Source organism: Stomoxys calcitrans, chromosome 3 (genome assembly GCF_963082655.1).
Source record: "Stomoxys calcitrans chromosome 3, idStoCalc2.1, whole genome shotgun sequence".
Classification (NCBI taxonomy): Eukaryota; Metazoa; Arthropoda; class Insecta; order Diptera; family Muscidae; genus Stomoxys; species Stomoxys calcitrans.
Genome location: NC_081554.1, coordinates 81,226,705 through 81,287,652, shown reverse-complemented (window position 1 = coordinate 81,287,652; position 60,948 = coordinate 81,226,705). Strand labels below are relative to the sequence as shown.

General features: G+C 39.0%; 1 protein-coding gene across 7 annotated transcripts; it reads right to left on the bottom strand.

Annotated features, from left to right (window-relative positions):
• Positions 1 to 3,280: 3,280 nt before the first annotated feature.
• Positions 3,281 to 58,228, bottom strand: LOC106084948 (sodium-dependent noradrenaline transporter). 7 transcript variants are annotated; one of them, XM_013248931.2, is made up of 11 exons: positions 58,089 to 58,228; positions 29,196 to 30,171; positions 24,936 to 25,067; positions 24,694 to 24,872; positions 19,074 to 19,114; positions 13,175 to 13,295; positions 12,763 to 13,108; positions 12,525 to 12,682; positions 12,331 to 12,459; positions 4,458 to 4,664; positions 3,281 to 4,346 (listed from the first exon to the last, which is right to left on the bottom strand). In XM_013248931.2, exons 2-11 carry the CDS (start codon positions 29,620 to 29,622, stop codon positions 4,074 to 4,076), a joined length of 2,013 nt encoding a protein of 670 aa, XP_013104385.1. In that variant the 5' UTR covers positions 29,623 to 30,171; positions 58,089 to 58,228; the 3' UTR covers positions 3,281 to 4,073. The 7 variants fall into 7 exon arrangements, with proteins under 7 accessions (XP_013104385.1, XP_059220189.1, XP_059220190.1 ...); XM_059364206.1 differs by having other exon boundaries at positions 29,196 to 30,070; XM_059364207.1 differs by having other exon boundaries at positions 29,196 to 30,022.
• Positions 58,229 to 60,948: the final 2,720 nt, after the last annotated feature.

Genomic DNA, 60,948 nt, shown 5'->3' with positions numbered 1-60,948 from the left:
TTTACCGATTGGGATTTGGGTATCAAATGAAAGGTATTTAAGAGTAGAGTGCAAAATTGGCATAAGAATAGCACCTTAAGTGTCGTTGGGGTCACCCACTCTCAAAAACACCACCCAACAGGACACTTTTACCGCTTTAGGCAATATGGGTATCAAATGAAAGGTCTTTAAAAGTAGAGTACAAATCTGCCATAAAACTGTGTTCCTTGGTGTCTGAGGAACTCCCCAGCCCCCAAAAGTCCCTTGTAGGACATATTAACCGTTGGAGACGACATGGGACTCAAATGAAAGGAATTTGGGCGCCAGGCTACCCAAAATTAAACGTGGCTCGATCGAAACAATATGGGACTCAACTTAAAAGTATTTGAGAGTAGAGTATGAATATGATATTTAAAATTTGGCCCAAGAACCTAGGGAGCCGTCCCAAGCCCAAAACCAAAGTAGTGCCCAGAATCAAAAGTGGACCGATCGGGACAATATGGGACTCAAATGAAAGGTTTTCGGAAGTAGAATACGAATATGGTGTCAAAAAGATTGGATCAAAGTACCTCTTTATATTGTCGCCTCAAGAGTACCGAGCAAAATAAAAAGGGGACTGATTGGGACAATAAAGGCCACCAATGAAAGATAATCGAGAGTAGAGTATGAATATGATATTTTAATTTGGATCCAAGTATCTAGAGAGCCGCCCAAGCCCAAACCACAGTTGTGCCCAAAATCAAAAGTGGACTGATCGGTACAATATGGGACTCAAATGAAAAGTATTTGGGAGTAGAGTATGAATATGATATCTTAAATTGGGTTCAAGTACATAGGGAGCCGTCGCAATCCCAAAACCAGGGGGGAGTAGAGCACGAAAATGGTGGTGGTGGAAACAGGCTACTACATTTTTTGATATCTGAAGGGGGGCGGTCCCTCCCTCTACCATAAATTTTAGAAACGCCGGATCTCGGAGACTGTAGTTGCGATTTAAGCAAAATTTTTGTGCTCTCTTTTAGTTACCCAAAAACAAAAATTTGGTATCCAACTTTTGGATAGGGTACCTAAGGGGTCCGCCCCACCCGGAAAACCCACCAATTATACATATGGACCAATCACGATAAAATGGGACTCAAATGAAAGATATTTAAGATTAGAAAACGAATCTGATATCCCATTGTCGGACCAAGTGTTTGGGAGCCCACTATAACCGCCAAAACACCCCTAAATCGGACATATTTACCGACCATGGCAATATGGGGCTCAAATGAAAGCTATTTGAGTGTAGAATACAAATCTGATATACAAATGTGGGACCAAGTTCCTCCCTTCACCAATGAGGACAAATTTACGACCATAGCAGTATGCGGCTCAAATGAAAGGTCTTTGGGAGTAAAGCATGAATCTGATATCAATATTCGGGCTCAAATAAGAGGTATTTCAGAGTATAATACGAATCTGTTATATATACTTTCAAGGGCAAGTACAGTTACTTGCTATACTGGCCTCCCCATCCCCCAAAAAATCCCCAAACTGGACATGTTTGCTGACTATGGAAATGTGGGGCTCACCCCACATTTGCTGACGTTTGCAATAAGGGATTTAAATGAAAGGTATTTGAGATTAGAAAACAAATTTGATATTAAATTTTAAGGCCAATGGCAACAAGTGGTTCAAATAGTGTCTGGAGAAACACTTCTAAATCGGACATGCATATCTAAATCGGATATGCATATTTACCGATCATGGCAATTTGGGGCTCAAATGAAGGTATTTTGGGGTAGAGCACAAAATTCGTATCCGCTTTCGGTACCCCGTTTCTGGGGATCCACACTACCACCCTGGGGACTTTCCCACTCCCAACATCCCAATGTGAATATAGGGCTCAAATAAGAATGGAGTTCGTTTAACATCCAAACCTAAATGACCCCAAACCCTCCGAGCGAATTCATAGACCAATGAAGATCATATGGGATTCCGACATTTATATTGTTACTAGTTTACCCGGGCCCGTTCCGCTGCGCCTTCTTTTACTTTATATGGAACAAAAGTTTCCTTGGAATGTGAGGTGGTGCCCAGGGCACTTGGCCCTGAAAAAATATCAGCATCGTGCTCTTCTTTCAAATACCATTTATTAAAACCCTATATTGCAATTGGTTTAGGGGAGTTTACACGATGAGGCGTCCCCTAAACACATGGCCCCAAAATTGGTTCTCAAATTCGTTTTCTAATCTCAAATACCTTTCATTTGAGCCACATATGGTCATGGTCGAACTTTTTTTATATTTTTTATATATTGTTCCCGAAAGTGGGTATCAATATTTGCTCTACCCCCCAATATCTTTTATTTAAGCTCCACATTGACATGGTCGGTAAATATGCCAGATTTTGGGGTGTTTTGGGGATTGGAAAATCCCCAAGACCGGAAATATATCAGCAACGTGCCCCATAGACACTTTTCCCGAATATTGATATCAGATTCGTGCTATACTCTCAAAGGCCTTTCATTTGAGCCCCGTATTGCTATAGTGGAAAATTTGTCCCCTTGGGGGGATATTTTTAGGGAGGGGCGGCCCCCCAAACACTTGGTCCCATATTTTAATATCAGATTCGAATTCTACACTCAAATACCTTTTATTTAAGCCCCATATTCCCATGGTCAGTAAATAAGTCCTGTTTGGGGGGTGTTTTGGGGAAGGGGTGGACCCCCAGAAACATGGTCCCACATTTTGGATATAAGATTCGTATTCTACTCGTAAATACCTTTCATTTGAGTCCCATATTGCCATGGTCGGTAAATATGTCCGATTTAGGGGTGTTTTGGGGATTGGGGTGGTCTGCCTAACACTTGGTCCGACAATTGGATATCCGATACGTTTTCTTATCCTAAATACCTCTCATTTGAGTCTCATATTGTCGTGATTGGTCTAATTATATGTTTTGTAGGTTTTAAGATGGGGCGGATACCAAATTTTTATTTTTAGGGTACTATGTAAGAGCACACAAAATTTCGCTTTAATCGCGCCACCCATCTCCGTGATCTGACGTTTCTGAAAACTAGGGTAAGGGGGAGGGTTTCCCTGGTTTCTTTCTCCCTTGCAAGAGAATCTTTGACCATTAACTCAAAAAAAAAATCAAATTTTCATGAAAAAAAAATTAATTTATATAAGTTTTTTAATTCAATTTTGTTTTATTTTTAGCTTTCCCTCTACATTTAACACACTAAGCTTAATTTAATAAATATATACAGATTTTAGATATTTTTTTTTTATAAAATATATAGTTAACAGTTTATATATAACATTTAGAGTGTTTACCAAAGTGAGTTAAAAGACTTAAAATAGTTTTTTTCAGATAATTTTGTGTATGAGTATAAAATGTTGCAGGAGTGGAAAATCTTTAATGATAGCCTAATCTTTGACTTCAATAAAATATATGAATTGATTTACCAGCAGCTAAACAAATTATTCAGCTTGTAATAAAAAAAAAAAAATTATGAAATGTAACAATTAGAGGTTTTAAATTTAAAGGTAATATGAATTCGTTGGTGTTGAGATATCTTGTTCCATACGCCACCTTATTAATTTTGAGATAAACTCATTTGAAGTTTTGAAAAAAGCATTGGAATATGCCATATTTACCATATTAAAATCTTAATATCTCGAAAACCAAATGAGATACACCAAATTTTCTTGATGATACTGAATGCAGTTGTTTCATAGTATGTTCCTAACTCGTAAAATGGCCTATGTACCAAGACAGCATAACGCCAACGAATTGTCTATGTCTATAACAGCCCATCACTGAAAGTTGGCCGTTCATATACATAAAAGTGCTTTGGGTATATAGCATATATGGACAGATAAAATTGTCGTAACTTATCTTATTATTTAGATATATATTCATTTATATAATTAAAAAAGCTACCACTTAAGTTTGGTTGTCTGTTTTTGTTCGGAGTATTTTATCATATGATTTTTTATTTTTTTTTTTTGTATTGACAAAAATTATAGAACAACGAAAAGTCTTTTATTACAGAATTGTTATTGGATGATTTATTGTTTCGATTTTGTTCACTCGTTCAAACCGGAACATTAACAGGTTTCATGCTCATTGCTTAGAATGACCAACATTTCTGAGGTGCCCATTATTTCTTCATAAAAACGGCGATTATCCGCATCTACGGGATGCCAGTCATGTGGAGAAAAACACTGTTTGACACGCTGACGCAGCGAACCTCTGGATCGGCTAATTTTGTACACTATGTACAGTGGAACGGCAACAAAGACCAAACATTGGATTATCACAATTATAAGACAGGGCGGATTCTCCTCATCATCCGTGTATGTGGAATAGATGACGTCACCCTGGCGATGGCATGAGATGATAAGGAAAACAGAAATTAGAATTTGTATTAGGAGGCGTTGGAGATACCATTGGGGAATTCGTGGCAAAATTAGTTGAATTTGTTCACTTACAATGCAGAAACCCAAAAAGAAGGGTGTCAAAAAGCGCAGTAAAAATATTTTAAAATTTGATATCGTCTTTCCCAGCATAAATTGCAAATCACATTGGAAGCGTTCCCGCCCATAGATCCAAGTGCTAACGAACAGTAAAAATATTGAGATAGACAAGTGAGTTACCAAGGCGGCATCAGGCAGCACATGCAGATGTTGGAAACCTTGCTGTTATATGAAAAAAAAAAAAAAATAAATAAATAAATAAAAATAAAAAGTTTTTATCAAATTAGGTCAGTGTCAAATGTGTTCGCTAAATGTGTTATCCATATTTGTATAATAATATGTACACATTGTAGTATGAAATAGCAACTTCAAACATTTACTATTAGTTACCAATTAACCAAATTGAAAATTATCGCCATATCATATTTTACTAGCTGGACAGGGTCCGCTCCGCTGCTCCTTTTCTATTTCTCTAATATCTATTTTGGGGTGGGGACACTTCGCCCTGAATGTGGAAATGTTGCTACTGTAGCTAATGTCCGCCTATGACGTAAATTCGGACAAAATTTAAAGCGGTGGTTATCCCCTCTTAATGCTAGAGACATTTGCGATGTGCCATACCATGCATGGTCATGGTAAAAAAATTCTCCCCAAAGAGATGCGCACTGCGACACACCGTACGGATTCGGCTATAAAAAAGGTCCCTTATCGTTAATACTCCGACTCAACTTGAATCGGAAAGCACTCATTGATGTATGAAAAGTTTGCCCCCGCTCGGTTCCTGGGCAAATTTTTACTCTACTCCCAAATGAATTTCTTTTGAGCCCCATATTACTGTAGTGGTAAATATTTCGGGTTTAGGGGGTATTTCGGGGATGATCACTTGGCCATCAAAGTAAATATACGATTCGTGCTCTCCTTTCAGAACATTTCGTATGAGTCCCATAATGTCATGCTCGGTAAAAAAGTTGTACTTAAAGGTGGGGTGGACCCCAGGGTCTTTGTCCCATAAATGAATATAAATTTCCCGAAAATCAATAAATAGCCACCCCAAATAGCTTTTATATAAAAGGGTAAGGCGGCTCCCCAAACACATGGCTCTATATTATCGTGATTGGTCCATATATCCATTTGGCGGGGTTTGGACTATCCCCGCGGCACCCGTCCCCAACAATAGAAACCATGTTTTTTTTTGGTGATTGTTAGAGTGCAAAAAATTTCGAACTTATCGCATAACCAATCTCCGAGATCTGGTATTTTTGAAATAAGGGTAATGAGAAGTGATTTTTAGGGGAGACTTTTCGACTCAAATATGAATATCAAATTCGTGTCCACTCCCCCCAAATCCCTTTACTTTGAACACCATTTTGTCATGTCCTCCAAACGGTGAACCGTTTGGAGGATGTTTTGGGGCTGGGGAGGCCACCGGCACTTTGCCCTGAAAAAAGATATCAAATTTCGATCTTTACTCCCAAATACTGTTGATTTGAGCTCCATATTGCTATAGTCGGAAATAAAGTTCAGTTTAAGGAGTGATTTAGGGCGTACCCCCAAAATTGGATATCAGATTCGTTTTCTACTCTCAAATACCTTTCCCATATTGCCATAATTGTTTAATTAATCTATTCGACGTATTTTTAGAAGGAAAAGAGCCACCTTTACTTGAACGCAAAATTTAATGTCATATATTTTATCTACTCTCAAATAGCTTTCATTTGAATAGTATATAGCCATGGTCGGCTGATATGCCCATTTGGAGTTATTGGGGGGTGAGACGACTTCCCATTACTTGGACCTAATTTTGTATGCCATATTTGTAATCTACGGCCGGATACTTTTCATTTGAGCCCCATATTGATAAAAAGTCGAATATTTCTGTTTAGAGGAGTTTATGTGTTGGGGCGGCCCGCTGGGTAATTGTACCCAAATTTAATATGATTTTCTAGTCTCCAATACCTTTCATTAGATACCCATATTGTGCCCATCAGTCCTCTTTCGGTTTTGGGTGGCGTTTTTGGAGTAAGGGGGAGGGTCAGCCATCATTCGATACCTAAAAATTATATAACCTATGTTTCCTTTTTTTGATTCTACGAAAGAAACAAACAAACCGAGTCCCATATAGTCATGATGAGTTAAATCCCCATTTGGGGAGTTTTTAGGGAGTGGGGTGACCCCTTTCACTTCGATCTGATTTTGTATGCCAGATTCGTAATCTACTCCCGAATACCTTTCATTTAAGCCCCATACTGATTTGTCTGTTTTTAGATATTTTGGGGTTAGGGCGACTTCCTGGGTACTTGGACCCAATTCTTAATAGCATATTCCTATTCTACTTTTCAATACCTTTCATTTGATATCCATATTGTTTTTATCGGTTAACTTGTGATTTTGGGCGGTATTTTTGGGGTAACGGGGAGGGTCCGCCCCCTTCCAATATCAACAAATTTTAAAGCATATTTCTACTTCCTGACCATATTCGTAATCTACTCCCGAATACCTTTTATTTGAATCCCATATTGTAATGATCGTCAAATAAACCTATTTTAAGGGTTTTTGGGGCTGTGGCGGCCCGCCAGGTACTTAGACCCACATTTTATTATGAAATTCGTACTCTACTCTTGCATACCTTTCATTTAAATCCCATATTGTCCCGATCGCTCCACTTTTATTTTTGGGCAGTACTTTTGGGGTAAGGGGGAGGGTCCGCCTCCCTCTCGATATCAAAAAATTATAAAGCCTATGTTTCCTTCCGGTCAACCTACATACTGCGAATTTGGCCATTTGACGAAGGCTCGAACAACTTGCCCCTACGCGTAATTCCAACAGGCCAAACTTTGGAGACCCACCATCACGGATATAGGTCTGGTTGGAGGATACGCGACAAGCAACCTTGGTTACTAGCTGTTCACTCGGAATTATAAGGTCCATTGTGTGCGCATATGAAAAAGGCTGAAGAGAACAAGTAAAAGCGTGATAAAATAAGCCGGGCTGAATCTTGGGTATCCACCACAATTGATTATGCCTTAAATGTATCCTTATTTACATGGTTTATGTTTGAATTATTTTGTTACAATCAAATCGGGTATTAATTGAAGCTCCTATGGCCTCAAGAATTCATTTCGGGGCATTGGCTGTTAAAGAGCCTATATCTATTTAAGAAATTATCGTTAGGAGTCTTTGATCACACAAGTGTATTTTGCGTACCAACTTTCAGCCAAATCGGGCATTAACTTGGCATTAACTTCTTGAAGCTCAAGAAGTCAAATCTGGAGATCGGTCTATAAGGTGGCTATTTATATTTGTTTTTGTGTTCTGAAATACTTTCTCCAGGGATTTAATGGCTGCCTTGCTGTCTGAAAAGATATATTTGTGCCAATCGTCGTAATAAAATTATAGCTTAGCCATTGCAAATGGGTCATATCGATTCAGATTTGGATAAAGCTCCCATATAAACCGATCGCCAGATTTGACTTCTTGCGCCCTTGAAAGCTGCAATTTTTATTCGATTTGCCTGACATTTTACATGTAGTGTTCTGTTCTTACTTCCAACATCTGAGCCAAGTATGGTTCGAATTGGTCTATAACCTGATATAGCTTGCATATAAATCGATCCCCCTATTTGATTGCTTGAGCCCATGGAAGCCTCAATTTTCATCAGATTTGGCTGAAATTTTGCACATGGTGTTCTGTTATGACTTCCAACAACTGAGCCAAGTACAGTCCGAATAGGTATATAACCTGACAAAGCTCCCATATTAACCGATCGCCCGATTTGACTTCTTGAGCCCTTGGAAGCCGCAATTTTTATCCAATTTAGCTGAAATTTTGTACGCAGTGTTCTGTTATGATCCGAGTACGGTTTAAATCGGTCAAGAACCTGATATAGCCCCCATATTAACCGATCGCCAAATTTGATTTCTTGAGCCCTTACAAGCCGCGATTTTTATCCAATTTGGCTTAAATTTTATGTTATGACTCTCAATAACTGTGCCAATTACGGTTCAAATCGGTCTATAACCAGATATAGCTCCCATATTTTAGCAGAATCCATGGTGGTGGGTTCCCAGGATTCGGCCCGGCTGAACTTCCACAAATTAAAATTATTTCGTCCAACAAAATTTCTAAGAAAATTCTAAAAAATGCCTAAAGTTATCAAAACAAGTAACAGGCAACCATAAAAAGAAGCATACACATTTTTTTAGCAGACTTGTGTATTCAGACTGCAGATTTTGTTAGTTTAAATAGCAGTAAGAAATGTTTGCTAATACAGCAGCTCTATGTTTGCTTAAACAGCGGTAAAGTCTGCTTTCCCATTTTCAGCAGACAAAAACTTGTGTTTTAGCAATAATTTTTGTTATTTTGAATAACAAATTTGTCCCTCCATCCCACAGGTATGACATGATGATACAAGTACATATATAGAGTATATCTCCCAAGTCAAGAAACTAGTCTATCAGACACAGTTTGTAATTCAACCGTTGATACATCATCAGGGCCTGACGACTAATAATAATTTTCGACGAATGTATACCAGTGACAATATCTTATGGCGCCACGTTATCAATGTAGTGTTTCCTCACAAGACATTGTCCATAAATTCTCTGACTTCTGACAGTAGTAGGTCTAGAAGACAGAATCTTCCTTAGCTTTGAGGCCTCAGATGTATCCTCTACTGAGCTACAGAATTCCACCCAGGATTTGTTCTGAGCCTTTCTCAGCTTGCCCCTACATTTTCATTGCTCAGCCTCATAGATGTCCAATCGTGTGGTGCTATTGAGGCTTTCGCTCTGTTGAAGAGTTTTCTGCAGTCCTTTCGTAGACCAACCAGTTCTGTGGTCCACCATAGCGGCCCCTGTTTGCCCCTTGGCATTCATTCAGGACCTTCGTGATCCGCTTGACCATTATGTCTATATCCTCCACAGTTGTCACTTCCTTTCCTGGTCTATAAGGGATAGACGTGCAGAATTTGTACCGCAATTTATCCCAATCCTCCTTTCTTCTGTTTAGCCGAGGGACCACTTCTGCAGTATTTTTTCCTAGACTGAAATTAATACAACAATGATCAGAGAAGGTCATCCAGCACTTCCCAGTCGCATATTCTTGCGCCTGCCTGTTCCTGGTAATAAAGGTCGGTTTATCCTCTGTTTTACAAATCGCCAGATTGCAACTTATAGTATATTCGATAAGAAGCTCGTTGACAACCGAACTTCCCCATATCTGGTGATGTGCATTATCACCACTCCCAGGAAGCGTGAATACCTCTGACAAGCTGTTTGACGATATCAATACATTCCGCCGACGCAAAACGCAGCGTAAAGTCCCCTCTAAACTCGCAGCTCATCGTTTGTATGGGTAGACCCTCTACAGAGTTCCACACATGTTCAAAAATCCGATCGTTAACCAGATCCTCCACTAGGGACCGATGATCTGGTGGAATCCTACCGGATGCACAGCCGATATTGATGACTGCATAAGTCAGCTCATCTCTGTTGTGCTTCCTTGCCACTCTGGCGTAAGAGGGCGGCTCCTTACCATTCTCAGCGAGCATCTTCCCCTTCCGCGATGTCTGTGGCCTTTTGGAAGTCACAGTCCTCCATGATGACTCAGGGGTCGTGCGGTCGTCATTGACACAGTCGCTGTCTGAATCCGAGTCAGAAACTCCACCTTTACTTAAAGGCAGGGGACGAACTGTGCATCCCCCTGGTTTATCCGTCTCTTCATCATTTATTAGTCTGACAACTATTTGTGCGCTTGAAGCATTACTCTCGACTACAGGTGCCAAAGCACCCACACCTATAGGAGGGGAGGACAACATGCTGCGGTCTGACGCCACCACCGCAGATGTTGAGTCATTGGAATCCATTTCTAGCCTACTCCAAAGGGCTTTACTTTACATTGTTTTCGTAATAGGTAGTACCTATTCCGAGATACGAATATATATTAATTTTTTTCTTTGAGGAGCGAAATAAAAACACTTCCGCTCCACTCAACGGCTACAATAAGCATTCCAATTTGTAACCAACTGATATCCATTGCCTTCGGAGCCTTATATCGAAGAATTATATTAAGTATAGCTAGCATCATAACTACGGATTCCAGTTTTCTTGAAATTTGAAAAAATGTCCTTGTCTGGCAAGCTAGTTTGCTCTAAAATTTCCTGGAAAAATCTTTGGTATATATACATATATTTCCCGGCTTTTGAAATCAGAAATATTTTCTCCAGAGATTTGATGGGCGAAGTTCTGTGGAGAATTGGAGAGCACTAGTGAGGCAACTAAGTTACGCAAAATGGTTTCAAATGATCTTAGCTTGCCTAAGACACAACTTACACCGACAGTGGTCAGGAGACGATGGAACTTCTGGTAGAGACGTATTTTCCGGGTGGCCAGGAAGAGGACGGCGACCGAGAAATCGCAATAACTACACAAGCGGTCTTGACGGATGACCTCATAAGGGACATCGTTGACGAGGGAATGATAGTGTGAACAGTCCGTACATTCCGGCAATTCAAATCGGTCGAACCGGCATAGTGACAGGAGTCCCTAGGTGTTACGCTGCCCCGATTTTCCGGGCAAGTCTGGCATAGTCCAAATCAGAAAACAGATCTACACTGAATTTCCCCTGAAGACTCTTTTAAGGAACAGCTGATGGTTCCATCATATCAATAAGTGCTGTTCGATTTATATTTAAGCTTAACGATAGGGGAAATGCTTTTTGCACTGAAACGACGTGCCGCCTAACGACACCGCTTGGTAGAGAAGTTTTAACATGGCAGCATACCTCACAAATGTAGCAAGCACTAGAAGGGGATAAACACCGCAGAAAATTTTTCTGATGTTCACGCTGGGGTTTGAACCCAGGCATTCGGCGTCATAGGCGGACATGCTAACCTAGGCGACATGGTGGCCTCCATGGAGGGAAGTCAGGATGCACTTTAACCCAGAGGCGGGAAAATAAAGAACAGCTCGACGGAAGATCATAGGCCCAGTTATGTGTCATCGTTTTTACTCAAAACACTGGAAAGACTAATAGACCTAAAGGTTAGAGAGGGACTGACGCTGGATAACTCCAGTGGGGCAAAATACGCGGCAGGTCGGTGGTGACGGCTCTCCACGAAGCGGTACGAGACTTCGAGAAGTCCCTTCGGCAGAAGGAGTACATTATGGCACCCTTCTTGGATATTGAGGGGGCCTTCTGTCACGTGAAAAGCACAGCACGACGGAAGATTACAGGCCCAGTTATGTGTCATCGTTTTTACTCAAAACACTGGAAAGATTGATAGACCTGAAGATGAGGGAGGGACTGACAACGGAGAACTTCAGTGGGGCACAATACGCATACCTCAAAGGCAGGTCGGTGGAGACGTCTCTCCAAGAAACGGTACGAGACTTCGAGAAGTCCGTTCGGCAGAAGGAGTACATTATGGCACCCTTCTTGGATATTGAGGGGGCCTTCAGTAACATGAAAATATGCCCTGGACCTGGACCGCACGGGGATTCAGCCTACTATGTGCAAATGGACTAATTATATGCTGTGTGGCAGGATTATAAATGCAAACTTGGGGAAAGTGTGGTCAGAAGGTGGGTAAGGGAGGAGGGTTTTAGCCGATTCAGTGGTCCCTCGTGATAAATAAAATCCTGTTTGATCTCTGCGAAAATGGCAACAAGATTATATGGACGACGTCATGCTGCAGGTCCGAGGCAGGTTCCTGTCGATAATCAGCGAGATGGAAGGAAGGGTCACTGAAGTAGCTGTCGCGATGGGCTACCACTAATAGAAGACACTAGACATTTGCAAACCGCCGGTCGTATGGTTTTTTTATTGACAACCCCAAATTTATTACCGGACAAGAATTACTTCTTACAATTTAAACTAATCATTTACTTACCTTTGTGCAAAAATATATTGATACCGGCAACATTAACATTGTAAGGCCTATGGTAAATTTGGATTTTATTTTTCTTAGCGTTTCAAATTCATCAAAAAGTGCCCTCAGTACCGTCATCATTTGGACTATCTGCAAAATAAAACAATTTTTTGTTGGTACAAGTGTTCCAAGGCATCCTTCCAAACTTCACTTACCACAGCCGATAACTCTGCTAAGAAGAGCATAAAGAAAAACAGAAAACTCCAAAAATTGGGTAAACTATTAAAACTGCTAAATAAATAGGCAAAGCAGATGTAAATAAATCTCATATTGTGTTCTTCGTTAACATGAAAATGCAACAAGGCCACATGATCTGTAATACAAAAAAAAAGTAATTAAATTTAATAGTTAAGGCAAAAATTTCCTCTCATTTCAAAAAACTGATCAAACAACCTTCAAAATGATCCAAGGCTATGCGTGTACACAGCGTTCCCATTTGAGTTATGATCATGAATGTGATGGCCACCCAATACATTTGTTTTTCGGTATCCTGGCGAAAACGATTGTGACTGGCCAAAGTTAAAATACTACCACATCCGGGTCCCAATAGCCACATAGGCATTATCACAGCTGCCTTAATGCCGGCCATTAAGACCTCACGTCTATCCGGCAAAATGGGTTCCATGTAGTCTTCGACTATTGTTTCCCACGAAATCTGAACGTACATCAGCAAATGCACAAATATGGCAATGAAGAGTGTGATCAACAACAGACTTGTGCATCTCAGGAATTTCCCTATCTTCAGACAGAGATGTTGAGAGTTAATTAACTTTTAGGTAGCATCTCTCACAAGGACATAACTTACGAATGTTACTCTTTTTAAGATAATTGCTAATGTTAGTAACCACACTGCAATAATGCCTCCTAGAATAGGCCATGAGATCGTTAGTGGGTGATCGGAGCTTTCCTCAGATCGAATGATGTAACTAAAAAATTAAGCAAGAAATAAAAAAACATCAGTTCTACAAAATAGTTATAAACAAGCAAAAGCGTGCTAAGTTCGGCCGGGCCGAATCTTATATACCCTCCATCATGGATCGCATTAGTCGAGTTCTTTTCCCGCCATCTCTTCTTAGGCAAAACAAGTAAAAGCGTGCTAAGTTCGGCCGGGCCGAATCTTATATACCCTTCACCATAGATCGCATTTGTCAAGTTCTTTTCCCGGCATCTCTTCTTAGGCACAAAATGATATAAGAAAAGATTTGCTCAGCTTTTGAGCGATATAAAGATATGTTCCGGTTTGGACCACAATTAAATTATATGTTGGAGACGTGTGTAAAATGTCAGCCAATTCGAATAAGAATTGCGCCCTTTGGGGGCTCAAGAAGTAAAATAGAGAGACCGATTTATATGGGAGTTATATGGGAGCTGTATCGCCGATTCATACCATAATAAACACATATGTTGATGGTCATGAGAGGATCCGTCGTACAAAATTTCAGGCAAATGACGAAATTAGTATACCCCCACCTATGGTGGAGGGTATAAAAATGCCTAAATAAATCACCGATATGAACCGTTTACGACACGGAAGTCGAAGAGCCTGTCCCAAATTTCACCGAAATTCGAGAGTAAATACGCTTTTTATTGCCCCAAAACCTTAAATCGAGAGACCGGTCTATATGGCAGCTATATCCAAATCTGGGCCGATCTGAGCCAAATTGAAGAAGAATGTCGAAGGGCCCAGCTTAACTTACTGTTCCAAATTTAGGCGACATCGGACAATAAATGCGCCTCTATGGGCCCAAAACCTTAAATCGAGAGATCGGTCCATAGGCAGCTATATTCAAATCTGGGCCGATCTGGGCCAAATTGAAGAAGGATATCGAAGGTCCTAACACAACTCACTGTCCCAAATTTCAGCGACATCGGAAAATAAATGGGCTCAAAACTTTTAATCGAGAAATCGGTCTATATGGCAGCTATATCCAAATCTGAACGGATCTGTGCTATATTGCAGAAGTATGTCAAGGGGCTTAACCTTACTCATTGTCCCGAATTTCGGCGACATCGGACAATAAATGCGCCTTTTATGGCCCCAAAACCTTAAATCGAGAGATCGGTCTATATGGCAGCTATATCCAAATCTGAACCGACCTGAGCCAAATTGAAGAAGAATGTCTAAGGGCTTTACTTAACTAACTGTCCCAAATTTCGACGAAATCGGACACTAAATGACGCCGAACGCCTGGGTTCGAATCCTGGCGAGACCATCAGAAAAAAATTTTCTGCGGTGGTTTCCCCTCCTAATGCTGGCAACATTTGTGAGGTACTATGCCATGTAAAACTTCTCTCCAAAGAGCTGTCGCACTGCGGCACGCCGTTCGGACTCGGCTATAAAAAGGAGGCCCCTTATGATTGATCTTAAATTTGAATCGGACTGCACTCATTGATATGTGAGAAGTTTGCCCCTGTTCCTTAGTGGAATGTTCATGGGCAAAATTTGCAATAACAGCACGGGTAGTATCAGTGTCTTGTATAGTGTAGTCTTCATCTGTCGAGAGGTGGCCTTGTTTCTAAACTGCTTACTTAGTCCAAAGTAGCATCTGTTTGCCAGTATTACTTTACTTTACTTTAACTGGCCATGACCGAATATTTCTTCCACTAGCCGAACGTAGAATAGCGATCCAAGCGCCTCGATCTTCTGCGCTCATTCTAAAATCTCTGACAACAAGTTTCGAGGTGTCTCCCACAACTTGATCTTTCCATCGGGCTTTTGGTCTTCCCGGTTTGCGTGTACCTTTGCGTTTGCCTTCAAAAGACTTCTTTGATGGAGCTTCTTCATTTTGATGCTTGTACTATCGTCGTCATACAGCTCATACAGCTCGTAGTTCATACGTCGCCTATATTCTCCATTAACGCAAACTGGTCCATATATTTTACGAAGAATCTTTCTCTCAAATACTCCAAGCAATGCCTCATCTGCTTTCACAAGTACCCATGCTTCAGAACCATATAACAGCACGGGTAATATCAGTGTCTTGTAAAGTGTAGTCTTCGTCTGTCGAGAGGTGGCCTTGTTTCTAAACTGATTACTTAGTCCAAAGTAGCATCTGTTTGACAGTATTATTCTTCGCTTTATCTCAAAACTGGTGTCATTCGTTTCGGTTACGGCGGTGCCGTGGTAGATAAACTTACTGACTATCTGAAAGTTGTGGTTCCCAACTTTCACCATTTTCTTTATCTGCTCGGTTGTGCAAGGCTTTTTGGGAGTTGAAACCATCCATTTCATCTTATCTCCATTTACTGCCAGACCCATTTTCACTGACTCTTTTTCGATTCTTTCAAAGGCTGCAGTTACTACTTCCAGTGACCGACCTATGATATCGATGTCGTCGGCATAGGCGAGTAGCATGTACTCTCTTGTGATTAGTGTGTCATATCTATTTACATCTGCATCTCATATAATCTTCTCCAATAGGATATTAAAGAGATCACACGATAGGCTGCCTCCTTGTCTGAAACTTCGTTTGGTATGAAAAGGTTCCGAGAGATTCTTTCCTACTCTTACTGAGGAACGCGTATCAATAAGTGTCATCCTGCAGAGTCTTATTAATTTTGCAGGGATACCAAACTCAGACATGGCTTGAAATACCTTTCAACCTAAAGGAGTATCGAAGGCGGGTTTGTATTCAACAAAGAGATGGTAGGTGTTGATTTGTCCTTCTCGGGTCTTTTCCAGGATTTGGCGCAGTGTGAATATCTGGTCTAGGGTGGATTTACCAGGTCTAAAGCAGCATTTATAGAGCCCAATTACCTTTAGGTTTTAATCCTTCACACAGTACTTTCGAGAGCATCTTGTATGCGATGGGTAGGAGACTTATTCCTCTGTAGTTGGCACATTCCGTCTTGTCTCCTTTCTTGTGTACGGGACATAGTATGTTGAGGTTCCAATTATCGGGTATGCGTTCTTCTAGCCAGATTGCGAAGATAAGCTGATGCATACGTCTTATCAGCCTGTCTCCTCCGGTCTTAAATAGTTCAGCGGGTAACCCGTCGGCTCCTGCTGCCTTGTGGTTCTTTAGTCGGATCACTGCTACTTGGACCTCATTCTGACTAGGAGGTAAACATTCTATACCATCATCAGGGATTGGTTCTGCGGTATCCTCTTCGCCGCCAACGTCGGACACTAGCAGTTGGGTAAAATGTTCTTTCCATATCTTCAACATGCTATCTGTGTAAGTTACCAGATTTCCTTCTTTGTCTCTGCAGGAGGATGTGCCTGTACCAAAGCCATCGGTTTGATGTTTAATTCTTTGGTAGAATTTCCGGACTTCATTCTGACTCCTGTACATCTCAATTCGCTCACACTCTCGTCTGTCCATTTCCTTTTTCTTTCTGCGGAATAGACGTTTCTCCTCTCTCCTTTTCTCCCGATACCTCTCCTTCATCTGGCGCGTTGCTACTGATTGCAGGGTTGTCCTATATGCCGCATTCTTGGTTTCAGTAGGATCTCGACACTCTTGGTAGTAGCATGGGTTTCTTGGAGAAGGCTTCATGTATCCAAGTACGGATTTCGCGACATTTTCCATGGAGTTGGCAACAGTTTGCCACTGCGCCATTATATCATTGGAACAAGGAGTGCTTTCATCAAGCAGTTCGGTCAGTCGAGTGGAGTGTGCCGCTGCCATCTGTTGTGTTTGCAGCTTTTCAATGTCCAGCTTCCGTGCAGTGTCAGATCGTACTTTCCTCGCCATGTTCAAACGGGTGCGAACCTTTGCTGCAACAAGGTAATGATCCGATTCTATATTTGTTCCACGGATCGATCGTACATCTAACACGCTGGATGAATGCCTTCCATCTATCAAAATGTGATCAATTTGGTTGATCGGGTGACATCCATGTGGCTTTGTGAATTTCTTTATGTTGAAATCTGGTGATACTAACTACCATGTTTTTAGTCGCGGCGAAACCCAACAACCTAAACCCATTACTGGACGTTATCTTGTGGAGGCTAAACTTTCCGACAGTTGGACTAAAAATGTCTTCCTTCCCTATCTTCGGATTAAAATCTCCCAGAACGATTTTAATGTCATGGGCGGGGCAGCGGTCATATTCTCTCTCTAGGCGCTCGTAGAAAATATCCTTGGTCTGCTCGTATTTGTCTTCCGTCGGGGCATGGGCACAAATAAGGCTGATGTGTAAGAATTTGGCTTTTATACGGATTGTGGCTAGCCTCTCATCCACCGGAGTAAAGCTGAAGACTAGGTGTTTCAGTCTCCGACTAACCACAGACAAAATCATGCCTTGTGTTATGGCAGCTGTAGAATAGTTCGACATCCTTTGCTGTTGTAGTGACGCCATTCCAAGTCCAACGAACTTCCTGTAAGTCAGGAGGTCAGTATAGCTCTCGGTATCATATCGGGACACATAGGACTACGAGCTCACTTATGTAAAATCAGTGCGGCAAGTGATTACATGTGTAGGGCATGCGGGATATGATGAAACGTTGGAGCATTTCCTATGCCATTGCACGGCTTTTGCGACTAAAAGACACCGGTACTTAGGGGAAACACAAGGCATGTCATGCGAAACCAAAGGCCTACCGTTATAAAGAGTAGGTCCAGCAAACTGCTCAAACACAAACAGCATGCGTATGTCAAGGGAAGGTCGGTGGCGACTGCCCTGCGCGTGGTTATGCATAAAATAGCAGAATCCTTCAATGCCAGGACATACACATTGGCGGTATGCATTGGCATCGTAAGTACCGCCACACTGATCCAATCCTTATGCATAAACCATATGCTAAGGAACAGGTGGATTAATTGTTGGTCTCATGACATATATATAAAGGAGAATATGGCACAGGGCACGCCACGGGGGGCATTTTATAGGCACTCCTATGGGTGACCACCAAAAATAACTTATGACGGATGCTGACTGAGAAGGGATTTGAACCCGTCCGCTGCGCAGACGATGTTATAATGTTAATAAGGGGTAAGGATCCTAACCAGATTTTCAGAAGAACCGAAAAGGTCTTGCAGATGACATACGACAGGGGTAGACCTACGGGTCTCAATTTCAACCCAGATATATTCGGATTCAGGCCCCATTTCAAGTCCACTGCCCGTCTACATAGTGCCCTACGTCTGTGAGCCTTCTCGGTACGCTCCTGAATATGACATGACACTTCCAATTCAGTTTCCTTTCCAAGATCATACCTAAGTATTTAACCCTTTCAGATACAAAATCGTTCAATTGAGAACACGTGGTGCATTAAATTGGCGGTATTATCTGAGTTAACAACCCCAGTCATATGCCATCTGCAAGACCCTTTCGGTTCTTCTGAAAACCTGGTTAGGATCCTTACCCCTTATTAGCATTATGTCTTCCAACAAGCCCGTTATATAGCTCCCATATACACCTATTTGCCGAATTGTCATCTTCAGCCTCTGGCAGCTGCAATTGTTATCCCATTGGAATTAAATTTTGCATGTAGCGTTTCATTATGAATTCCAACAGCTATGGTAGGTAATGTCTATATCGGCCTATAACATGATATAGCTACCAATTAAAACGATTTGCTGAATAGATTTCAACACAATTTCGTCAGTAAAGTACACTAAAGCCCTCCGATTAAGTTCAAATGTGTAGATTTTTTTGATACAATCCATGATGGTCGATTTCCAAGATTTGGCCAAATCGAACTTCTCATTTTTTATGTGTTGTGAATAATATTAATATATTAATTTAATACTACTTACCGGAAATATTCCTCCGAGGCATGTGGATATATTTCTACTTCCTAAGGAAAACGTCAGATTTATAGATACTTTTCATAATGGATAACAATAATTTGGCCAGAGAATAAAGATAGATGCGCTAGTAAAAACCATTATTGTTATATCCTTTTCATAATCTTCATTACAGGAGTTCAAATGTATGATAACATTTCAGAATAGTGATATAAAACTCTTCAAAGTTTGTGTATTGTGAATCGTCAAGATATTCTTCAGATATCGTCAGTCTGCCGATATTTATCCATCCACCTGCCGAAAGCATTCTATCTCCAAGTTCTCCCCATATTGCATACATATATATCCTGATCCTTTAACTTAACCTTTAAATCTCAACTCCTGTCCCCAATATTTATTATATCAGTGCATAACATTATAATGTTTCCATACAATTGTGATGTATCACCGGTTGAATCACAAGCTGTGTCTGATAGACTGATTCCCTGGCTTAGCATGCATATAGTAAAGGCAAATCCACTGAAACAGCCCTTCATGACCTAGTCGGCTACACAGAGTGTTCTCTCGCTGTCAAGGAATATACAATGGTATCATTCCTTAACATCGAAGGTGCTTTCAAGAACGTAAAACCGACGTCAATCATGAAGAAATTGGAGTTTCTGAGCATCAACTCTACCGTAAGAAAGTTTACTAATAACTTACTCACTGAAAGATGCATTACAGCAGGCTTGGGATCTGTGGATCTAAAAAGATGGGTCAGCGGAGGAACTCCTCAAGGAAGTGTGCTGTCTCCTCTACTTTGGAATATAGCTATTAGCAATATATTATTGTATCTGGAAGAAAAAGGTGTAAAAGTGTTCGCGTATGCTGATGACGTAGCAATTGCGGTTAGGGGAAAGTTTTACAGTTAGTTGTGTTAGGCCCTTCGACATTCTTCTGCAATATGGCACAGATCAGTTCAGATTTGAATATAGCTGCCATATAGACCGATCTTTCGATTTAAGGCCTTAGGCCCATAAAAGGCGCATTTATTGGGCGATTTCGCTAAAATTTGCGACAGTGAGTTGTGTTAGGCTCTTCTACATTTTCTGCAACTTGGCTCAAATCGGTCCAGATATGGATACAGCTGCCATTTTTGGTTTTAAAGTCTTGGCCCGATAATAGGCGCATTTATAATCCGATTTCACTGAAATTCGACATAGTGACTTATGTTAGGCTTTTCGACATTCTTATCTTATATGGTCCAGATCGGTCTATATTTGAATATAGCCACCAAAAAGTCCAATATTTTGTTCTACAAAATTGAACAATGACTTAAACTTATTAGACCACTCAATGTCCGTGCCGAATTTGGTCCAAATTGGACTATATTTCGAAATAGTTGCTATGGGGGCATAAATTTCGAGTTTTTTACCTGACTGTGACGAAAGGTGTATTACATATATGCCCGAGGTGGTGGGTATCCAAAGTTCGGCCGAACTTAACGCCTTGTTGTTTTTATTCCATTTGATTGATTGATTTGATTGATTTGATTTATTTATTGACATTACTAGTACAACAAGATGAAATATCTTATAATTGACTGTACTAGAATTAAAAGTGAACACACAAAAAATGCAAACGATACTTAAAGAATAATTATAGAGTAATTATGGTAAGAATTAACATTATATAGGTTGAATATGAAAAACGATTATATAAATCAAGCATAAAATTTAAAAAGTTCAGTTTTAAAGGCGGAAGCATTGCTTAACAATTGAATATTATTGGGGAGCGAGTTCCAAAGACGTGGTGTGCCTATGTAGAATTGTCGTTCTGAAGAAAGTTTTCTAAATCTGGGTAGAATTAGTTTTTTTCCTCTATTGGATCTTGCGAACTGTAAACGATTGTACAGATAAGGAGGTACTTGTGTATAAATTATTTTATGCAGTTGTAATAGACATTTGATTTTAAGATAGTTGTCAAATTGGACATTAAAAATTTGGTATGAAAACTCCGAAATTCTTTCCCTTCTTCCTTTGTTAAAGACATATCTTGCAATATTATTATAGGCAACATTAAGTGTCCTTGTGTCATTATAACCGCAGCATGCAAAAACTTCACATCCATAGAGAAGCGTTGGGATTAAATACGTTTTAGCAAGCAATAAGCGAATATCTTGAGGAGTCGATGTACGTAATTTCCATAGGTTTCTCAACATGCCATGAATTTTGCCGGAAGCTCGATTTATGTGGTTAGTCCAATTCAACTTGGTGTTAAAAGTCAAACCCAAATTGCTAGATGACTCCACTCGCTGAATAGTTGAGTCTGAAATTCTTAAGTTAATATCGGGTTGAGAGGCTGGAGTCTTGCCAATAATTATTAGTTTAGATTTCGATGGATTTATGTTTAAACAATTTGTACATGCCCATTCGCTGATTGCTTGCAAGTCTTTATTGAATTTTGAGATACAGCTATTGATATCTTCGACTTTTGTACTAGCATATAGTTGTACGTCATCCGCATACATTTGTATACTGCATGTCTCAGGGACGTCAGGAAGGTCATTTATATATAGGGTAAACAATAAAGGACCAAGAATAGAGCCCTGAGGCACACCTCGCGATATATCCAATACGTTCGACTTTTGTTCATTTAGGACAACACACTGGGAACGATTTGACAAATAAGACGCAATAAGATTGCAGGCGGTATCGGAGAAATAAAACAGCTTATTGAGTTTTGAACACAAGATATCATGATTTACTGTGTCAAACGCCTTACTATGGTCCAACAGGACGAGCATAAAAATTGGGCTAACGTCATCAGTACCCACAGCGTTGGACTTAATTGAAGTGATACTTTTCATGACATCAGTACTATTGACGCATTGAAATGAAAAATCATGTTCAATGGGAACCGTCTGGAGACATGAATAAAAATCGTTAGAGGTGCTAGAATTACCCACTTTTGTAAATAGCTCATTTAATTGATTTAAATTAACGTTAGTTGTATTGCATTGCATAGTGCCAATACCGATATCGCGAATAGTTTTCCATTTTGATTTGCTGTCCACAGCACATTTAAACTTCCTGCTGTAATACTCGTATTTAGCCGCATTAATGCTTCTTACAACTGCACGCCGGGCATGCTTAAAAATATCATGTAGATACGATGTTTTAAAACGTTGCCATCTTTGATAAGCCAGGTCTCTCTGTTTGATTAAAATTTTAATATTATTATTAAACCAGGGTTGCTGATTGTGATTCACCACCTTGGTTTTAACAGGAACACAGTAGTTATATAGAAAAAGAAGGTTGTTTTGCAGAAACGTTAGTTGGTCATCGACACTACTCAGTGTATAAATGAAATTCCAATTGATTTTATCAAGGCAACTGTTTACCAGATTGAGATCGATGTTTTTAAAATCCCGGTAGGTGTAACTTGTAGGCGTGGTATTAACATGCACATCATAGATAAAAAATAAAAGATCGTGTTTCGAAAAACCAGGAGCACACAGCTGATCGTACAAAAGTATTTTAGAATAGTTGTTAACGAATACTAAATCCAATAAGCTTGCATTTGTGTTGGTAAAATGAGTAGGAACACTTGTGTTAAAGGAGAATAATCCAAGTGTTTGCATGATGTTAGAAATGTTGTTGTCCAGTAGCAAGTTGCTGTTAAAGTCGCCTGCGATGATTATATCATTGTAGCAGAGTGATAAGTTTTCAATAACATTTCTAACGGGTTCGATATCGACGTGGTTGTTCGGCCTATAAACACAACCTAGCAAAATTGTTTCCTTATTTTGCATGCTAACTTCAATAAAAAGATACTCCATACTAGAGTCATTATTGGACCGAAGCTTAAGGGTAAAACGTAATCCAAGTTTTATATATATAGCTACTCCGCCAGCATTCGACTGTCTATCAGCTCTTAAGAGTTTGTATCCATTGACATTGTAGATACTGTCGCATATTGTGGGCTGAAACCAAGTCTCAGATACACAAATAATGTCCACTCCAGAGTTGCAGAAAACATATCTGAACTCATCAATTTTGTTATTTAGACTTTGCGCGTTGATGTGTACCACACGTAAACCAGGTTTTTGTTTTGCCATTATTTTAATCATACAGTTAAGGCTGGCTTTGGAACTATAAGCGTTGTTACTCATCAAGAATTTCAGGTGTTAGCAATGCTTCTGAAGTTTGTAGATTGATGAAATAGATTAGAAAGCTTGAGACTATTATGTAGATAATTGAGCAGGAATAAATTATAATAAAAAATTTTAGTAAAAAATAAATTGATAACATTAAAAATATATAAGTGTATTTTAGGTGAATAATTGCAAAAAATAAAGAAACAGTGCTATGGATCTGTGACGATTGAAGAAATGTTGGAAGTTTGTTCAGGTATTTCATCGGATTGACGAAAAAATTTATTTAACTGCTCGATGTCATCAATTTGTTGCGGGGGATCAGATCTCATTTTTTTAACATAAATTAGTCCACGAAAAGAGTATGCAGAATCCACATATTTCTGCCTTTTAAGTTTAAGTGCGCTCTGTAATATTTTGTAGTTCGCTGCTGTCAAATTTTCATTGATGTGAACGACATAATTTGAATCGAACCCAATATGGTTTAATAGGAGAGGGGTTTTATTCGTGCGTTTGAAAAAAGCCATCGATTTCAAGATATAATTTTTATCATAAGATGACATTAAGTCCACAATAATTGTTGCATCATTGTTTTGACGTATTTTATTTTTTAAACGGTATATTGATTTTACTGTGGGTGTAGGAATATTAAAACAATTGCAAATATTACTGAATAATATGTTTAAGTTTTCGCCGTTGTACGAAGGAATAAGGAATAATATTAGTATATATTTGCAACACATGCTTATATTTATTTCCGATCCGCAAGCTATATACATTTCCAGTTATAGATACGCTACTAAATACTAAATTTCCCATGAGCATTCCACTAAGGAATAGGGGATAAACACGCTTCAATCTTCAAAAATTGAGATTGAAAATGTTTTCCGTGTTTAAAATGCTCTAGATCGGAAAATGTTTGGATGTAGCTGACTGATCCCTTGAATTAAAACCCTTTGTCCACAAAAGGTATATTAAATACCCCATATCGACGAAATTTCGCAAAGTGATTTGTTTTAGATTCCTTGACATTAGTATATAGTTTAGCCATTACTCCTTAATTTGTATCCGATTTATTATATGCCACCACACTAAATGCTTCCAGAGAAGTTCACAAATAGATACAGCCCATGATATAAACCGATTCCCCAATGTGATTTTATGAATCCCTTAAAGCCCTTCAACACTCACCTCAAATCTGAATGGTTTATACATCGCTAAGTCCATAAATTGATATATCCCCCATATAATTAAATCCCCAATTTGGATGCTTAGCTGAATTTGTTTGGATTAGGGATCAGACGTAACTTTTGCGCAAGACTGACTTAGAATAAACTTTAATCAAAAATTCTTGAATGCTTGAAAATTAACTGAACGAAGTCCTAATAGTTGGTGGAGGGTATAACAATGTTTTACAAATTTTGTATCTGCTTTAACCAGCGATTCTATCTTCAATACTCTTGGCAAAATTACTTCATGGGGTTATATACTCACATCGTAGTCATCATAAGTATTATGGGTTGAACAGTTGGGGGTGTTCCATGAATTATTACAACTCATCCATGGTATCACAGTATATAGAGAATTTACAGCATAAACTAAAGGAACCGAAGCAATTACTGCATAATAGGATAAAGAAACTAAATTGTGTAGCAAAATGGAATAGCCTATGCCTAAAAAAAAATAAGGGAAATATTTTTAAGAGATAAAATATATGTAACCAATTATAAATCTACCTTTGAATATGGGGGCCACTCGAAACACCGAGATTGTGCCGGATGTAGAGAATTGTCCCAGAAATGTTTGAATTCCAAATATGGGGATGGCATATAAAAGAATGCCGCATAGATATGGCAGCAAGGCCCAAGCTGTTATTGAAAAAAATAATAAAGTTAGTTAATAAATAAAAAAAAAAAAAATATTAAATGAGATCAATGGCAGGGCAAATAAAAAGTCTGTGCACATTAATTTAATTTTATGATAACATTTGAATGAACTTGTCAATCGAAATGGGCACATTTGATACTACATAGAAAAAATGACGACGCTTCGTCTAACAGAATATCAATTATTTGTAATTACGTCAGAAATATAAAACAAAATAGCCATACAAGTAGATTATTATACATACTTTCAAGAATTATATTGAACGATTGATTCAAGGTATCATTCAGGTACTATTATTTGATAGAAAAGTTGGGCTTTTTCAAGGTATTTGGACCCATTCAATGTATATGACAGTTAGACCAGGTAATAGTAAAATTTTTTCAACCTTTTTTATTAGAAGTAGTAATATTCAGGAGATCTTATCCATCCCATGGGTACTAAACTACTAAATTTTCCATGAACATCGTACTTCCAGTACGATTTTCCAAAACTTTTTTTTACTAAAACTTGTTTTTTCGAGACGCTCTTTAATTTGAGCATAATTCTAGCCCATTCCGTTCGCTCTGGTCAAATATGGACCATTTCGTACTTTTTGCTACCTTTTAGTACCTCTGAGTACGAAAACTTTTCGTACCTTTTTGGTACCTTTTTTAGTACCTAAATGTTGAAATTTTCAAAAGCTCTTATAGTCACCCAACTAAGGTTGCCACATAGTACCTCAGTTCTAAAACTCAGAGCTTTAGTTCGATTTGCAAAAAAAAATACCAAATAGTACCAATTGCGGTACTAAACGTACTATTTCTCCCACTTCCAGTACGATTTTCCAAAACATTTTTTACTTAAACTTATTTTTTCGAGACGGTCTTTAATTTGAGCCCAAGAACATAATTCTAGCCCATTCCGTTCCCACTGGTCAAATATGGACCATTTCGTACTTTTTGCTACCTTTTAGTACCTCTTAGTACGAATACCTTTCGTACCTTTTTATACCCACCACCGAAGGATGGGGGTATATTCATTTTGTCATTCCGTTTGCAACACATCGAAATATCCATTTCCGACCCTATAAAGTATATATATTCTTGATCAGCGTAAAAATCTAAGACGATCTAGCCATGTCCGTCCGTCTGTCTGTTGAAATCACGCTACAGTCTTTAAAAATAGAGATATTGAGCTGAAATTTTGCACAGATTCTTTTTTTGTCCATAAGCAGGTTAAGTTCGAAGATGGGCTATATCGGACTATATCTTGATATAGCCCCCATATAGACCGATCCGCCGATTTAGGGTCTTAGGCCCATAAAAGCCACATTTATTATCCGATTTTGTTGAAATTTGGGACAGTGAGTTGTGTTAGGCCCTTCGACATCCCTTGTCAATTTGGCTCAGATCGGTCCAGATTTGGATATAGCTGCCATATAGACCGATCCTCCGATTTAGGGTCTAAGGCCCATAAAAGCCACATTTATTATCCGATTTCGCTGAAATTTGGGACAGGGATTTGTGTTAGGCCCTTCAACTTCCTTCGTTAATTTGGACCAGATCGGTACAGATTTGGATATAGCTGCCATATAGACCGATCCTCCGATTTAGGGTCTAAGGCCCATAAAAGCCACATTTATTAACCGATTTTGCTGAAATTTGGGACAGGGATTTGTGTTAGGACCTTCAACTTCCTTCGTTAATTTGGACCAGATCGGTACAGATTTGGATATAGCTGCCATATAGACCGATCCTCCGATTTAGGGTCTAAGGCCCATAAAAGCCACATTTACTATCCGATTTCGATGAAATTTGGGACAGTGAGTTGTCTTAGGCCCTTTGACATGTTTCTTTAGCTTGGTCCAGATCGGTTCAGATTTGGATATAGCTGCCATATAGACCGATTTCTTGATTTATGGTTTTGGGCCCATAAAATGCTCATTTATTGCCCGATGTCCCCGAAATTTGGAACAGTGAGTTAAGTTAAGCCCCTTGATATACTTCTGCAATATCGCACAGATCGGTCCAGATTTGGATATAGGTACCATATAGACCGATATCTAGGTTTTAGGTTTTGGGGCCATAAAAGACGCATTTATTGTCCGATGTCGCTGAAATTTGAGACAGTGAGTTTAGTTAGGCTCTTCGACGTCCTTCTTAAATTTTGCCCAGATCGGTCCAGATTTGAATATAGCTGCCATATAGACCGATCTCTGAATTTAAGGTTTAGGGCCCATAAAAGAGGCATTTATTGTCCGATTTCGCCGAAATTTGGGACAGTGCTTAGTGTTAGGCTCTTCGACATGTTGACGCAACTTGGCCCAAATCGGTCCATTTTTGGATATAGCTGCCATGTAGACCGATATCTCGATTTAAAGTCTTGGTCCCATAAAAGGCGCATTTATAATCCGATTTCACTGAAATTTGACAAAGTCTTATGTTAGGCTTTTCGACATCCGTGTCGTATATAGTTCAGATCGGTATGAGGTATGAGGTAAATTTTCACCGAATTTTGATGAAAGGTGGTTTACATATATACCCGAGGTGGTGGGTATCCAAAGTTCGGCCCGGCCGAACTTAACGCCTTTTTACTTGTTGGTAATTTTTTTAGTACATAAATGTGCAAATTTCCAAAAACTCTTATAGTCACCCAACTAAGGTTGCCACATAGTACCTCAGTTCTAAAACTCAGAGCTCTAGTTCGATTTGCAAAAAAAAGTAGCAAATAGTACCAATTGCGGTACTAAACGTACTATTTCTCCCACTTCCAGTACGATTTTCCAAAATATTTGTTACCAAAACTTATTTTTTTGAGACGGTCTTTAATTTCAGCCCAAGAACATAATTCTAGCCCATTCCGTTCGCGCTGGCCAAATATGTACCATTTCGTACTTTTTGCTATCTTTTAGTACCTCTTAGCACGAATATCACCAAATCCAGCCTTATCCCATGCTTATGACTCAATACCAACATTCGTGCAAAATTACATGATTCTAGCTTCAGCCGTTTGGGCTGAGCGATGATCAGTCAACCAGATAGCTGCCATATAGATCGATCTGCCGATTTAGGATCTGATGCCCATAAAAGCTTTATTTATTACCCGATATCACTGAAAATTGAAACAGTGAGCTGGTTTAAGCATCCCGATATCTGACCTTAGAATGATTCAGATCGGACTATATTTAAATATAGCTGCCATATATACCGGACTGCCGATTAAGGGTTTGGAACCCATAAAAGCTGCATTTATTACCAGATTTCGCTGGAATTTGAAACAGGAAATAGTTTTAGGCCTCCCGACATCCGACCCCAATTATGGCTCAGATCGGGCTATATTTAGATATAACTGCCATGTAGACCGATCTACCGGTTAAGGGTCTGAGCCCATAAAAGCTTTTACCCGATTTCGCTGCAATTTGAAACAGTGAGTTATTCTTGATATCCGACCTGAATATGGTTCAGATCGGACTATATTTAGATATAGCAGTCATATAGACCGATATGCCGATTGAGGGTCTGACGTCCATTAAAGCTTTAATTATTACCCGATTTCACTGAAATGTGAATCAGTGAGTTTTTTAAGCCTTCCGCCATCTGACCCAGATATTATAATGATCGGACGATATTTAAATTTAGCTGTCATATAGACCGATATGCCGATTAAGGGTCTGAAGCCCATAAAAGCTATATTTATTACCCAAAGTTCGGCACGTCCGAACTTACACTTTTTAACTTTTTTCTTGTTCTCCTTTATTTTCCTACCGCATACTAGGGTCTCAGCCAGAACGGCCTTCCGAGTGAACCTGAACCTCTTGAGATTTTTTCTCTGATATTTTGGCATTGAAGTAAAAATCGTTTCAAAACTTTGCTTAGAGAATATTTCATTATAATAGAATCTAGTAATGAAATTATATGCTATTTCTTTAAGTTTTTCTCAGAGTACCTTAACTCCCCTTTTCATATGCCTCTCTTAAATTATACTATTAAAACTATTACTGCTCTATTCAAATGTTATTAATCTCGATGACAAGTGGCAATTTGTCTGAATTCATTCAAATGCACTTCATATAATGAGCTTGAGTGAATCCATTATGAATGATGGCTATATGGGAATACAAAATGACTTACCTCCCGCACAGACGGACACATATAGAGCCAATTCCGAGAAGATAACTGAGCCAAAGGCATGGCTGATGCAGGCAAAATAGAAATCGGCTGCCGTAGACCAACGACCTCTCAATTTGTCAGGTTTGAAAGGCCTTTGCAAAGTGTCATATGTTGTGGTGGATGTAATGAAATTGTTGTTCATGCCTAGACCCGATGGTGTGGAGGATGATAACCTCTGCATGCCATTGTCATAGTGTTCCGCGTGGGGCGACATTGTGGCCTCCGTAGATGTGATATCCGTGTCACAGTCGTACTCGTATTCGTGTTCGTGTTCAAGTTCATGTTTGTAGTTTTGATGGGCGGCGGGCGTAGTAGTTTCGTCTGACACGGAAATTATGCGAGTGCAATTGCTTAAATGGTTCTTCGCTTCAGTGTAGAAAGATTTCATTGCACTCTGCTAACTCTGCCCTGCTGCCTTGCTGTGTCTATCTGTTATCTGATGACCATTTATGTTGTTGCTATATGCAGCAGACGATATTCAATTGAGAAGACGTTGTCGTTATCTGGCGAGGTTCAAAACAAAGTTGAGCTTTTGCTGCCACAAATTGTTTCGCCAGATGCTGTTGTCTGATCTGGGTATTAAGTATCACTTGACTGCTAATTTATGGTGTGCACCTATGGGGGGGTTTATTGTTGTTGTTTTTGTTGGCGTTCTACATAGACATATGGGATTTTGTTTTGTGTGTTTTAACTGATTTGCTGTCGATAACTGCAATCTCCAGCTGAATTTGAATCATCAATTAGTTATTCATTGTACACAAGCGATAAGTGTTGTTGTATTACACATTCTGTTTAGGTTAATCATTGTTTAGTTGAACGAAGCACGAAGAGAGGGGCTGCCAAATCAAATTTTGAATTCGCCAAGCCACAGTTCTTGGAATTTTAGAATAGTTGTAGCAATTGCCATTTATATAATTATATAGCTATCATATTCAATCTACAAAAAAAAATCAACACCTATGTAGTTGCGGTTAACTAGTCAATGACGCAGAGCGGTTCAAAATGAGACTTTTAAGCTTAATACAGGGCAGCGAAGTTGAACAGGGTGAAGGGTTTAAAAACAAATAAGAGCGTGCTAAGTTCGGCCGGGCCGAATCTTATATACACTCCACCATGGAACGCATTTGTCGAGTTCTATGCGCGGTATCTCTTTTAAGGCAAACAAAGAATATTGGATAAGAACTGTTATGCTATTGGAGCTATATCAAGTTATAGTCCGATTCGGACCATAAATGAATGCCGAACATTGTAGGAGTCTTTGTGCAAGATTTCAGCTCATTCGGATAAGAATTGCGCCTTGTAGGGGCTGAAGAAGCAAAATCGGGAGAGAGGTTTATATGGGAGCTGTATAAACTATTGATCGATTCGGACCATATTAGACACATATGTTGAAGGTCATGAGAAAAGACGTTGTAGAAAATTTCTGCCACATCGGATGAGAATTGCGCCCTCTAGAGGCTCAAGAAGTCAAGATCCCAGATCGGTTTATATGGCAAATATATTAGGTTCTATTTCGATTTATGCCATACTTAGCACAGTTATTGGAAGTCATAACAAAACACCTCGTGCAAAATTTCAGCCAAATCGGATGAGAATTGCGCCCTCTAGAATTTCAAGAAGTCAAGATCCAAAATCGGGTTATATGGCAGCTATAACAGATTATGAACCGATTTGCGCTATACTTGGCACAATGGCTGAAAGTGATACCAAAACACTACGTGCATAATTTCAGTCAAATCGGACGAAAATTGCGCACTCTAGAGGCTCAAGAAGTCAAGACCCAAGATGGGTTTAGCTATATCAAAACATGGACCGATAATGGACATATTTAGTGCAGTTGTTGAAAGTGATACCAAAACACCACTTGCAAAATTTAAGTCAAATCGGACGAGAATTGCGCCCTCTAGAGGCTCAAGAAGTCAAGACCCAATATGGGTTTTTATGGCAGCTACATCAAAACACAGACCGATTTGAACCATACTTAGCGCAGTTGTTGGAAGTGATACCAAAACACTACGTGCATAATTTCAGTCAAATCGGATAAGAATTGCGCCCTCTAGAGGCTCAAGAAGTCAAGACCCAAGATCGGTTTATATGGCAGCTATATCAAAACACAAACCGATTTGAACCATATTTAGCGCAGTTGTTGGATGTGATATCAAAACACCACGTGCAAATTTTCAGTCAAATCGGACGAAAATTGCGCCCTCTGGAGGCTCAAGAACTCAAGACCCAAGATCGGTTTATATATGACAGCTATATCAGGTTATGTACCGATTTGCGCCATACTTAGCGCAGTTATTGAAAGTGATAACAAAACACCTCAGGCAAATTTTCAGTCAAATCGGATGAGAATTGCGCCCTCTAGAGGCTCAAAAAGTCAAGACCCAAGATCGGTTTATCTAAATCAAAACATGGACCGATTTAAACCATACTTGGCGCAGTTGTTGGAAGTGATACCAAAACACTACGTGCAAAATTTCAGTCAAATCGGACAAGAATTGCGCCCACTAGAGGCTCAAGAAGTCAGGACCCAAGATCGGTTTATATGGCAGCTATATCAAAACATGTACCGATTTGGCCCATTTACAATCCCAACCGACCTACACTAATAAGAAGTAATTTTGCAAAATTTCAAGCGGCTAGCTTTACTCCTTCGAAGGTTAGCGTGCTTTCGACATACACACGGACGGACTTGGCTAGATCGACTTAAAATGCGTGGCGATCAAGAATATAAACTTTATAGGGTCTCAGACGCATATTTCGAGGTGTTACAAATAGAATGACGAAATTAGTATACCCCCATCCTATGGTGGAGGGTATAAAAAGTCATTCAAAGAACTTGACAAATGCAATCCATGGTGGAGGATATAAAAGATTCGGCCCGACCGAACTTAGCACGCTTTTACTTGTTCTTTGTGTTCTAGTATGTGGACGGATATCGGTCGAAATCGATTGTGATGGATTCTTTCGTGAAGGAGAGGGTTATGGCAGTTGCCTACTCCGATGATGTCGTCAACATCGTGAATGACCATTTCCTCTCTATCATAACTGACTTCGTTTAGTAGGCGTTGTGGAAGATGTTTGGAAGGGCAGGGGCCAACCGGCTAGGCATAAGTCCCAGAAAGTCTGAGCTGGTTACTTTTAACTAGGAGCCTAAAGTTGGGTGCTCTCAAGGAACTTGTCGCAACTCGATAGCGAAGAGTTAGGGGCTAAGGCTGGGGACGGTCCAGAGGACGTTCAAGGCAGTTGCTTGACCGATTCTCACCTATGTATGTCTTTTGTGACATTGGGTTATAGAGAACTGATCCGCGACGGTGCTAATTTCTAGAGCCTAGAGGAGTACCCCTAGAGAGATGTTGAATAGCTCTCTCGATGTTAACCCTTTGCACCTTCATGTTGAGTGCAAAGGCTTACCTTCTAAGAGAGGTGAGGCACGCCGTTCGGACTTGGCTAAAAAAAAGGAGGTTCCTTATCATTCAGCTTAAATTTGAATTCTACAGCACTCATTGACATGTGAGAAGTTTGTCCTGTTCCTTAATGGGATGTTCTTGGGCAAATTTGCAATTTGTTGGGTGCTTGGCAACGAAGATCACCCTCAGACTGAGGGTGTCGTGAACCTGGAGTTCCAAAGTTTGAACTTTGGGAATTCTTGTATTCTGCTGGGGCTAGCGATGTCCTGTTCCTTAATGGAATATTCATGGGCAAATTTGCAATTTGTTGGGTGCTTGGCAACGAAGATCACCCTCAGACTGAGGGTGTCTGAAACCTGGAGTTCCAAAGTTTGAACTTTGGGAATTTTTGTATTCCGCTGGGGCATGTTATATGCATTGCGACGGATTTCATACCAGAAGAGTTCTTTTTTATTGACAGGCAATTCGTCGATTTTCCGAAAAGGGAGTTCTAGGCTGTGGGTACTGCGTCCTTTCCAGGGATAGTTTCAAATGGGATGGAAGCAACGGGGCAAGAGACTTCAGAGTATTTCTTGGATTTAGAGAATCATATAGGTATCTGAACGGGTGGGGCGTCTTAAGGCGAAGGTGTTCGCCATCCTGAAGGCTCAGTAGGCGATGTTTATCAATGAGCGGCTGCCCGGTCGAGAAGAAGATGCAAAGAGCTTCTTGGAGCCAAAAGAATAGGTGCCAGGCTCTACTGGGTCTCGTGCCATGAAAAAGTGTCAGCTGACATCGTTGTTGCGCTTAGATCGTGATCCGATCAAATATGCAAACTGCAGTTTGTACACAAATTAACATGGACAGAGAGGCGGACACACAGATGAATTTTGTTAATCGAATCGGCAAGTAATTCTGAGACGTTCCATATACTCATCAATGGATTCACGTCTTCTTCTTTTGGATGTTACAAAAAAATGCGCTAATTTATTGAGGCTACTATCTGCAGTCTGCCATGTGTGCTGGGTCTAAAATCGTGTTCTATTCTATTGAGCAGCTTAAAAACTTGTATAGCTCTCTTAAAGTTCTTTTACTTTGCCTTTTGATTATTTACAAATCACTATTCATCTTCAAATAAGATGTAATTTTCCATATAGTCTCCTATTCAAACTTCCAACACCCAAGCATGGCCTTAAAAAGTTCGCAAAGAAATAAAACATCCAGGAAATTTGTTGAACGCGTGGTGGAGGGTACATAAGATTCAGTTCGATCGAACTTAACACATATTTACACTTAGATTTTCGACCATTAAACTTTTGCTTTTGTTGTTCACTTTTGTTTACAATTCCAAATTTGGGAACATGATAAATTAATTCACACACTCCATAGGTTCAACGCAAATCATATTCTGCACTGCAAAACTTAATTTTTTTTTTAAATCTCAATCTTCTTAATTAAATTGTGACAATTCGTTCCACTGATGGTGGATGAAACCTCAAATTATGGGACACAAGACAAATTGACGTACTTGATCTATCACGATACGTATCGCGTTAAAGACTAAAATTAAAAAAATAACTCTGTAAAGTAAACAAATGTTTTGGGCATTATGGCAAAAGTGTTCCTATGTGCGAGTGTGTAGCTTAAATGTATTTTAATTTTTTCTTTTTTTTTTAGTACATACAAACCAACACTCTGATCCCGCATTGTTGAAAAGACAGTTTAATTAAATACTGGAAAAGTGAAAATGAATATCAACTACAACAATGCAATGGCGCTCGGTGCGACGCTGTTTAAATAGATGATAATACGGACACATATTTGGACCACAATTCCAAACAGAGTTGTCCCTTCGCAAAACGAGTGCTGGCGGGCCATCTAAAGTCGATGGATTTTATTGTTAACAAACAGGGGCGATTGCCGCGCGAAAAACAAAAGAGATTTGCAAAAGATGTTTGTGTATGTTACTATTAGTATCGTTGGATAAATTGGATTTGAATAAGAGAAGGAAGATTTGACTTGTTTTCTATTGTGCTTATGAGTCAACCTGTTGAAATTCAGATGTGTGTTTTACAACTTTCCCTAGTTGGAATGGTTGTAACGCACTATGATCCATCTCCTGCTGATGATTTTTCTTGGTCGAAAATGAAATCGCGATACAGGAAACCACTCAAATGCTTCTAGCAACAACACATTCTTTACTGACTTTTAAATGTTTTTTGCTATACTTTTCTTTGAATAGAAAACATTAAACAATGGTCTAAAGCCAGACAATATCCTGCAATGGACTCCCTTATCATTGAGTTCAAACTTGAATCGAAAAGCTTTCATTGATGTGTGAGAAGTGTGCCCCTTCTTGGTTCCTGAGTAATTTTTACTCCACTCCCAAATACCTTTCTTTTGGGTCCTATATTATTGGATTGGTAAATATTTCCGGTTAAGAGAGACACTTGGCCCTTAATGTACATTTACACTTCGTGCTCTACTTTCAAATACATTTTATATGAGCTCCATAATGACATGATCGGTAAATAAATTCCATTTGAGGGTGGGATTGACCCTAGGGACTTTGTCCTGAAAATGAGAATCAATTTCCCGAAAATCAATCAATTTAAACATATAATAGCTTTTATATAATAGGGAGGTGTTTTCGGGTGGGGCAGTTCCCCAAACACATGACACTTCAATTGGATAACAAATTCGTTTTTTATACCCACCACCGACGGATGGGGGTATATTCATTTTGTCATTCCGTTTGCAACACATCGAAATATCCATTTCCGACCCTATAAAGTATATATATTCTTGATCAGCGTAAAAATCTAAGACGATCTAGCCATGTCCGTCCGTCTGTCCGTCTGTTCGTCTGTCTGTTGAAATCACGCTACAGTCTTTAAAAATAGAGATATTGAGCTGAAATTTTGCACAGGTTCTTTTTTTGTCCATAAGCAGGTTAAGTTCGAAGATGGGCAATATCGGACTATATCTTGATATAGCCCCCATATAGACCGATCCGCCGATTTAGGGTCTTAGGCCCATAAAAGCCACATTTATTATCCGATTTTGCTGAAATTTGGGACAGTGAGTTGTGTTAGGCCCTTCGACATCCTTCGTCAATTTGGCTCAGATCGGTCCAGATTTGCATATAGCTGCCATATAGATCGATCCTCCAATTTAGGGTCTAAGGCCCATAAAAGCCACATTTATTATCCGATTTTGTTGAAATTTGAGACAGTGAGTTGTGTTAGGCCCTTCGACATCCTTTGTCAATTTGGCTCAGATCGGTTCAGATTTGGATATAGCTGCCATATAGACCGATCCTCCGATTTAGGGTCTAAGGCCCATAAAAGCCAAATTTATGGTCCGATTTCGCTTAAATTTGGGACAGTGAGTTGTCTTAGGCCCTTTGACATGTTTCTTTAATTTGGTCCAGATCGGTTCAGATTTGGATATAGCTGCCATATAGACCGATCCTCCGATTTAGGGTCTAAGGCCCATAAAAGCCACATTTATGGTCCGATTTCGCTGAAATTTGGGACAGTGAGTTGTCTTAGGCCCTTTGACATCCTTCGTTAATTTGGCTCAGATCGGTCCAGATTTGGATATAGCTGCCATAAAGATCGATCCTCCGATTTATGGTGTAAGGCCCATAATAGCCACATTCATTATCCGATTTTGCTGAAATTTGGGACAGTGAGATGTGTTAGGCCCTTTGGCATATTTCTTCAATTTGGTCCAGATCGGTTCAAATTTGGATATAGCTACCATATAGACCGATTTCTTAATTTATGGTTTTGGGCCCATAATATGCTCATTTATTGCCCGATGTCCCCGAAATTTGGAACAGTGAGTTAAGTTAAGCCCCTTGACATACTTCTTCAATATCGCACAGATCGGTCCAGATTTGGATATAGCTGCCATATAGACCGATATCTATGTTTTAGGTTTTGGGGCCATAAAAGACGCATTTATTGTCCGATGTCGCTGAAATTTGAGACAGTGAGTTTGGTTAGGCTCTTCGACGTCCTTCTTCAATTTTGCCCTGATCGGTCCAGATTTGAATATAGCTGCCATATAGACCGATCTCTGGATTTAAGGTTTAGGGCCCATAAAAGAGGCATTTATTGTCCGATTTCGCCGAAATTTGGGACAGTGCTTAGTGTTAGGCTCCTCGACATGTTTATGCAACTCGGCCCAAATCGGTCCAGATTTGGATATAGCTGCCATGTAGACCGATATCTCGATTTAAAGTCTTTGCCCCATAAAAGGCGCATTTATAATCCGATTTCACTGAAATTTGACACAGTGACTTATCTTCGGCTTTTCGACATGCGTGTCGTATATAGTTCAGATCGGTATGAGGTATATGAGTATAAGGTATGAAATTTTCACCGAATTTTGATGAAAGGTGGTTTACATATATACCCGAGGTGGTGGGTATCCAAAGTTCGGCCCGGCCGAACTTAACGCCTTTTTACTTGTTTTCTATTGTTGAGCTCTATATTATCGTGATTGGTCTATATACCCATTTGGCGGGTTTTGGACGGCCCCCGAGGCATCCGACCCCAACAATAGAAACCATGTTTTGTTTTGACTGTGAGAGTGCAAAAAAATTTCGAATGAATCGCGTTACCAATTTCCGAGATCTGGTGGTTTTGAAAATTAGGGTAATGCGAAGTGCTTTTTAGGGGAGGGATGGCACTCAGACATTTCGACTCAAATATGGATATCAAATTCGTGCTGCACTCCCAAATCCATTTAACGTGAATCCCATATTGCCATGGTAGGTATATAAGAAATGTTTGGAGGGTGGTTAGGGGCTGAGGCGGCCACCGGCACTTTTCCATGAAAAAAGATATCAAATTCGTTCCTTACTCCCAAATACAGTTGATTTGAGCTCCATATTGCCAGATTCGGAAATTAAGTTCAGTTTAGGGGTCGATTTAGGGCCTACCCCCAAACACTTGGCTCCAAAATTGGATATCAAATTCGTTTTCCACTCTCAAATAATGGTCAATCTATATAATATTTCACTTATTTTTGGAAAGAAAATCGACTTGAACTCAAATTATAATGTCAGTTCGTAATATAGATATGGTCGGTTAATAAGCCCATTTGAGGGTGGGGCGACCTCCTATTACTCCGACCTAACTTTTTATGCCATATTTGTAATCTACTGTCGAATACTTTTCATTTGAGGCCCATATTGACATGAACGTCGAATATATCTATTTAGAGGAGTTTTTGGATTGGGGAGGCCCGCTGAGTACTTTTATACGATATTTGTTTTCTAGTCCCCGATACCTTTTATTTGATACCCATATTGTGCCTATCGGTCCACTCTTGGTTTTGGATGGCGTTGTTGGGGTAAGGGGCAGGGACCGCCTCTATACGATATCTAACAAGTAAAAAGGCGTTAGGTTCGGCCGAGCCGAACTTTGGATACCCACCACCTCGGGTACATATGTAAACTACCTTTCACTCCGAATCTGAACCTATGTGGGCCAATTTGAAGAAGGATGTCGAAGGGCCTAATACAACTCACTGTCCGAACTTTCAGCAAAATCGGATAATAAATGTCGCTTTAATGGGCCTAAGACCCTAAATCGGAGGATCGGTCTATATGGCAGCTATATCCAAATCTGAATCGATCTAGGCCAAATTCATGAAGGATGTCGAAGGGCCTAAGACAACTCACGGTCCCAAATTTCAGCAAAATCGGATAATAAATTTGGCTTTTATGGGCCTAAAACCCTAATTCGGAGGATCGGTCTATAGGGCAGCTATATCCAAATCTGAACCGATCTGACCCAAGTTGACGAAGTATGTCAAAGGGCCTAACACAACTCAGTGTCCCAAGTTTCAGCAAAATCGGATAATAAATGTGGCTTTTATGGGCCTAAGACCCTAAATCGGCGGATCGGTCTATATGGCAGCTATATCCAAATCTGGACCGATCTGAGCAAAATTGACGAAGGATATCGAAAGGCCTAACACAACTCACTATCCCAAATTTCAGCAAAATCGGATAATAAATGTGGCTTTTATGGGCCTAAAACCCTAATTCGGAGGATCGGTCTATATGAAGCTATATCCAAATCTGGACCGATCTGACCCAAATTGACGAAGTATGTCAAAGGGCCTAACACAACTCACTGTCCCAAATTTTATCAAAATCGGATAAAAAATGTGGCTTTTATGGGCCTAAGACCCTAAATCGGCGGATCGGTCTATATAGGGGCTATATCAAGATATAGTCCGATACAGCCAATCTTCGAACTTATCCTGCTTATGGACAAAAAAGAATCTATGCAAAGTTTCAGCTCAATATCTCTATTTTTAAAGACTGTAGCGTGATTTCACCAGACAGACGGACGGACATGTCTAGATCGTCTTAGATTTTTACGCTGATCAAGAATATATATACTTTATAGGTTCGGAAATGGATATTTCGATGTGTTGCAGACGGGATAACAAAATGAATATACCCCATCCTTCGGTGGTGGGTATAAAAATCCCTTATCATTGAGTTTAAACTTGAATCGAGAAGCTTTCAATGATGTATGAGAAGTGTGCCCCTTCTCTGTTCCTGGGTAATTTTTACTCCACTCCCAAATACCTTTTCTTTTGGGTCCTATATTATACAATAGTATTAGTAAATATTTCCGGTTTAGAGAGACACTTGGCCCTTAATGTGAATATACGCTTCGTGCTCTACTTTAAGTTACATTTTATATGAGCCCCATAATGACATGATCGGTAAATAAATTCTGTTTGAGGGTGGGATTGACCCTAGGCACTTTGTCCTAAAAAAGAATTCGAACGAATCGCATTACTAATCTCCGAAATCTGGTGTTTTTGAAAATTAGGGTAATGAGAAGTGCTTTTTAGGAGAGTAATGGCACTCAGACATTTCGACTCAAATATGGATATCAAATTCGTGCTGCACTCCCAAATCCATTTAATGAGAGCCTCATATTGCCATGGTCAGTAAATATGAAATGTTTGGGGCCACCTGAACTTTGCCCTGAAAATAGATATCAAATTCGATCTTTACTCCCAAATACCGTTGATTTGAGCTCCATATTGCCATAATCGGAAATTAAGTTCAGTTTAGGGGGTGGTTTAGGGCGTACCCCAAACACTTGGCTCCAAAATTGGATATCAAATTCGTTCTCTACTCTCAAATACCTTTCATTTGAGTCTCATATTGTCATAATGGGTCAATCAACCTATTTGATATTGTGAAAGCAACTCGCCACCTATACTTGAACACAAATTTTAATGTCATATTTGTAATCTATTCCAAAAAACCTTCCTTTTATTCCCGTTTGGGGGTACTTAGGGGTGGGGCGACCTCCCATTAATTGGACCTAATTTTTATACCCACCACCGAAGGATGGGGGTATATTCATTTTGTCATTCCGTTTGCAATACATCGAAATATCCATTTCCGACCCTATAAAGTATATATATTCTTGATCAGCGTAAAAATCTAAGACGATCTAGACATGTCCGTCCGTCTGTCCGTCTGTCTGTTGAAATCACGCTACAGTCTTTAAAATTTGAGATATTGAGCTGAAATTTTGCACAGATTCTTTTTTTTGTCCATAAGCAGGTTAAGTTCGAAGATGGGCTATATCGGAGTATATCTTGATATATCCCCCATATAGACCGATCCGCCGATTTAGGGTCTTAGGCCCATAAAAGCCACATTTATTATCCGATTTTGCTGAAATTTGGGACAGTGAGTTGCGTTGGGCCCTTCGACATCCTTCGTCAATTTGGCTAAGATCGGTCCAGATTTGGATATAGCTGCCATATAGACCGATCCTCTGATTTATGGTCTTAGGCCCATAAAAGCCAATTTTATTATCCGATTTTGCTAAATTTGGGACAGTGAGTTGCGTTGAGCCCTTCGACATCCTTCGTCAATTTGGCCTAGATCGGTTCAAATTTGGATATAGCTGCCATATATACCGATCCTCCGATTTAGGGTCTTAGGCCCATAAAAGCCACATTTAATATCTGATTTGGATGAAATTTGGCACAGTGAGTTGTGTTAGGCCCTTCGACATCCTTCGTCAATTTGGCCTAGATCGGTTCAAATTTGGATATAGCTGCCATATAGACCGATCCTCCGATTTATGGTCTTAGGCCCATAAAAGCCACATTTATTATCCGATTTTGCTGAAATTTGGGACAGTGATTTGCCTTAGGCCCTTCGACATCTTTCTTCTGTTTGGCCCTGATCGGTTCAGATTTGGATATAGCTGCCATATAGACCGATCTCTCGATTTAAGGTTTTGGGCCCATAAAAAGCGCATTTATTGTCCGATGTCGCCGAAATTTAGGACAATGACTTATGTTGGGCCCTTCGATATTTGTCTTCAATTTGGCTCAGATCGGTCCAGATTTGGATATAGCTGCCATATAGACCGATCTCTCGGTTGAACAATGACATGTACTTATAAGCATTTGGTCTAAATCGGATGATATCTATAGAGCTGCTATGGGGCATAAGGTATGCATTTTTCACTGAATTTTGACGAAATGTGGTTCACATATATACCCGAGGTGGTGGGTATCCAAGGTTCGGCCCGGCCGAACTTAACGCCTTCTTACTTATTTACTCCATATTTGTAATCTACTGTCGAATACTTTTCATTTGATACCCATAATGTGCCCATCGGTCCACTTTTGGTTTTGGATTTCGTTGTAGGGGTAGGGGGAGGGATCGCCCCCATCCAATATCTAAAAATTATGTAGGCTATGAAAATTTTAAGAAAATCGGTTCAGCTGCTTTTGATTCTACGGAACAAACAAAAAAACCGAGTCCCATTTAGTCATGATGGGTCACATGCCCATTTAAAGCATTTTGGAGGGAAGGGGGACCACTATACTTCGATCCGATTTTGTATGCCAGATTCTTAATCCACTCCCGAATAACTTTCATTTAAGGCCCATATTGACATGAACGCCCAATATGTCTGTTTGGGGAATTTTAGGTTTGGAGCGAACCAATGGGTACTTAGACTCAAATTTTAATACCATATGCGTATTCTGTTTTCCAATACCTTTCATTTGATACCCATATTGTTCCGATCGCTTCACTTTTGATTTTGGATGGTGTTTTTGGGTAAAGGGGGAAGGTCCACCTCCATCCGAAATCAACAAATTATAAAACCTATTTCTCCTTCCTGACCATATTCGTAATCTACTCACGAATACCTTTCATTTGAGTCCCATATTATCATGATCGTCCAAAAACCTATCTTAGGGGGTTTTGGGATTGGGGCGGCCCCCAGTTACTTGGACCCAATTTCGAATATGAAATTCGTACTCTACTCCTGAATACCTTTAATTTGAGTCCCATACTGTCCCGATCGGTCCACTTTTATTTTTGGGCAGTAGTTTTGGGGTAAGGGGGAGGGTCCGCCCCCCTTCCGATATCAAAAAATTATACAGCCTATATTAATCGGTTACCGGTCGGTGAAAAGGTAATCGGTTTAGCCGTTTTTGTGTCTATACGGAACAAACAAATAAACCGACAAACAAACAAACACAAATTTAATTTTATATATAAAGTAGGGTCGGAAATGAATATTCCAATGTGTTCCAAACGGAATGACAAAATGAATATACCCCAATGCTTCGGTGGTTGGTATAAAAATTAGAATGAATGTAGTTTTTCCATGACATACTGAAATGGCGAGATTTCAAATTTAGATTTTTGCATTCTGGCACTTTTCGTTTTGGGCAGAGGAAATATTTTTCGCAGACCACCGTTTGTCGCGTGCCATATATTTCCCACACATGGACCAAAACTAGTAAATTTCATCACTTTCATTATTTATAAGCACATCGTCAAATTATATGTGTATTTCCTACTTAGAATGATAGACTTCTGTCTGCTAGTGAAGACACTTGTGCTCTATTGTTGTCATTCATCGCTGTCGTTGACTGATAATTTCTTTATAGGCACAATTAACATACGCACAATCTTTATGTGTGACTAGTTCATCTACAAAGTAGCGCGGATTTTTGCTCATTTGATAAGCAATCTCAGCAAAAATGACAATATTCAAATGCTTTCGTGTCTACAGAGATGCCAAATAGCAAGAAAATAAGGCAAAAGCCAAAAACGATTAAAAATATTTATTACTCAATTTCAGTTGTAATGCTAGTAAGAATGGTGCATTGCAGGTTATCCAACATTTGAATACAATTTGCCGTATGTGTATCTCAAAAAAACTTTGAAAACAAAAAATTCTGACAATAGAACTTTGAAAGTCGATTGAGCAAAAAGATGTTGAAAAATCGGCTTTTAAAAATAAAAGAATTCATACAAATAGCTGTAAATAAACTTCCTTTTGTGTTCGCCACCAAAAAGTTGATTTAGCGCGTACCCCAAAATACTTGGTTCCAAAATTGGATATCAAATTCGTTTTCTACACTCAACTACCTTTCATTTGAGTCCCATATTGTCATAATGGGTCAAATAACCCATTTGACGTACCTTTAGGAGGAAAAGCACCACCCGGACTTCAACGTAAATTTTAATGTCATATTCGTAATCTACTCCTTAATACCTTTTATTTTGGGTCCCATATTGACATGAATTTCAGATATAACTGTTTAGAGAAGTTTTGGGGTGTGGGCGGCTGAATACTTGGACTCAAATTTTAATGCCATATTCGTTTTCTGGTCTCCAATACCTTTCATTTGATACCCTTATTGTGACCATTGGACCACTTTCGGATAGGGGTGGCGTTTTTGGGATGAGGAGGAAGGTCCGCCTCCACACGATATCTAAAAATTATATAGCCTATGCTGCCTTCAAGACAAACGTACACAATCTATGAAAATTTTAAGAAAATCGGTTCAGCCATCATAGTCATAATGGGTCTAATGTCGTTTTTTAGGGTGGCGTGACCCCCTATACTTCGATCTGATTTTGTATGTCAGATTCGAAATCTACTCCCGAATACCTTTCATTTGAGCCCCATATTGAATTGAACGTCCAATATGTCTGTTTTGGCGAGTTTTGGGGTTTGGGCGGCCCTATGAGAACTTAAACTCAAATTTAAATACCATACTCGTATTCTACTCCCCAATACCTTTCATTTGATACCTATATTGTTCCGATCGGTCCACTTTTAATTTTGGGTTGTGTTTTTGGCATGAGGAAGAGAGTCCGTCCCCCTTCCGATACCGAAAAATTATATAGCCTATGTTTCCTTCCAGACCTACATAATATGCGAAAATTTCGAGAAAATCGGTTCTGCCGTTTTTCAGTCTATACGGAACAAACAAACCGAGTGCCACATATCCGCGATTGGCAAATGTGTCCATTTTGGGCGTTTTTGACCCCCTATACTTCGACATGAATTTGTATTCCAGATGCGTTATCTACTCCTGCATAATTTCCATTTCATACCCATGTTGTCCTTATCGGTCAACCTTTAATTTTGGGTGGTGTGTTTAGGCTAACGGTGGAGGGTCCAGAATCACTTTCTGATTTTATGTCTGTCTGTCAATGTTATATTATGTACAAAGTAAAAGTTGCAGTTTTCATCCGATCCTATTGAAATTGGAAAAAATCGGATCAGATCTGGATATAGCTCCCATATATATGTTCGTCCGATTTTCAGTAATAATGCAATAAAATGGTCATTTGTTAGAGATTTGGCAGGACGGATTTTTTTACGACTCTTGACATTGCTGGTGAATTTCATGGAAATCGGTGCAGATTTAGATATAGCTCTCTTATATATATTTATCGCCCGATTTTAACTTCTAGAGTCACAGCAAGAGCATTTGTTGATCCATCTTGCCAAAATTTTGCAAAACGCTTTCCGTGACGACTCCCACAGTACTTGAGGAGTTTGTTCGAAATCGGTTCAGATTTAGGTATAGCTCCCATATATATGTTCGTCCGATTTTGAGAAATATTGCACAAAACTGCTCATTTGTTACCCGATTCTGTCGAAATTTTTCAGGAAGGATGTTCTTATGACTCTCAATATTACAGGTGAATTTTATAGAAATCGCCCCAGATTTTCACCCCAAAAGCCCCTGCAAGCGCATTTATTGACCAATCTTGCCAAAATTTTGCACAACACTTTCCTTGACAACTACCACATTATCTAAGAAGTTTACTCGGAATCGGTTCAGATTTAGTTATAGCTCCCTTTTATACGTTCGTCAGATTGTGGGTAATTTTCCATAATTTTTTCATTTGTCAACAGTAGTTTTTACAGTTTGAACACATTTTCTCGCCGAGGTCCATCAAAATTGGTTCAGAATTGGATATATGTCCCACATCGTACTTATAGGGTAGGTGTAGGGTATTATACAGTCGGCACAACCCGACTTTTGGCCTTCCTTACAGGTTTACTGATTTCGAAATGCTATGATTTGCTTTGTTTGCCTATGTTTGTTTCACAAATCGATATCTCATATCAAGATTACATAGTCAACATACTTCACCATTCTAGTAATAAAGGGTTATCAAATGCAAAAATTGAAGGACTTCTGGAAAATTAATTAAACTCATAAAGTGTAAGGATTCTAAGTACTCCACATCAATAAACCATTTGCCGCCAGTGATGAATCTTTCCTTACTGTGAACGTGCTTCCACTACACTTAAAACTTAGAATTTCAATGTCATAATTGTAACATAAATTGCACTACGCAGCTTAGTTCATTGCAAGTATCGCATCCGCGTGTCATTTGTTCCGCGCAATGTAATTTATTTATCATATCTGAAGGATTTGTTTTGTTCCACACTCAAGGGAATAAGCCAAACACCATGGCTGGCGCATGTCTGTATTTATAGCCATCACTTTGTTATGCATATTTTATAACTTTTTTTTGTTATTTATTTTTGCACTTTAATTTATTCTATTTCGTCAAAAAAAAAACGAAAACAATTCATTTGGAATAAATTTTAAGCAGTCATCTGGGTGTGCTGATGGCGGAAGATCTTTGGGGGCAGATTGGAGGTGTGATAATTGGCGTTTATGTATGGGTGTGTGTGTGTGTGTGTGTGTGACATGGAAAACTTATTGGAAACAAAGAGCCATTGACCGACCACCACAAGAAAACGCACACAAAACAAAAAAAAGTGTACATATTTGTATACATGTTATATAGACTGATATATATAAAAAAAGTAAATAAATTATATTTTTAAACAAATACCACAGATAAGCCAAGAAATAACAGCAAAGATGCCATATCTATATATGGCTTTCAAAACACTAAAGCGTTTTTTTTTCTTGTAGTCATAGGAGGAAACTGAATGAATGCGTTGAGTTTTGCTTTGATTCTCAAGTCAACTACAGTACGAGGGGCAGTTTTTAATCAACTACATACGAGGTCTGCTATATAAATTTATGGTTAAGTAACGAAAATGACAATCTTTATAATCAACAAGTAAAAGCGTGCCAAATTCGGCCGGGTCGGGTCTTATATACCCTCCACCATATATTGCATTTGTCAAGTTCTTTTCCCGATAGGCAAACAAAGGATAAAAAAAAAGAATTTCTTTAATATTGGAGCTATATCAAGTTATGATCCGATTCGGACCATAATTGAATCGAATGTTGGAGACCATAGTAGAAGTGTGTTAAATTTCAGCCAATTCGTATAAGAATTGCGCCCTTTAGGGTCTCAAGAAGTAATAAATAGAGATCGGATTATATGGGAGCTGTATCAGGCTATAGATCGATTCAGACCACATTAGACACATATATGGAAGGTCATGAGAGAAGCCGTTGTACAAAATTTCTTCCAAATCGGATGAGAACTGCGCCCTCTAGAGGCTCAAGAAGTCAAGATCATAGTTCGGTTTATATGGCAGCTATATCAGGTTATGTACCAATTTGCGCCATACTTAGCACAGTTGTTGGAAGTCATAACAAAACATATCATGCAATATTTCAGCCAAATCGGATGAGAATTGCGCGCTCTTTAGGCTCAAGAAATCAAGATCCTAGATCGATTTATATGGCAGCTATACCAGATTATTAACCGATTTAAATCATACTTGGTAGTGCTATCAAAACACTATGTGCAAAATTTCATTTAAATCGGACGAGAATTGCGCCCTCTAGAGGTTCAAGAAATCAAAACCCAAGATCGGTTTATATGGCAGCTATATCAAAACATAAACCGATTTGGACCATACTTAGCGCAGTTGTTGCAAGTGATACCAAAATACCATGTGCAAAATTTCAATCAAATCGGAAGAGAATTGCGCCCTATAGTGGTTCAAAAAGTCAAAATCCAAAATCGGTTTACGTGGGAGGTACATCGAAACATGGGCCGATATAGCCCATTTACAATCCCAACCGACCTACGCTAATATGAAGTATTTGTGCGAAAGTTAGCGAGCTTTCGACAGACACACGGACGGACGGACATGGCTAGATCGATTTAAAATGTCATGACGACAAGACTATATAAACATTATGGGGTCTTAGACGAGTATTTCGAGGTGTTAAAAACGGAATGACGAAATTTGTATACCCCATCCTATAATCTTATATATAAAAATCAATTTGTGTTTGTTTGTAGGTTTGTTTGTTTGTATGTTTGTATGTTTGTGTGTTCCTTATAGACTCAGAAACGGCTGAACCGATTTTCTTGAAATTTTCACAGATGGTGCATAATGACCCCGTGGTGAAAATAGGGTACTAAATTTTTTGATATTTGAAGGGGGGGCGGACCCTTCCCCTTACCCTAATTTTCAGAAACGCCAGATCTTGGAGATGGGTGGTGCGATTTAAGCAAAATTTTGTGTGCTCTTATATAGTACCTTAAAAATAAAAATTTGGTATCCAAATTTCGGATGGGGTACCTAGGGGAGCTGCCTCACCCTAAAACCGACCAAACATATATTTAGACCAATCACGACAATATGGGACTCAAATGAAATGTGTTTGCGAGTAGAATACGAATGTGATATCCAAATGTAGGACCATGTATTTAGGACTTCACCCTTTTCCCAAAACACCCCCAAAGGAAAAAATTTTTCGACCATGCCAATATGTGGCTCAAATGAAAGGTATTTGAGATTAGAAAACGAATTTGATAACGTATTTTGGGGCCATGTGTTTGGGTGACGCCTCATCCAGTAAACTCGCCTCAAAGCCAATGGCAATATGGGGTTTAAATAAATGGTATTTGGGAGAAGCGCACGATGCTGATATTTTTTCAGGGCCAAGTATCTGGGGAAAACACCACTAAATCAGACATCATGAGAATACCGGGCTGAAATGAAGTATTTTAAGAATGAAGTACACCTTACATCCAAACTTAAATTCGTAGACCAATAAAGTTCATGTGGGATTCAGATAAAGGCACTTATATTGTTAAACTGTTAGTCAAGTTAGCATGGTATATCACTAAAAGATCTTTAATTGTCCAAAATAAATATTCCAAGGAAACTTTCGTTCCATATAAAGTAAAAGAAGGCGCAGCGGAGCGGGCCCGGGTCAGCTAATGGAGGGTATAAAAATTGGTTTTATACCCTCCACCATTGGATGGGGTATACAAATTTCGTCATTCCGTTTGTAACACCTCGAAAAATTCGTCTAAGACAAGATATCCGACTCCCAAAACTCTGTACTGTAGCGGCTACAAATTCGAGATAAAAATACTCCCAAGTACTGAATTGTGGTTGTTTTTAAAGATTATCTCCACAACAGCAACTTGTTCGTGTCTTGCTCTTCAATAGTCTTGAAATACAACATCATGTGGGTTCAGTGTTCACGAGTTCAGCGAAACACAGACACCAATGAATGGTTTTGTGCAGGGCTTTGATAGAGATAAAGAATTGGAACTTCGCACATAGATTGGTTGGTGGCGCTTGTGGATATAAATAAATGAGAATTATCTAAGAACATGCCGCAAGCAGAATTCTGCTCTTAACGGCATGCAGTTTGAGTCGTTTGCGATTTCTTAATATGCATTATTTCCTTCCCCGTGAAGGAAAATATGGAGTAATGCACGTATATAGAGTTTCGGCAGTCTTAACTTGCTTTTCTTCTATTTCATTTCTTAATGCATACATATTTAGAAGATGCAAATGAAGCAAATGACGCATTGGAGTAGAATTCTGCTTGCGGCATGTTTTTATATAATTCTCATTCTCTCAACCAGTCTATGTGCGAAGTTCAAATTCGCTACCTATATATAAATTATCTTCACATCCTTTTCTGGTAAAGTGACATATTTTCTTATGCATCTCTTTCTGACATTCAACATTAATAAAATGTGAAAGTTTTTGAGGCGCCAAACACTAAATATAAATATTTCAATTATTGTTTTAAAATAGAAAACGTTTCTATGGGTATGATAAATAAGATAGTATTATCAAGTAATAACAAGTATTAAGTATTTAAAAGTGTTAAGTTTGGCCGGGTCGAATCTTATATACCCTCCACCATGGATCGCATTTGTCGAGTTCTATGCGCGGTATCTCTTTTTAGCCTAACCAAGAATATTGAATAAGAGCTGTAATGCTATTAGAGCTATATCAAGTTATAGTCCGATTCGGACCATAAATGAATGCTGAACATTGTAGAAGTCTTTGTGTAAGATTTCAGTTCATTCGGATAAGAATTGCGCCTTGTAGAGGCGCAAGAAGCAAAATCATGAGATCCGTTTATATGGAAGCTGTATCAAGCTATTGATCGATTCAGACCATATTAGACACGTATGTTTAAGGTTATGGGAGAAGCTGTTGTATAAAATGTCTGAAAAATCGGATGAGAATTGCGCCCTCTAGAGTCTCAAGAAGTCAAGATCCCAGGTCGGTTTATATGGCAGCTATATAAGGTTATATACAGATTTGCGCCATACTTAGCACAGTTATTGAAAGTCATAATAAAACAACTCAAGCAAAATTTCAGTCAAATCGGAGAAGAATTGCGCCCTCTAGAGGCTCAAGAAGTCAAGATCCAAGATCGGTTTATATGACAGCTATATCAAACCATGGATCGATTTGGCCCATTACAATCCGAACCGACCTATACTAATAAGAAGTATTTGTGCAAAAATTTCAACTGCTAGCTGCACTCTTCGAAAGTTATCGTGCTTTCGACAGGCAGACGGACGGACGTACATGGCTAGATCGACTTAAAATGACATGACAATTATTAACATATATACTTTATGGGGTCTCAGACTCATATTTCGAGGTGTTACAAACAGAATGACGAAATCAGTAAACTTCCATTCTATGATGGAGGGTATAAAAATGTTCAATGTGGAAAATATATTTTTATACCCACCACCGAAGGATGGTGGTATATTCATTTTGTCATTCCGTTTGCAACACATTGAAATATCCATTTCTGACCCTATATTCTTGTATATATTCTTATTATATATTCTTGATCAGCGTAAAAATCTAAGACGATCTAGCCATGTCCGTCCGTCTGTCTGTTGAAATCACGCTATAGCCTTTAAACATAGAAATATTGAGCTAAAATTTTGCTCAGATTCCTTTTTTGTCTATAAGCAGGTTAACTTCGAAAATGGGCTATATCGGACTATATCTTCATATAGCCCCCATATAGACCGATCCGCCGACTTAGGGTCTTAGACGCATAAAAGCCACATTTATTGTCCGATTTTTCTGAAATTTGGGACAGTCAGTTGTATTAGACCCTTCCATATTCTTCTTCAATTTGGCTCAGATCGGTATAGATTTGGATATAGCTGCCATATAGACCGATCCGCCGATTTTGGGTCTTAGGTCCATAAACGACACATTTATTATCCGATTTTGCCAAAATTTAGGACAGTGAATTGTTTTAGGCCCTTCAACATCCTTCTTCAATTTGCCCGAGGTCGGTATAGATTTTGATATAGCTGCCATATAGACCGATCCGCCGATTTAGGGTCTTTGACCCATAAAAGCCACATTCATCATGCGATTTGACTGAAATTTGGGACAGTGAGTTTTGGTAGGTCACGTGAGATACTTTTACAATTTGGCCCAGATCGGTCCAGATTTTGATATAGCTGTCATATAGACCGATCCGCGGATTTAAAGTCTTAGACCCATAAAAGCCACATTTATTATCCGATTTTGCTGAAAGTTGGGACAGTGAGAAAGGTTAAGCCCTTCGACATACTTTTGCAATATGGCACAAATCGATCCACATTTGGATATAGCTGCCATACAGACCGATCCGCGGATTTAGGGTCTTAGACGCATAAAAGCCACATTTGTTATCCGATTTTGCTGAAAGTTGGGACAGTGAGTTGTGTTAGGCCCTTCAACATCCTTCTTCAATTTGGCCGAGGTCAGTATAGATTTTGATATAGCTGCCATGTAGACCGATTCGCCGATTTAGGGTCTTTGACCCATAAAAGCCACATTCATCATGCGATAATTTTTGTCTGATTTGGCTGAAATTTTGAATGCGGTGTTCTGCTACTACTTCCAACAACTGCCCCAAGTACGGTCGAAATCAGTCTGTAACCTGATATAGCTCCCATATAAACTGGTCTCTCGATCATCCTTGTTTGGTTCCTAGAAGCTTTCATTTTTGCTGTTTAACAGAAGTTTGGTATGTAGGATAAAATAATGCCCTTCAACTAAGTTAATTTTGTTCAAATTTTTAGCAGAATTCTTGGTGGTGTGTACCCAAGATTCGGCCCCGCTGAACTTAGCACGCTATCACTTGCTAATTAATAGCTTTTGTCTTTAAAGAGAAACCGTGGCATGAATTTGACAAAAGCGATCCATGATGGAGGTTATATAAGTTTCGGCGCTGCAGAACTTATTACACTTTTACTTGTTGTCATTTGAATCAATAATAAGAAAGAAACAAAAAAATCTTGTCGTTTCAGCTGGTAACACTTCATGTGTCAGCTACCCTGTACATATGTGCCTAAACTATAAACTTGCATTTACTGCCAGATTCTATAGGTCGTGCGTCTGCAACTAGAAACTACATGGCAATGTTGTATTTCATTAGTGTATGTATAACATCCACTATAAACGGCAGTACCGTGTATTCTGGCAAACATAAAAAAATCTATTTAAATAAGATATTTGATATTTTGGTCCCCTCTCCCATTTCTGTGAATTGAAATAATTCAATACCCTTTTCCACTTATCTCATAATAGAGCAATATAAAAATTTTAAGTGGAAATTTTGGGCGTTTTTCCACTTTTATTAAGGGGCGTCTAAGCAAACAAACGCATATGGCTACACCTGCCAGCATAGATAGCTCTATGTCAATCAGTGTACATTGAGTGTATCCACACATGTATTGTACACACATGTACTGCTTCCCAGTCTATGATTTTCTGTTGTGACGTTTCGGTCAATATCGATTGGGTATCTGCAAAAGAAAACAAAGACCTCCCAAACAAGGTGTAGGCGTTGGCGGCTGTGCTACTGCCGCTGTTGCTTGACGTTGGTCGTCATTTCATATGCATACAGTTTATGTGATGTCAGTCCGCGAACCTCATAGCTGGGGTAAAGTCTAATGCTAAAAGCAAACAAAGGCAGCCAACAGGGATTTTCAAACAATGCATTTGATTGCAATGTGAACCATATAACAAAGCATGCATAAAATTTTGTTAATATGAAAAAGAAAATAAAGCTAACAAGGCGCCAAAGAGATTTTCCTATTTGAGTAAAAAATCAGCAGATAAATGCTGCAAGAACAACAAATGTAACCAAATGTATTTTGCTTTAGTTATTAGAGACACAAAGGCCTCATGTAAACCGGTTAGAAAACTGGAACGGATACCGATCATATAAACGGGTTTCAATCTGGTTCCAGCAGATAAAAGTGGTGACAAATTGCAGCTGTGAATGCTCTAAGATACGGGACCAATATATCCTTGGGGAGGTCTAGGAAAATGAGTGCTCCGCTCTATTGAAGCAGATGGGATTTAATTTTCTGGATCTCAATTAAGACATATCTGAATTAGCATACATTGACATATGCAACCTAAAATAATGTTTAAAGCGATTTAGTTTGTCTAAGGTAGATACTAACAAGTAAAAAGGCGTTAAGTTCGGCCGGGCCGAACTTTGGATACCTACCACCTCGGGTAGATAAGTAAATCACCTTTTGTCAAAATCCGGTGAAAAATGCATACCTTATGCCCAATAGCAGCTACAATATATCGAAATATGTTTCAATTTGGACCCAATGCTAAAAAGCACAAGTCATTGTTCAGTTGTGTATAACAACATATACGACGACACAAATGTCGAAAAGCCTAACATAAGTCACTGTGTCAAATTTCAGCGATATCGGATTATAAATGCGCCTTTTATGGGGCCAAGACTTTAAATCGAGATATCGGTCTATATGGCAACTATATCCAAATCTGGACCGGTTTGGGCCAAGTTGCAGAAGAATATCGAATGGCCCAACAGAACTCACTGTCCCAAATTTCAGCGACATTGGATGTCGAAGGTCCTAACAACTCTCTGTCCCAAATTTCGGCGACATCGGACAATAAATACGCCTTTTATTAGCTTAAAACTTTTAATCGCGAGATCGGTCTATATGGCAGCTATATCCAAATCCGGACCGATCGGAGCCAATTTGAAGAAAGATGTGGAAGAGCCTACACAACTCACTGTCCCAAATTTCAGCTAAATCGGATAATAAATGTGTCTTTTATGGGTCCAAGACCCTAAATCGACGGACCGGTCTATATGTTGCCAAAAAGAGAATAGCTAAAAAATCACCCTTATATTTATACGTCGCTCTATTTATACTTATAGGGTCGTAGTTATTACAATTTTTATCAGACTTGTCTGAAATTTATTACGAATTATTTTATTGCGAATTTGCACATTAACATTCCATTGAAGAATAGTAGGGATACTTGTCTCATATCCATGAGTGTTGTATTGGGTTGCCCAAAAAGTAATTGCGGATTTTTCATATAGTCGGCGTTGACAAATTTTTTCACAGCTTGTGACTCTGTAATTTCATTCTTTCTTCTGTCAGTTATCAGCTGTTACTTTTAGCTTGCATTAGAAAAAAAGAGTAAAAAAAGTATATTTGATTAAAGTTCATTCTAAGTTTTATTAAAAATGCATTTACTTTATTTTAAAAAATCTGCAATTACTTTTTGGGCAACCCAATACAATACAAGTTTAAGCTCAGTGATAATGGACCGTCTTTTTTTTTGTACAACGAAACGAAGCATGGAAATTAAAGTACGAGCTTTCATCCGATCGCCACTCATGTGAGGGCCTTAAGCATAACACCGCATCAATTGCGGTGGCTATAGATACTAACACTGTATTTTTATGAGTGTATCGCAAATCAGAAAAATAGAACCGCTTAAAGTTTTCTGCTAAATACATACCTCACAAGTGTCGCTAGCACTAGGCGGAGATAAACACCGCTGAAAAAGTTGTCCGATGTTTTTCATGGGATTTTGTTTTCAACGTCAAAAGTGAATATGCTTACCTCTGAGTTGCGGTGGTCCCACTTATTGTTTTATCGCAAATGCAAACCTTGCCCAAGAATATTCCCCTAAGGAACAGCGGTTCAAAATTAGATATTGGGTCCATATAGTGGTATTGCAGAATTTCACATTATTAGGGTAGGTGTAGGATATTATTTGCATATTTCTAATATCAGTTTCTAACTTGTCGAAAATGTTCTTTTCTATACCCTACACCACCACTGTGGTACAGGGTATTATTAGTTTGAGCATTTGTTTGCAACGCTAAGAAAGAGAAGGGATAGACCCATTGATAAGTATACCGATCGGCTTAGAATCACTTCCTGGTTCGATTTAGCCATGCCCGTCTGTGAGTCTGTGTACACTTGTTATCAAAATGCAGGTCGTATTTGTTGTCCAATCGTCACGAAATTTAGCATAAATCACTTTTTTTGGCCCAAGGACGGACGCTATTTTAGATTTAGATATATTTCCCATATATATGTATCGCCCGATTTGGCGATACATTTTTTTACCCTCCATCATAGGATGGGGGTATACTAATTTCGTCATTCAGTTTGTAACACCTCGAAATATGCGTCTGAGATCCCATAAAGTATACATATTCTTGATCGTCATGTCATTTTAAATCGATCTAGCCATGTCCGTCCGTCTGTCTGTTAAAACCACGCTAATTTTTGAAGGAGTAAAGCTAGCCGCTTGAAATTTTGCACAAATACTTTTTATTATTGTAGGTCGGGCCAAATCGGTCCATGTTATGATATAGCTGCCATATGAACCGATCTTGGGTCTTGACTTCTTGAGCCTCTAGAGGGCGCAATTCCTATCCGATTTTACTGAAATTTTGCATGTATTGTCTTGGTATCTTTTCCAATAACTGTGTTAAGTATGGTTCAAATCGGTTCATAATCTAGTATAGCTGTCATATAAACCGATCTTAGATCTTGACTTCATGAGCCAATAGAGCGCGCAATTCTCATCCGATTTGGCTGAAATTTTGCATGAGGTGTTTTGTTATGACTTCCAATAACTGTGCGAAGTATGGCATAAATCGATAAATAACCTGATATAGCTGCCATATAAACCGATCTTGGGTCTTGAATTCTTGAGCCGCTAGAGGGCGCAATTCCTATCCAATGTGGCAGAAATTTTGCTCGTAGTGTTTTGGTATTATTTTCAACAACTGTGTTGAGTATTATTCATATCGGTTCATAACCTGGTAAAGCTGTCAGATCCTGGATCATGACTTCTTGAGCCCATAGAGCACGCAATTCTTATCCGATTTGGCTGAAATTTTGCATGAGGTGTTTTATTATGACTTCCAATAACTATGTTGAGTATGGCGCAAATCGGTACATAACCTGATATAGCTGCCATATAAACCGATCTGGGATCTTGACTTCTTGGGCCTCTAGAGGGCGCAATTCTCATCCGATTTGGAATAAATTTTATACAACGGTTTCTCTCATGACCTTCAACATACGTGTCTAATATGGTCTGAATCGATCAATAGCTTGATACAGCTCCCATATAAACCGATCTTCTGAATTTGCTTCTTGAGCCCCCATAAAGCGCAATTCCTATCCGAATGTACTGAAATATTACATAATGACTTCTACCATGTTCAGCATTCATTTATGGTCCGAATCGTACTATAACTTGATATAGCTCCAATAGCACAACAGTTCTTATTCAATATTCTTTGCTTGACTAAGAAGAGATACTGTGCATAGAACTCGACAAATGCAATCCATGGTGGAGGGTATATAAAATTCGGCCCGGCCGAACTTAGCATGCTCTTACTTGTTCGTAACTAAATTTTCCCGTAGTAACTACATTTTTCCATCGATCTACATAAAATTTGGCACGGATTGTTTTGCTACGGATCTTAACATATCTGCAAGATTTTATCAAAACTGGTTCAGATTTAGATACAGCTCCCATGTATATGTATCGCCCGATTTGCACTTAAATGGCCGTAGTAGCTAAAATTGTCGACCGATCTGCACAAACTTCGGCAAGGACAGTTTTGTTTTTGATCCTAACATATCTGCAAGATTTTATCCAAATCGGTTCAGATTTAGATATAGTTCCCATATATATGTATTGCCCGATTTGCACTTAAATGGCCGCAGTAGTTAAAATTGTCAACCGATCTGCACAAACTTCGGCAAGGACGGTTTTATTTTTGATCCTAACATATCTGCAAGGTTTTATCAAAATCGGTTCAAATTTTTATATAGCTCCCATATGTATGTATCGCCGGATTTGCACTTAAATGGTCGTAGTAACTATTGGGTTGCCCAAAAAGTAATTGCGGATATTTCATATAGTCGGCGTTGACAAATTTTTTCACAGCTTGTGACTCTGTAATTGCATTCTTTCTTCTGTCAGTTATCAGCTGTTACTTGTAGCTTGCTTTAGAAAAAAGTGTAAAAAAAGTATATTTGATTAAAGTTCATTCTAAGTTTTATTAAAAATGCATTTACTTTCTTTTAAAAAATCCGCAATTACTTTTTGAGCAACTCTATACAATTTTCAGCCGAACTGCACAAATTTCGGCAAGGACAGTTTTGATTTTGATCCTAACATATCTGCAAAATTTTATCAAAATCGGTTCAGATTTAGATATAGCTCCCATATATATGTATCGCCCGGTTTGCACTTAAATGACCGTAGTAGCTACAATTTTCAACCGATCTGCACGAAATTCGGCAACGACAGTTTGGTTTTTGATCCTAACATATTTGCCAGATTTTATCCAAATCGGTTCAGATTTGGATATAGCTCCCATATATATGTATCGCCCGATTTGCACTGAAATGGTCGTAGTAGCTTTATTTGTCCACCGATCTATACACAATTTGCCACGGATTGTTTTGTTACTGATCTTAACATTTCATCAAAATCGGCTCAAATTTGGATGTAGCAGCCATACATATTTATAGCCGGATTTGCTATTATATGGCCGTAGTAACAACAATATTCAAACGATCTGTTGGAAAGTCGGTTCAGATATAGATATACCCTCTATATACATGTATATTTAAATATTGCCCGAATTTACAATTGTGGGGTAGGTGTAGGGTATTATAGAGTCGACTCCGCTCGACTCTTGCCTTTCCTTACTGGTTTAAAGATGTACTTTATAAGAGCTGCCGGCACAAAGGCAATTAAAAAGCGATTTCACTTACCAATCGCTATGCCTCACTTCATACTTTACGAATATGCCAAATAAACGGTTGAATAAAACCCTAAAAAATTCCAAAAAAAATAATTTTGTAATAGACTATTTTTAGACTTCTCATTTCTTTCGATAAAGTCTATATTCTACACCATTTGCAATTAAAACAAAACAAACAAATCTTGTGCATACTGGTTCGATGTAGCGTTAATAAACCGGTTCACCGTTCACACCAGTAACTTGACACAATGCTAGCTAACCCCTTTTCGGCGTTCGGTGGTTCACCGTAGGTAGTCTCACTCAACTCTCCTATGGCGAATGACACGAATAGCCTGCGGTTTTGTTTACTTCTTTGTTTACACTTCTGGCATGAAGGTTCTCCCCATAACCATATCGTTTGTTTTGATCTGGGGTTTTTTTTTCTCATTTCGGCAATTTGACGCAGTTCACTTTCATTCTGGGCAAGTGCCAGGAATGTTCTTATCACTGATTGCTCTAAGATATATATTTGTGTAACTCTGCGACATTGCGATGGCTAATTGCATTAGCATTATTAATTAATTTATGAATTTAATCCAATTGCATGGCACTTTGATAAATTTGCTCCCTTGCTATGTTTTTTTCCGCTCTTCGTTAGCTTCGCTTTCGCTTGACACTCAATGCTGCTGCATAGCAACTTAAATAACTCCATTAGCAATTTCCGTTTTATCACTGTGGCGATTGATTGCTGTTTTTTTTAGGATTTTTTTTTTCTATTTCACTGGACCTCAGTGTCAGCATGACACAATCACCAAAAAACACTCACTGTCACTGGCGGCCGTAGTTGTTTTCTCATGCGTGTGCACTTTCGCGACGCGTATTCTGCGACTATTCTCTGACGTTTGAAAATGAAAAGAATTCACTTGTTGCACGTCTTTATTGCATTCAATGCAAACAGCCACAACAACAGCGACAAACTGATTGGGGCTTTTGTTGTTTTTTTCGATTTGTTTGTTTTTGTGTCTTTTTCGTTTCTTCTTTGTCGGGGTGCTCCCTGATATCTTCGTTTGTTAAGCTTACTTGTTTTGTTGTTTTTGTTTTATTGTAGCAGCCATAGCTCTGCACTCACGTGTGTTTGTTTGTAAGTTGCACGCTGTGTGGTGAGTAACAAACAGAGTCGTAATTTGTGGGGTTTTACTATGTAAGGCCTTTTGGAGAGGGATGGGAAAAGAGAGAAATTGCCATCCAGCAAATGAAACGATCGATTTAGATATTGTCAAGTATACTGTAATCAGTAAGCAAGGGCAAAAGTCGGGCGGTGCCGACTGTATATGTAGAAGCTATATCTAATACTGAACCAATTTTGATGGACCTCGGCGGATGTTCTCAGATGGGTTATTAAACAACCCGTATCAAATTTAGAGCAAATATGTTCAAACTGAAATAACTACGGTTAACATATGAGCATTTTATTGCAATATTTCCCAAAATCGGACGAATATATGTGTGGAGCTATATCCAAATCTGAACCGATTCGGAGCAACCTTTTCAAATGCAAATTTTCCCCATGAACATTCCACTAAGGAACAGGGGCAAACTTCTCACATATCAATGAGTGCAGTCCGATTCAAATTTAAGCTCAATGATAAGGGTCCTCCTCTTTATTGCCGAGTCCGAACGGCGTATCGCAGAGCGACACCTCTTTGAAGAGAAGTTTTACATGGCATAGCAATATTTTCCAAAATCGGACGAATATATATGTGGGAGCTATATCTAAATCTGAACCGATTCGGAGCAACCTTTTCCAATGCAAATTTTGCCCATGAACATTCCACTAAGGAACAGGGGCAAACTTCTCACATATCAATGAGTGCAGTCCGATTCAAATTTAAGCTCAATGATAAGGGTCCTCCTCTTTATTGCCGAGTCCGAACGGCGTGTCGCAGTGCGACACCTCTTTGGAGAGAAGTTTTACATGGCACAAATGTTGCCAACATTAGAAGAGGAAAACCACGGTTGAAAATTTTTTCTGATGGTCTCGCCAGGATTCGAACCCAGGCGTTCAGCGTCATAGGCGGACATGCTAATCTCTGCGCTACGGTGGCCTCCTGAACAACCTTTTCAGATATTGTAATAGTCGTCGGAGTAAGCGCTATACAAAATGTTGGGAAGAATGGATAATAAATGCGACTGCAGTGACCGTAGAAGTATAAATCGGGCGATATATATAAATCCCAGCTATTTCTAAATCTGAACCGATTTCTATGAAATTCATCAGTACTGTCGAAAGTCATAACAGTATTCTTTCTGCCAAATTTCGAGAGAATCTGTTAACAAATGACCATTTTATTGCATTATTACTGCAAATCGGACGAACATATATATGGGAAGCTATATCTAAATCTGAACCGATTTCGAGAAAACTTTATGGATATTGTAAAAGTTGTCGAGGAAATATTTATGCAAAGTTTTGGCAAGATTGATCGACAAATGCGCGTGCAATGGCTCATGGAGTGAAAATCGGATGATATATAGATATGAGAGCTATATGTAATCTTAACCGATTTCTATGAAATGTCGAGATTTAAACGAAAATTCTTCGTGGCAAATTTCAGGAAAATCGGCTAACAAATGACAATTTTATTGCATTATTACTTCAAATCGGACAACATATATATGGGAGCTATATCCAAATCTGAACCGATTTTGTCCATTTTCAATAGGCTTCGTCTCTAGGCCAAAAAACATGTCCGTACCAAATATTCCATAGTGTTTTTACGAAGAATGGTCGCATTTGTCTTCGGAGTTTTCTGAACTTGCCGCACTAGCCAACGCACATCTCCAACTGAAAGTGCTTTTGGTCGACCAGATCTTGGTTTATTGTCAACAGTTTTCGTTTCTGTCCACTTTCTGATGATGGATTGTATAGTAGATCGTGGTCTATTTAATATTTCACTGATAGTTTTTTGAGTTAAACCATTCCCGTGGTGTTTTATTATCAAAACTTTTACCTCATCAGAAACCTCGTTTTGCTTACGACCCATTTTGACAAAAACTATATTTTCAATGAAATTAAATATTTGCTGTCAAGGGCAAAGCCTCCTTTACTAAATAAAACAGAAAAGGGGGATTCCCAAATAATATTTGAATTTGACTTTGATGATAGCACATCAATGATGAATACTTTTTTTGTTCTGTTTTTGGTGTTATTATATAAAATTGCATTTTTTGCGCTAATTAAATTTATTTTTTCAATTTATTTTAAAACATATTACGAAAAATAAACTATTGCATAAAACTGCATTATTTGTTTACTTTAAATTTTCTTCAATTACCCAAAATAAGTGAATTTATTATCAATTTTGCTAATGATGAATACTTTTTTTGACCGCTATATGAGCATTTTATTGCAATATTTCCCAAAATCGGACGAATATATGTGTGGAGCTATATCCAAATCTGAACCGATTCGGAGCAACCTTTTCAAATGCAAATTTTCCCCATGAACATTCCACTAAGGAACAGGGGCAAACTTCTCACATATCAATGAGTGCAGTCGGATTAAAATTTAAGCTCAATGATTAGGGTCCTCCTCTTTATTGCCGAGTCCGAACGGCGTATCGCAGTGCGACACCTCTTTGAAGAGAAGTTTTACATGGCATAGCAATATTTTCCAAAATCGGACG

Coding starts and splice junctions, on each gene's coding strand:
- LOC106084948 (XM_013248931.2), bottom strand. CDS start 29,622: ATGAAATCTTTCTACACTGAAGCGAAGAACCATTTAAGCAATTGCACT. Junction 25,068..29,195: donor TGTGTCCGTCTGTGCGGGAG/GTAAGTCATTTT, acceptor TTTCAATAACAG/CTTGGGCCTTGCTGCCATAT. Junction 4,347..4,457: donor TCTTTTTGGGTTTCTGCATT/GTAAGTGAACAA, acceptor TGCCATCGCCAG/GGTGACGTCATCTATTCCAC.